Source organism: Patiria miniata, unplaced genomic scaffold (assembly GCF_015706575.1).
Source record: "Patiria miniata isolate m_02_andy unplaced genomic scaffold, ASM1570657v1 HiC_scaffold_27, whole genome shotgun sequence".
NCBI classification, from domain to species: Eukaryota; Metazoa; Echinodermata; class Asteroidea; order Valvatida; family Asterinidae; genus Patiria; species Patiria miniata.
In genome coordinates this window covers 1548605-1619842 of record NW_024037066.1, presented here as the reverse complement: position 1 = coordinate 1619842, position 71238 = coordinate 1548605, and the positions used below count along the sequence as shown (strand labels likewise).

Below are 71238 nucleotides of genomic sequence, written 5' to 3'. Positions count from 1 at the left end.
CCCAGGCGCGGCATTGTTTTTCACGAACCTCTTTGCCAGACGGGTTCAGGCTGTCATCTGCGGGTAGCACACCCTGATATTTCCGGCCTCACTCACTACGAGCGGGTCGCTGACAGTGACAAATATTTCCGGCCTTGCTCGTTGCGTGTTTATCTGTCATCCGTTCCGAATACCACAAAACCTTTGCATGTGTACACCTCATCCGACGTGACCTAGTTAACTTATTTGAATTGTTTCTTCAGTAGTAGTAAAATATAGCCCTTTAGCCATGCATGGTGAAACAAACTTAGTAAAAGTTGCAAGAAAATTTATATTATGCTAAATTGAATACAAGTCACCAAACTCAGGCTTGTCCATGTACCAGTACTACTACTATTCTATGTAACAAACTTTGCCAACAAAAGATTTGGACCTGGTAGCTTTTATTGAGGCTGTCCGATTATTCATGTCAGTGTTAAGATCATCTACCCAAGGAGCATTTAGGCTTAAGTTCATTGTTGCATAACATTACATAACAATCAACAGTCACTGTTGTATACCTTTCAAATGGGCTTCATTGTTCGCGCCGTCTTTTCAAATGGTAATGTTTAAGCATAGGCCTAATGCATTCTGTGTTGTGAGTATAAATCAGTGGACAAACAGGTTTTGCATATGAAATGTTCTACCTACCATAGCTCAGAGATAAAATATATGCAGTTGCAACAATATTTTTGTCACTTATGCTTAAAGGCCAGAACTTTAATAGCCACTAAGGCAAAAACAAAAAATTCTTCTGCTTCCCATTACATGGCATTCAAAAATAGGGTAGGTAGGCAGGGAATTTTTTGTTTTGGCGATTTTTTTTTGTGTACGATCATATGGAGGCGTCTGCATGTAGTCAAGGGTAAAAGGTAGAAATTGATGGTTTTGGGTGTTTGTTTTTTTCTCATTTTTCCAATAAAAAAAATTAGGGTGGGGGGTGTCAGAATAGGGTAGGTAGGGAAACCGGAAGCAGAACTATTATTTTGGGGGCCTAATCAAAAGTTTAAAAATAATTTCAAAAAATGTATTCCTTTATTTTGACCACCCTTATCTCATTTAGTTCCCCTCCAACTGCTATTTATTGTCATCAATAAATTCTTTGGAATCGTATTTTTGCTCTCTTGTTTCAATACACCTCCATGATACAGCCTACAATTTACAAATGGAGGAAAGCATGTAGTATCCATACGCCACTTCAGCGGTTGTGTACAAAGTCCATGGAGAGTCAAGAAAGCATTTCCTAACAAAATTGGAAAAGGTTTCTCAGTCCCAGATTCATGTCTTTTCAACATGTTTGCAATGACTGACTTTTTTTTGAGATATGAAGAAAGAAGGTGGCGTCAGGCTGCAACATTCTTTCCCAAATGGAGTACAGAGGACAAGTTGCAACCCACTAATAGTAATAGCATAATACGAAGTAGAAAAACATACCTCCATTGTGATGGTCCACGCATGGAGGTAGAATTAGATTCTACCTCCATGGTCCAAGTTATTCAGTTAATATAACCGCCTGCATGCTGAATTTGCTCCCTGAATTTTATTCTCATCAACAACAAGTTAGATGATACTTAATCATTATTATTATTAAAACATAAAAACAAGCCTAAGTTGTCACGTTAAAAAGACATGAATAATGAAAGTAATAAATGGATGTTGCCCAACCAACCTTCGCCTTGGCTTTGTTGTGCGCTTTCTTGCAATTTGCGCAATCTGAAGAATGAGCGCTCATTCTTCAAAACGAGCGCGTATTCTTAAGAATGAGCACGCAATCTGAAGAATGAGCGCTCATTCTTAAGATTGCGTGGGAATATTACTTGCGCAATTTATGAATTTTGCGCAATCTTAACAAACACTGCACGGCATTATTATGTTAAATTAAACATATTAGAGGTTAAAGGGGAAATAATCATATGACGAGAAAAGAAAATGATCTAATGCTTCTGTACCCGTTGAACCACGATAATTTGAATTCAATTAAAGCTAATATTATTGCTTTTTTCTGTCCCCCCATGGGAAGTTTTGTAATAATGGAGGACTGGGAACTAGTCTGGGAAGTGCTTTGTTTAGTCTAGACAAGTTACAAGTCCCTCATCATACATGCACGCATGCTGAGTGCTCATGAGAAACACGTTATACCTTTTTGTTATTCGAATTCTTTCCACCAAACTATGTCTCTTATTATGGCAATCGTGAAGTGTGGGGCCCCTGTTTTGTACTGATCAAATTAGAGTCAAAAATGGTTTTTTATCTCAAAAATCACCTTTGCAATCAAAAGCAGACTTTTCTCAATTCAAATGACACCCTTTTTGCGATTTTGAACAGATTCTTGGGGTAGAAATCACGATTTTCCTGCACGGTTTGTGCCTTGCGATTCAGCGCGCCGTGCGTGCTCACGGTACATCGCGCGGTGATCGCCATCTTTATTTTCGGGGTAGCGTGTTGTCGCCGCGCTGTCATCGTCATTTTACCCCAAAATTTCCCTCAAAAAATCAAAACCCTGCCCTCTATCCATGACAAACCTGTTTATTTAGAATGTCGCCAACTAGTTTGGTAGGTCCAAATATTTTAAAGTGGGATTGCGTTCCCTTATTATAGGAACCGGGCCCTACACTACACGATCACCCTTATTATTTCCCCTAATATGCATAATAATACTTTCATCTCTACTCAACTTTACATTGTTATATCTTTTCCCTAATGAATTTGCATTGCCACAGTATACTTATTTAAGTACGGCCCAAGAATTAATCAGTGAACGAGGGTGCAGCTAGACTTGCCAAGCGCAGCCGGTTCTTGGCATCGAAAAGATCGCTTCTCTTGTTGGGCATTCTTAAGAATGTGTGCTCTATCTGGAAGATTTTTTTTTCGAAGATTGCGCTAGGATGCAGTTGCGCAATCATAAGAATGCACATGCACATTCTTATGTTTGTGCAAGTGGCAAGAAAGCGCACAACAGCTTCACAAAATTTCACTTTCGCCATGATTACATTCTGTATCTGTAGCGTACTGCAAGCAAAACTCCACTATGGGATATACGGTTGCAGGCGCCATTATTGCCGAGTCCCCGCCGTGCCCCTCGTTCCCTGGGCAAATGTGTGGAGTAATTGCAGAATACCCTGCCACTCGGAAATACACCCCTAAATTCTCTGGCTACGAGGCTGGAAGTGGAATCACTGGAAAAGAAACAATTCAAGTCCATTGCCAGCTACGCGGATACTGAGTGGGGGTCTCCTTCAGAACGAAGCAACACAAAATGAATGGGAGTTCTTGAAAAAATTGTACCCTAACTAAGTCCAAACCAACTAGGTACCCTGTTGCCGGCTACGCGGATACGGAGTTGGAGTGCAGTGGAGCATGACGCACATGTAGCGCTGAGAAGGTTTATTGAAGGCAATCAACCGTGACTCCTGTAGCCGGATAAGAGGTGCATAAGATCGAGTGGCGGGGTATTGTGCAATTTTGCACAATGTGCATACCGCATGCGTGTAGCTGTACTGTATAGGCCTGGTCTGTTTATACTTCCGCGGTTTATTGCAACCAAATTGCACGTGATAGCCCACCATAGGCGATTGTGCAGTAGCATACAGATACAGAATTGTATGTATTTATCAATGTTACTATTTACGTACCCACAGTTGCCAACCACCGCAGAAATCATTCCAGTGCATAGTCGACTCCTTTTCCACAGTCAGGCACGAGCGATAGCTTAAGCTAGGAGTGGAACTTGAGAGACAGCTGATGAAGTTCACGTAGACAGAAGTGCCACCTTCCTGCTTCCTCAGTTCTAGTTCCCTTTAAAGCTTCGTTTTTGACAGATCCCACGCGCCGTATGGAGTGCGCCCTCTTTTGATATTCTCGGTGAACGTTCTCCATCGGCGCACGGCGCGGCCAGCGATATTTTTTATTACACAACTATCTGGGGTACCTTGTGCGCTTTCCTATGTATGGGGCACGAGCGAAATCCGACAATATAAAAAGAGGGCGCTCTCTCTCTCTCTATGTAATGCATGTTCTGCATATTCATCATGTCCAGGGTGTGTATTGCTGTTAATTTGATTGGGAGGGGGAGGGCAAATGTTCCCCTGCCCACGCTCAGTATGATAAATTGAGAATGTATTCAAAAGTTAAGAAATTGTTCGGAAAAATTTGTGCTTTGGCCCCGGCCCCCCCCCCCTTCTGGAAAAAAATCTTGGCGACGCCCATGACCCTGCCCCACATAACTTCTTTTGAAACAAAATAGACCGTTTGACTTTAAACACGGTAGAATTGTGTAAATATAGCAAAGAATCTAAAATCAGGATTTTTAGACTTCCATCTGAGGGCAGGCTTGATAAAATTACGGTTAAAAAGGGGGTCCTATTTGACTGAGAAAGTGGAGGGATGCCACTTGTTTTGGTGTGAATATTTATTGGCAAGCCAAATTGAAGGCCAATTGAAAAGAAATGAAAAGATGGACGGACAAGACAATAATTTAATTTTTTGTTTGAGAAACCCCAGTGGTGTCGGCTTGCATGTTTTTGGCCCTGTACTTTGTTGATTTTGCACTGTTTTCAATGGGGCTTGAATAAGTTCAGTGCATTAATGTTGAGTCAACAACTGCTGGCCGCGCGCCAATATTTTATTTACGCTGGTAAGGGCTGACGTCATTTGAGCTCCCATGGGATAGACGTAGAACGCGTCACACTTCCGGTGCCCATCATGCGTAGCACGCAACCTCGTCCCCAGGGTGTCGAGTAGTACGCGCCCACCACTACCTGCTCTCTCACCCTGGTATTGGATCATTTGCATGTGCAAGATTTTTGCACACGTATGCAAATGAGGAACAGTCTGGTGCCTGGATATGCGTTACACATTAGCGTTTGTTTTTGTATGCGGTGTCTGGGGTAAAAACAGAGTCAATTCGTAGCAGCGCGAGCACGGCGTGAGTTACGAAAACACGATTTTTGAAATCAAACTGTTACGATCTTATCGAGACAACATGCAGTATCATATTTCATATTAATATGAGCAAATTGGAAAGGAAATTAGTATTTTCGAGAAGGCGTGGACGAATGATCGCGAAAACACGTACTGCACGTTGTGAATATATAGCGCCAAGTACACGATAAAAATCCATTACTAGCCAATTGCGGTATCCAATCAGGATACAGGAAGAAAGTTTCCTATCCAGGGTTTACTATTGGAAACGCGGTTGGAAATAAAGTAAGCACTGGGGACGAGGCTGCGTAGCACGCGCTAGCTGCATGCGAAGGTCAAACTGTACTTCCTTCACAAGATTCTGTGAAGCTCATCACCCCTATCCATGCAGCGCCCTGTTTGCAGGGCGGGGGGTACGAGCGAATTGTCGGATCTCGTTTGGTAAAATATAATTCGCGACCGGCGGGGAGTAGGCCATGGACCCCCCCCCCCCCCCCCCCCCAAACAAATATACACACATGTATATAAATTGTGGTAACAAAATATGCTGATTTTAAGGTTGTTTTCTAACTCTCAAACAGCCCAAATGTGCCCAATACAATGAAAAATTGTATTAAAGGACGAGTAAAAGGGGGGGGGGAAACTATTTAATAGCCCTATACCCATTTCGGCCAAACGTAACCTCGTGCCCCGTGGGTACGATCTTGCAGCGCCATGTTGTTTCCCATCATGCCTTGCGCGTTAAGGAACGAGCACACGCCACTGGAGTCGAGGCTGGGCCAGACGCGACCTTTACATTTATAAAGTCTGTTAGGCCAAATAAAAAAAGCATCATGCATATGGGCTAGATGCAACAGAAAAAGAGGCCAAAACGATGTCACTGTTTAAAATTTATTATTTTTTCGGTTCAAGTTTTAATTTAAAAAAAAGAAAAAAAAGGAGGCGGCCCCCCAAAAAGGAAGGGGGCGGGGACACTAAACATGTTTTTTTTATTTTATTTGGCCTTAGACCTTTTAAGTAGGAAACACTGAGAATACTACCAAGAAATTAACAATACAGCACAGGTATACATAAAATGCATATTTCCAAGTTGTTTTATTTCACGTCAAATCCACGTCATAAAATTTAAACATTTACACTGCACAGTAAATAGCAAACAAAAAAAGTTGTTTCCTTATCACTTGTACATTGTATTTTTATGAATACAATCCTTGACAATGCACGTTTGTGTACCTTTTTAAACCTTAAACTCAATTTTCGTTTTAAAATTTTAAAGGGTATTTTTGTGCCTTTTTTTGGTTTTTATGATGATGCAAATTTCCAGCACAAAAAGTTGCTAGAATGTTGGATATTTTGTTGTACATGTGATTTTCCTTTCTATGGTGGTTCATTGCGGTGCAAGCACATTTTGTACATGGCAGTAAGCAAGTGAGCAATCTTTTCTCAACTGTTTTCAATGAGCAAGTTTTGGGTTCACTGTTTTGAACACAAAACCCCTAAACTGAACAGTGTCTTCCTGGAATGACATCACAGTACATCAACAGCGCCCTCAGTTGTCTGGACAATAATAGAAATTTCAAAAATTGTTTATGTAAGAAGTGCACTTTTCAATAAAATTTACCAAAAAGGGATGCCAAATAGTTTTCATATTTTAAGAGTAGAAAGTTGCATAAAATGTGATCCTCAGAAAATTGTTTCGCATGAACCCTTTGAATTCAAAACCAAGATCAACTGATAAGATTTAACGCAATATGATGCATGCCAGAAACAGTCAACTCACGTGGTGAGCCCTTCAACTTTTAAGACGAGAGATTGTCCCAGCAATAGCTGAATTTAGAAGTACTATCATGTATGTACACATGTACATGTATTCGTCATTTTGGGGTTGTTTTTTTTTGCATTTAGATTACAACCAAATGCATTTTCGCTGTATGCATGCAAGTCAGCACTCTTGACCTTCAACTTCTCAGTTGATTCATGCACCAGGGAATTTCAGTCCCTTATTGGGGCGATCGTTTAGTTTAGGACCCCTTTCCTTTAAGAGAACGAAATATTTCAGTTACTGGTCTCACCTAAATTGCTGGCAACATCATGTGGAAGGATTGTTTTGGTGGAGAGAGGGTAGGGTTTTGATTTTGGAGCGAAATTACAACACAGGCGATATAAGCACAATCATGACAAGTATACATGTGCTATTGCAACATAAAATTGGCTTCAGCACGTGCAGTGCAATGCGACTTCGATGGACTGCAACGACACAGATGGGGTCCGCTCATAAGTTCGACTAGCCAAATAAAGGCCAATAAGTCCGACACCTCATAGGTCCGACGGCTAAAGTCCGATGCCTCATAGGTCCGACACCTCATAGGTCCGACACCTCATAGGTCCGACACCTCATAGCTCCAACGTCTCGTAAGTCCGACAAATTAAACGCCTCAGTTTTCCGACCTCATACTTAAGAGGCGTCGGACTTATGAGCGTCGGACCAATGATGCGAAATAAATAAATATTATGCCTCATAAGTCCGACGCCTCATAAGTCCGAAATTTTGAGACTTATGAGGCATCGGACCTTTGAGGCGTCGGACCTATGAGGCGTCGGACTTATGATACGGCCCCGACGCAGACAGTTAAAGGGAATATACATCATTTGCTTTTGCTGTAATTTTCAGAAATGGATGGAATTGGGGGGTTGGAAATATATAGCAAATATAGTTAGGCCAAAAAAAAAACAGTCTCCGGTTTCTGGTATGCGCGCGCGTCGCCGTAGCCATGCGCGTCGGCAAAATGAAAAAGTTTTTTTTTCAATGAAAGATGATGTCTCAAAACCGCCAAACTCACTGGTTTGACTGGAATTCTGCTGCTGCGCAATTTGAACGTGTTTTTAGATGGGGTTATGATCGAGAATAAGCTTTATGTGGCCTCTCTGGACTCCCATATATTTGCACTAAGTTTAGTCGGGCACCATTTGCAGTCATCCGCCGACATTTGAAGCAAAAAAAAACGGGTTAAAAAAAAAAAAAGCCGCATCGCTGCACCACTTTTTGGGCAAGCTCCATACCAGAAACCGGAGACTTTTTTTTTTGGCCTTATGACAGCATTATTTTTTGCTAGCCTCAGGTAGGGCCAGCCTTTAGACCCTTTTTACCCAACTGACTCGACGTCACTTGTGAATTAGCCTGGTTGTTGGCTGTTGAAGAGAGACCGGCGGTGAACACTTGCTTGTACATGTACATGAACTCGTAAAGTACTATCCATGCATGCTATCACTTCGATCACAGAGCGCCCTTCAGATGGAGAAAGCATTGTGCTAGCTGTTGTTGAGATAAAACCGTCACGGGGCAGTTGTTTGGTACAATAGCGCGCACCATGGTTTCTCCATTGAAGGGGGCCTCGTGAGTGTACACTGACCACTAGCCCCATAAATGTGGCCAATTTACTGGACTACCTCCGTAAACAGGGGCCACACATCCACATGTACAAATACGTGTCGCACTTTGTCAAATTTTGGGTTTTTTTGCTTTAGAAGCATACTCACCCTCGTTATAGGCTAATCAGAAAGTGCTGCCTTTTTCAGATGTCTAATTTTCGTGAAATTTCATGTTGAAATTTTGATACGCAAACGTGTGCAAATGAATCTGGAAATTTCACGAAAAATAGACATCTGAAAAAGGCAGCACTTTCTGATTAGCCTATAAAGAGGGTGAGTATGCTTCTAAAGCAAAAAAACCCTACAAACTAAGCCTCAATGTGAAAATCAAAATTTGACAAAGTGCGACACATTTTTGTACATGTGGATGTGTGGCCTATGTTTACGGAGGTAGTCCAGTAAATTGGCCACATTTATGGGGCTAACTGACCACGTGCCCCGATTCGTCTACACTACCCGGTAGTGGGTTAACTCGACCTCCGACTTGCACACCAGCAGGGTGTCCGTAAGGTCATGGCCAAATTCTGCTAAATGCACTTCACAAATCTGCCAAATTGCCCAGAATTACTCGAAATACACTATACACCCTTAAAATCACATGCAGATGTTGTACTATTGCCTTAAATTAAGGTTCAAATTACATTATAAATAAATCTATGGTCACAAAAAAATGTAATTGAATTGCATAAATTTCAGGCCAAACGCAGTTACATCACGACGAAGTCTCGCTCCAGTGAACCTCCGCGCGCCTAAACCAGGCAACCTGTCCTATTTTTCAAGGGTTTGTTTGAAAAGATTGAAAACAAATGTACCATTTTGTTTCAAACTTGCTGTTTTTCTGTCAAATTACCATTTTTACAAAATTCTGCCAGAAATCTGCCCAAAAAATCCGTTCTGCAAAATTTTTCTGTCAAACTCGTTTTTTAACAAAAAATCTTTCGAAGTTAGCCGAAAATCGGCTAAAACGGTCACTATGCACACCAGATGCATGAACTGGCTCCCGGTGATTTACCATTCTGAATCACTTCAATGTCATTGTTCGCATTCTGGGACCAGATTTTACTAGGCTCTCCATGGGAGCCAGGTGGGAACAATGAGATTCATCTCCACCTGGATCCATTAGAAAACAATTGTACAAATGTAATAGCAAATAGTGATGTCATTACACATCTCAGGTCTACTATCAGCATACTTACAGAACTGCAGAAGCTGCTATCGCAGGGCATAAACTCCCGTGTCCTTTTGCTGCACTTCCTCTGGCCTTGCCTGTTGGGGAAAAGCTGATTAGGGGAACCCACCTACATTGTGCAGCTTTTAGAGCAGTTTGAGTTTGAACTGAACTTGTAAAAGAATGATGGGCATGTTGTGACTGGGTACGTAAATTTAATTGAAGAACTATGGGACATCGTATGCCGTATGTTAGCCACCATTAGTGTTATCAACTATAAAAGCCCCGTTGAAACTTGATAAACCTTTTTACAGGTTTGTATGTAATCTTCCATCAGATATTTCTGTGCCTTTTTGATATAAGATCACAGAGGCAACTTGGAGAAAATGTTCCTCTTTCGGGAAACTACCCCCCCCCCCCATTTTTAGCCAATTTGATGACAAAGAAAAATTGCCCACTCCTGGGTTCTTTTTTTTGGGGGGGTGAACAGATTCTGTTGAATTACTCACTACATTGTACTTCCTACAGAATGTTTCCCGTCATTTCATATTTAACAGCCTAGCAACCTACAAAGTAAGGAGTGAAGATTTTATTTTAGGAATAAGTTCCTATGTAAATTCTGTTCAAAAAGTTCAAATATCAACATATGACAATGGTGCTTCAACACCCTTGTTCAAGGTTCTTGAAGTAATTATTCTCCAAATTAAGACTCCTGGCATTTCCCCTGACGGCTGATGAAGTTATTGTTAAGGAACTTAATTTTGTTTTTCAGCGCCAAACTAGGCTCTGCAGTTGCAACCTACTTTGAGAGGGCGGCACTTAAAATTCAAAATTTCCAGAAATGCTGATAAGGGTTATTAATATGTTGAGAAAGTCACCGAGTTTTATGGTTTTTAGGATACATGGTGGTCATATATTCCTTTTCATGATTTTTTCATGGAATTTGCTTTCTCGGTCATAAATAAAAGTATCGTTTAACAATCCCGTTTAAGTTAAGTTAACGGAGTTTTTTTAATCATCCACAAAATGTGCTGGGACACTGAGATGACGAGAACAATTTAATTTAGCTCTGCATGCACATAAAGATCTATGCTCAACTTACACTCAACTTCTGCACTGCCCCATTTTCTGTGTGAGCTGTGAATGTTTATCAGCCACAGCTACCCCTGGTCATTACAGCACTGCCAGCAACAGACCTCTGAACAGAACGGCAAGCAGATGACCTGGCACTGCTCTCCCCCTGGATTTCACCCACGATCTCGTGAGACAGTGTCAACTGCCAACACACCGATACCTAGGGCTCAGCTAACACGGTACTGCCACGTCTGCGCTAGAGAATACACACTGCCAACAGCAAAGCTCGGCTGCCCAACTGGATATTTTGATTTTCAGCACTGCCACAAGTGACTGCCATCCCCAGCCTGCAGCTGCTATATTGACGCTGCCAAATCACCGGCAAACTCTGGCCAAACTGCAACCACTGCTAACACCCGCTACCTCGGTACCGTGTTTTGAAACACCCACCAGGTCTGCCTTACTGCAGTCCACTGCCCGACTTTATTACTAACTGCATAAACTGCTTAGCAGAATACTGCATCCTATTAGCAAGAAAACAACAAGGGAAATTGCAAGTTAGAATATGCCACAACACCTGTTTACTTTTAATATGACAAACCAAAAGTGGGCACTTACTGCCACTGAATAACACATAAAATACATGCACTTAAAAAGAAATTGTTACAATTACAGTGTGTTACCTATGCTTAAACAGTTTCCTTTAAAAACCCAAATCTGCGCTGCATGTGTAACATTAACTTTACCAAAAGAGCATTGAAATGTATTACATGTGGGCAATAAGCCATTTGCGAGCTACGTTTGAATAAAATCTGGAACGCTGACTAAATCCAATGCTTTGCACGTTTGAACTTTGCATTCTCCCGACCAAAGAGACTGTTACTGTATCACGTGATTCGGGGCAAGCCTTATGCTAGCAACCCACAGCTCCGGCATGGTCTGGTGTCTTTGTGCCATTCTTACACATTGTGAACAATGTATTGGCGCTGAGCATCTCTTATGTAACTATGGAAGAGCTTGCCCCGAATCATGTGATTAGCAACAGTGGCTTTGGTCTGGAGAAGTCATAATTAAAATGTGCCAAGCATTCTGAGAAAGTCAGTGTACCAGATGTTTTTCAAATGTACATCCCAAAGGGTGTAGGTTACTTGCAAATGGCTTATTCCACATTTTCAAAGAGAGCAATGCTCAAATGAGGGAACATACTACTCTTTTGTTGTCATCAGGAAAAACACTTTAAATATTGGCTATGTGTATGCAAAAAAGTTAAAAGGTAGTCCAACCAGTATGAAGACCACAACAATCAATGTAAAAGGACACACAAATGGGTAATGCAAGTAATTGTGGAATTGCCCATGTACATGAAATTGGCGTCAAATTTACAACAGCCCTTCTTGTTTTGAATAATCCAGATTTCCTACAACAATCAATTCAAAAAATTATCTCAAATAACTTGATATTTTATGAGAGGGTTTGTAGATCTCAGGGCAAAAACTCAAGGAGCAATTTTTCTTTCTTCTTGAGACGGAATCAAAATTAAACATTTCGCTAAAAAGAAACACCCCACAATTACACATAACAAACAAATCATATTTTGTTGACAAGTGAAACTCAAAAGCAAATATTGAAAGTTTTCTATGTTCATGTTTGAATAAATGTTTACATATTAGTCGTTTCATCTCTGCCCACAACAATCAATGTGACTTTACAGTTTCGGTACCCCTTTTCATCAATGTAAACACAAGAAAAAAATATCCATTTGCATATCTGACCAACAATAACATAAAATCCCTTTATACTTAGATTAATAGGATTGCATTCAATCAACTTATAGAAAACCAAAATCAGGGTGACAAAAACTGTCAATCCATGTAAAAAAATAGGTGCAATTTGTATCTTTTCCCCCCCAAATAGATGTTTGTCGCAGTGTCGCTGCAGACTTTGCAATACTGCCCGCAAACCGACAGAATCCAGGTTTAAAGTTTTGCTGATTTTGACTTTTACTTTTAAGTTTTGTGGGATACTTGACATTAGAGATGTTCATAGTGAAGGTTACCCTAGTATGAGCAAAAAAGCACATGAATATGTGAAAATGAAACTAGTCAAGCAAAAATAAAAGAGACCTACACATATGCACTGTACAGGGTGAGTCAAAAAGAAGTTGACCGGGATTGGTGATGTTTTTCAAAACAAACAAATGACACTCAAAAGTTCAGTAAAGCATATATTTAACAAGTACTCTCTCCTGCTTATTAGAAAAATAAAGAATGAAACAAATTGATCATTCCTAAGAGGAGTTATGTCTATTTTAATAAAGGTACTCATTTTGCAAGCTGTCCACGGAATACTTGAACAAACAAATGTAAAGTAAGCATTTTAGCTGTGTACATTAACATTCCATGGACAGCTGCAAACATGAGTGCTTTCAGTAAAACAGGCATTACTTCTCTTTAGGAATGATCAATTTGTTTCATTCTTTTTTTCAGATAAGCAAAAAAGAATGCTCGTTTAATATGTGCTTCACTGGGGTTTTCAATGTCATTTGTTTGTTTTGAAAAACATCACCAATCCCGGTCAACTTCTTTTTGACTCACCCTGTAGTAACAAACACCCTCAAAATATGCTTTCTGTGTATAATACAACAATTTATATATGGTGCTCTAAATCAAAAGTTTACAAGTAAGAACTAAGTAAATCCCTTCCGACATTCCTCATACAAATGCAATGTCCAGCTCTGCAGATTCATATAATCCAGCTAGTTATGATGATAAAATACGAATGTAGTCCCCTTTGAAGTTGCAATGTCCATTTACATTGTACCTACAGTTATTCAACATGCACTGCATTCTTTATGTAATATTGATTTTAAGTGAACAATTTTAAAACGTTATCTTGACCTTAAAAATCAGGCGTCGGGCATCATCAGATCGGAGGTCTGTTGATGTCAAGCATCTCGAGGCCAAGACGCTGATGCCGGGCGATGGGGGTAGCACACAGCTCTTCGCCTCCATCCTTGCATCTTAATCCTTGCAGCTGTAGGAGCCGGATTTAGAGCGAGAGCGGGAGCGGGATCGTGAAGGTGATCGCATCCTCTGCCGGGGTGACTTGGAGCCAGAACGAGAGCGACTGCGGCTGTTGCTCCTACGCTTGGCTGGGGAGTGGGAGTGAGACCGGCGAGGCGGGCTGCGGGAACGGCTCCTGGAGTGAGACGGGGACCGGCGCCGACGGTAGGGTGGTGACCTGCGTGGGGAGCGCCGGGGAGAGCGGCGAGGCGAGCGGGAACGAGATCTGCACAAGGAGAAAATCAAGAGAGTTGTAAAAGTCAAGGAATACTTTAACCCTCACTCCCTAGCATAATTTACTAGGAACCACACCCACTCTGGCCAATTCCAACACCCACGTGGGAAATCACACACACACACACTGTTGGACTTAGTTTCTGGAGGTCTGCCAAACCCAATGTAAAAGACCATCATTTAAGGGGTACTTTACCTATCCCAACAGATTTGAAGCTATAGTCCATCATTTGCAGCCATCCGAAAAGTAACTGGCGTAATTATTGTTGAAAAACAAACTTGGTTGAAAGATAGTGAGGGAACTAAACTCCCTGTGAAATTATTCCTTCTGGGAAGCTGTCATTTTGAAGTAATCAACGAAAGAAGGCATTTCCAACGGTGATTCTTAAGAAGGTTGTTATAATTCGTCGGATCAGTGCGCTATGTTGCGTATAGCTGCAATTCAAAACAATTCAAAACATGATTCAGTAACTTTCGATTTGAAATTGAGATCTTAGAATGCTGTTTTTCTCGGAATGTACAGCTGAAGCTTAGCTGAAACTTCATCAGGTTAGTTGTTCAGTATCCTTCATTAGATTTTGAACCCTTTTGTTGCTTCAAACGAACAAAATGCACAAATTACAAATGATGGACTATAGCTTTAAACAAAACCTGCTGTTGGGCTTTGATGGGTTGAGTTCGGTTAGGGTTAATCTTGTGAAGACACAAAACACTCAAAGCAATTCAGCCAATAGCATTCCAACACAGATGGAACCTTGAAGAGATGAAAATGTTACATCACGATGAAAACAAAAAATGAAAAGAAAAAAATGTCTTGACCAGATCGCGTCAGAGAACGTAATGACACGCACTGACTGTTTTTGTGAACAGGCATGGCTGATAGGTTAAAACGTCAAGATTGCCTCAACTCGCCTCCGGGTGACGTCTGTGGTATGGAGGTGGACCGTGTTTTAATCTTAAATTGGCCATTATGCAGGACCTACTGTACCTACAGTGCACGCCTGAGTATTGAAACCTTTGCAAACCTTCTGATTTGAAAATCAAAGGCATGTGCAAAAAGCACACCAAAAGGGCGCGTGCTTTTTCTAGGGTTGTGATTCTGTGGTCTAAGTTGGAACTGAACAATCTTGTACTTTTTATGATATTCATCTTGTCTTTGTTTTTTCTCTTCACCGACATACTTTTTTTAATTTTTTTTTACAAATTATTAAGTAAAATGTTGCCGTAAATGTGTGCCGAGGTGTGCGGTACAGTGGGATTCAGGCTTGCGATTATTCGCACTTCTCGAGAAGATTTTAGGCGTGTGATGGTGTGGGTTGCATAAGTACTGCATATAAAGTTTCAGCAAGAAATAGCGCCTATCGTTGAAATACCATTGAAATGACTTTTCTGAATCAGTATTTGTGGCATTTGGCTGTACCTTGCTGCAAAATTCTGCCTATTGCAAAAATAGTTTTTAGCAAAAATAATCCCAGCGCGAAGTGGTTAAGAACTTCAAAATTGGATCAGTATAGTGTGGCTCCACAAAATGCTATACACTTGTGGTAATAGACCCAACCTCGTTCCCCATGGGTACGATCGTGCTGCGCCATGTTGTTTCCCATCATGCCTCGTGCGATCATAACCCCTGGAATTGTGTAATTTAAATGTGTCAAAATATGGCACATTATAATTAGGCTGCAGTTTATCCGTTTTACGTGCCGACTCCATCTTTAAAGTCTTAAAAGTTGTGATTTTGAAGAATCAATCCTTTCAAACAAAACGTTTGGACGTTGCGTTATTTAGCAAAGATTTGTATTAAATGTACGTACCCCTTTTGTCCCTTTACAACCGAAGATACAGGGTTTTTTTTAGCGAAAAACGAGGCTGCCATAATCCATATCGTACAGGCATCGCGTCTTTTGAATAACAATTTTTTGTTCGTACGTTATGTTACGTGCAAAGCACGCGAGCGCATTATAGGCGCGCCCGGCGTGCAATCTTCTAAATGCGTGCGCAGTACGCTGTGAATAGCCAATCAGCATCATTTACGTCATCATCACGGCCAGGGGTTAATGTAAGGAGCGCGTACGCGCCCATGGAGTCGAGGCTGTAATAGACCTTTATCAGGGTACGCCATCTTGAAAATCAAAGGAAGGCATGTTACGCAAACAAACATGGCGGCGTCAATAGTGTGTGCAGTGCACCAGTGACTTTTGGAAAGTCACAGCAGACTGACACAATTACAAATGTATGGATAGCTCAAATTCCTAAAATCATCAATCAACACTCTAGGTAGGTCACATCTCATTGTATTTTGAAGAAGGGTGGAATAACTTTAATTATGTATATTATATGCCTCAATTTGATTTTCAAGATGGTTTACCCTGATTAAGGTCTACACATTCATTAGGCCATATTTTTGAATAACTAAGTGCACTGTTATGATGCCATTTTGGGTTAATATAAGGGACATGAATGCAAATGCTGTTAGGCGTTAAGTTAACGGGAATCTACAGTCGAACCCTGATAAGAAGAGCACTGTTAATACAACACCTGCTTATAACAAGCAAAATTGAAGGTCCCAAGTCTTTGTTTTCCTTCGTCTTCCATTACTGTTAATTCAATGTACCTGTTATAACAAGGGAATTTGTAAAGTCCCAAGGACTTTGTTCTAAAGGTGTTCGACTGTACATCATTTGCTTGTGCTGTAATTGATCAGAAATGGATGGATTTGGGGTTAGTAGGACTATTGTATTCTATTGCAAATACTGTCACCATGATTTGTTTTGTTCAAGTTTTGTATTCATCAATGCTGGAAACACCACCAACACAAATCGTGTTCGTATAGTCTGGTTACCTGACCCCCACTTCAGATGAAACAGGGATTATAGATGTCGGGGAATGGTAAGGTCAGGGAACCAGTCTATCTGGCTTGCACCCGCTCACAGATGCGTAACCAATTGCAAACAAAATGTGGACTAACTAAATTTGTGTAATTGGTTGCAGTATTTGGAAGAAAAAAATAATAATTCCAACGATGGTCAGCCGACCATCGTGTGAAAATGATATAAAAATTGAACCTTTCTTGAAAATGTCAGCATACCAAGTGCCTCGATGTTACTATTAAGTAGAGTATTCCATTGTCATAATTTAGTTGTTCTGCTTTTGGAAATTTGCAAATGTTGTATATTGCCTTTCAGGCTGGCCAAAGTTTCAACTTGATCTGTGTCTTTCAAAATCAAATATTCAAATATTTGGAATAAAACTGGAATAACCCAACACTAAACTGTTGAAAAATAACTGTCTCAATCCTCCGGGCAGTTCTGGAGGATTTTGTAGGATTAGGGCTGAATGGCCAAAAAAAGTTGCCTTATTTTGCAAATTGGAGGAATTTGCAGGATTGAGGTTACATGGCAAAAGTGCGTTGCTGATTTCGGAGGACACAGTGTTAAGTTCTTGGGCCGAACCTTGTGTTGCATAAATTTGGTCCTTGATTATACTTGAAATCCTCCGCACTGCTCCAGGATGTCACTGCATCTGCCTCAACATACCAACAGTCGCAGCCGGAGGATTTTGCAGTTTTGAGGCGGTGGTCACCCCTCTAAGGGCCACATTCAAGAAATAACGGAGGATTTTGCAGGATTGAGGATATGGTTTTTTTTAAATGGAGGCAGTTGGAGGATGGTGCAGGATTGAGGTTACATCCTAGCAAAAATGCATAGGGAGTTAGGGTTAATCCAAGTTTTACATAAGAGGAACCAAAAGTGTTGAATATCTGTGCCAAACTAAGCAATTGTCATTGCATGGGTTTGCAAGATTACTCAAAATTGAATTATTATTACCTGCCACGTCTTCCTCTGGAGTGTGATCGAGAACGCGACCTGGAATCCCTTGAAGAAAAAAGAAAATTACCAAGAAAGAAAAGACAAACAGAAAAGATATGTCAATATTAGTGTGATGTGACTGCGATCAGCCTCCTGGAACAGAGAACCAGTCTACATGGTCAGTCCTTACAAAATATGTCGGGGAAAATACACAGCTATAAAGTTGACCTACTTCGCTTTACTTACCTTCTAAAAAATAAACCTCTCTGCAACCATTAATCCAGAAGAAAAGACGACATCTCTTCATTACAAAGTAGGATGATAGTATACAAGTATTTTAATTTAACATTTGGTGTAAGAAAATTAATTAATATTTTTGAAGAAACTACAACCGGATTCTAGATGCTCTGTGGTGCAATCTGAGGCGATTCCAGGCCAGTTCCCCCGATTTTTTTAGCATTCAAAAATTACTTTTTCAACCTAAAGCAGACTTCTCTCAGATCAAATGACACCTTTTTGTAATTTTGAAAAAAAAAAAAGGATACAAATTACGGTTTTTGTATGCGATTTTATGGGTGGTGCCGGTGCCGTGCGATCGTCATCTTTATTTTCATGTTGCGTTTTGTCGTTGTCATCGTCATTTCCCCCCCAAATTTCCCTCCATTTATGACCTACCTGTATGTTCTTAATGTCGCCAACTAGTTTGGTAAGTCAAATAAATTAAAAGTGGATTTTGTTCTCTTAGGGAACCGGGCCCATACACGATCGCCATTTATAACTTTTGACAATCGGCATGATCGGAACACCATGTGCACGCGTGTTTTGCCCTCGAGCTCATTTGCCTCGTACTAGAACATCAATGCGTATTATATTGTGTACCGCGCGTGCAAGCACTGAGAAAAAGAAAGTCGGTTGGCTGCACGTAAGTTCTGCCGTACGTACTCCTGCTGGTGTGTGTGTGTACTAATACAGATATATATTTTTGCGGCGGGGTTGTCGCTACTTGAAGTATCGGCACACTCCGGAACTGGAGATTCAGTTGTCAGTGCAGTGTGTGTACATCGTGTACCTAATAAAGTCATACTACGTACAGTGCATGGGGAATCGCTGGTGTTTGGCCACGGCCGGTGTCACATGAAAATCCGACTCCTATGAAAATCGGACCCCTATTTCCCTATTATTGGTTGATCCCTCGAACGTGACAGGTCACTCTCCCGAAACGATCCTAAAAATAGCCTAGTGTCGTACTCACGCGTGCGCAGTACTACCAATGAGTCCACATTTCATGGAGTCGGATATTCACGCTACACCGGCCGTGCGTGTGATTGATTCAGTGAGATTTTAAGACAACCCCGATCGGGCTGGGATGACATCGAAATACATTGTCAATGTGTGGAAAAACAACTGAAATCAAGGATTGTAGTGGTTTTTATAGGCTGATGGATGTTTTTGCAAAAAGGGCACGACGGCCAAGGTAAATATGGGGCAAGGCAAAACTGGCCGCCGAAGACGGGGATTTTTTGTGGGGCACCTCGGCCAGTGAGAAGGCAACGACGGCACTGGCCGTCATTTCAAGCCCTGCAATTTACTGGGAAGCAAACGAAACATTTTATTATATTTATATAAGGCTATCTACAACTGAAGTTCATGGAATACAACATCCAACAAAAGTTAGCCTTAACCCTAACCCACCTCACTCCTCCAAAATCCTCCTGGCGGTTTTGGAGGATTCTAGAGGATTGAGGATGAATGGTGATTGAATCAAATGAGGATTCTGGAGGATTGAGGATGAATGGTGATTGAAGCACATGAGGATTTTGGAGGATTGAGGATGAATGGTGAATGAAGCACAAGAGGATTTTGGAGGATTGAGGATGAATGCATTTTGAGGCAGGACTGTCTGATGATTTTGAAGGATTTGGCGTTGGTTATCCTTCATTTAAACACGAGTGCAAAGTTTTGGGATGAGGAGGATTTTGGAGGATTGAGGATGAATGCATTTTGAGGCAGGACTGTCTGACAATTTTGAAAAATTTAGGCGGAGTTGAAAAATTTCGGAGGATTTTGGAGGATTGAGGATGGTTGTAAGCAACAAGGGCCTAGGGGGTTAGGGTTAACGCCGAAGTCTAGCGTTTAAAACATCCTTTAGTCAAAGACTATTAAAAACGATGCCAATGCCCGCTGCAAATTCCGCAAACGTATTTAACCATGGAGGAATAAGAACACCACGCACGTCGCCAGGCCTGCAGTCCAAAGCAGTACACGTGTGTACGTGTACGTATACGTACAGTACGTAGGTCGTGTAGCATTATTTTGCATGGAACAATGGTACATCTTGTTACCAGACGATCCCCGAATAATATGATGATAGAGGAGAACGGAATGGTCAGAACCAGACTAAACTGCATTGATCATAGAGCTAGAGAATAGTGAGTTATGATCCGCTCGCATCGCAAACTTAGACTAGGTTCAGCGGGAAGTCATTTAATTTTATTCGAAAATGAAGTGGTCATTCTTGTTTCTAAATTCTTTTAGTTGTAAATGTACACTGTAGAGTCAAAAATTTAAACCTGGCGGCAGGATTTAAAGCTTGGCGGGGACTTCTTAAACATGGCGGGCGCCGCAGAAAGCATGGCGGGGCGCCAGGTTTGTTCTACATGTTGGAGAACACTGGGGTAGGTAAGGAAATTTTTTTATTTTGTCGTTTTTGTTTCATCCCAAGTTGGTGCATTTTAGGGTTGGTGATTTTTTTGATTTTTTCTTTTAAATCAAAAAAAAATCGGATTTATTTGATTTAAATCAGATTTTTTTAATTTAAAATCAGATTGTTTTGATTTTTTAACTTTCAAAATATTGATATGTCTAAACATGTTTCTAAATCTCCCCATGCACCCTCACACGCATCACAAAGGAGTTTACAGGTTCCTATAATACCCATCATCCACAAAACTCAATAAATTGACAAATGCTTTAAAAATAAAATTGTATTGAATAAGTGATTTTAAAAATCACTTGATTTCTTCTACATGTAGTCTACCTCACTGTTTCAATGGTACATTTATACTGAAGACACTTTAACCCTAACCGCCCTGAATCCTCCAAAATCCTTTTTGCAAATTGGAGGAATTTGCAGGATTGAGGTTACATGGCAAAAGTGCGTTGCTGATTTCAGAGTACGCACTGTGTCAAGGTCTTGGGCCGGACCTTGTGTTGTTTATGCTCAGCCGTGCATAAATTTAGTCCTTGATTATACTTGACATCCTCCGCACTGCTCCAGTATGTCACTGTCTCTGCCTCAGCCTATTGACAGTCATACATTGTAGCTGGAGGATTTTGCAGGATTCAGGCAGTGGTCACCCCTCCATGGACCATATTCAAGAAATAGCGGAGGAATTTGCAGGACTGAGGCTATATGCTATTTTTCCATGAGGCCAATCGGAGGATTTTGCAGGATTGAGGCTACTTCCTAGCAAAAAGGCCTAGGGAGTTAGGGTTAAAGGTGTATTGCTTGATTGATACAGCTGAGATACGTTGTGTGTGGATATGAATGAAAACTTGATTTATGGTACCTGTACCTGTGCATGGTATACAAGAAAAATACGACAGTTCTCTGTGGGCATGTTCATTTCATAAAAATGCTTCTCATTTCAAAACCGGCGGCACTGATGGTCCAAGGTGGAGAACAGAAATCAGGCCTTGCACCTTTTCAAGGTTTTATACAAATCTCAATCTAAATTTGTAGGGAGAAACGTTAGGAATACGACTATCAATTGGGACTTTTAATACACCTTTTGATGGTTCATGTAAGCCTACACCAGCACAGTTGATTCACAATATTGCTGTAAACAGATCAAGGAATGATTAAAGCAAACGTGAGTGAGCTCTATTTAAAATTAAAAACTTTGAAGGAAAACTTTTAAACTCAGATCTTGACTTAATCAAAACAACGATTTTGTGTAATTATGCAAAACCTAAATTGAGTCGATGGTGATGAAGTATGGGTGTATGAATGTGTTAACGACATCTTACACTTTGTAATAAAGTGGAATCAGTTGTTTTAAATGATTAAAATGACCCTCAATCAATTGATTTTGCCAAAAATAAGATTTTTACAAAAAAGTGATTTAAATCAGTGATTTTTATAAAAAAAATCATTTGATTTAAATTTAGTGATTTAAATCAGTGATTTTAATCAACGTGATTTAAATCAGCCAACCCTGGTGCATTTGCATGTTCTTCAATGTCTGCGACTCATAAACTAACCCCCTATCAGGACTACCCTGCAAAATCCATGCTGAGTCCAACCAGAGTTTCCTGCTTAATCCACTGTGCCTTATTTTCAGTACATGTAGTCTGCTAGTTCCAACGGCGTCCAACTTGGCTATATAAATACAGTTCAGTTGCCTGCTGAATCCAACATTTTGCATTAAGAATGTACACAAGGGGTTTACTGCTCAATCCAACAGGCTCCATCGGGTATATATGACATAGTTGGATCCTGTTGGATTCAGCAGGGTTAGGGTTAACGATGTATATGTACATTTTTCCTGCAAAATGGCATAAAAACTTTGAGGCGGGTTATTTGGCCACAAAAACTCCAGGTAGGTCGGGTTACTGTAAACTCACAATTTTGTATGTTTGGCCTCATCATGGTCATTGGCACTCAAAATGCCAAATTGAGGGCGCACCGACCAGCTAGCAGGTGCCGCGCAAAGCACAGCATCTCGCTAGTGGGTACTAAAATTTCATTTTTTTAATAACAGAACTTAAAAAGGTATCTGGTCAACTTGACTGTTTGCCAAATCGACTCAAACCAACTGGACCATTTACCAACTGGACCATTTACCAACTGGACCATTTACCAACTGGACCATTTACCAACTGGACCATTTACCAACTGGACCATTTACCAACTGGACCATTTACCAACTGGACCATTTACCAACTGGACCATTTACCAACTGGACCATTTACCAACTGGACCATTTACCAACTGGACCATTTACCAACTCGACCATTTACCAACTGGACCATTTACCAACTCGACCATTTACCAACTCGACCATTTACCAACTCGACCATTTACCAACTCGACCATTTACCAACTCGACCATTTACCAACTCGACCATTTACCAACTCGACTGTTGTACCGACTCGACCATCCCTTGATCTCCATTATAAAGGAGATCAATCGTTGTGCCCTTGTATAGGTAATTGTTATCTTTAGGACCCCGTTCCTATAAGGTTCAAAGACTCACCAATACAGCTGACTAAATGACTCTTAAAAGTAACGGAATACATGTATTTCCTAACACATTTGATCAGCTGGTAGTGACACCTTCTTGAATATTGGCAGGTTTAAAGGGAAAATACAACATTTGCAAACATCAAAAAACGAAATGATCAAATTATCAGGAATTACCTTACTGAATTGTTAGGGACTGACAGTCTAAAGCATCCTTTAAAATTGTGGCTCCTGGTGTGCTGACATTTTCAAGAAAAACTGTATTTTTCCAACGCTGGTCGGCCGACCAGAGTTGGAGAAAACTGGCTTTTTCCAAAAACTGTTCTTAATTTTTCACATTTAGTTATTCTGACTTTTCTTTGCAATTGATCACACACCTGTGAAGGAGTACAAGCCTGCTAGACTGATTCTCTGACCTTACAATTCCCCAAACATGCCAAAATGTATTATTTGCTTTGTTTCATCTTAAGTGGGGTCAGGGAACCAGACTGCAAGAACATGATAGGTTTTCTTGGTTTTTCCAGCATGTACAAGCCCAAAACATGAAACAGTCAGTTTAACAATAGTTTATATAACATACTAATCCTCCAAATCCATTTATTTCTGAAAAGTGCAGCAAAAGCAAAAGTTGTACATTCCCTTTAATTTTGTGGAAAGAGGGCAGGGCTTTGATTTATGAGGAAAATAACGGGGTGAAAGACGACAATGACACCCAAAAAATAGGCTCCAAAAACGAGATGGTGACAGTGAAAGCTCGATGCAATGAAAGCTCGATGCTAATCGGCTGTTAAAAAAAAAAAAAAAAATTATTTTGTTTGTATCAGCCTATCAGCATCGGGCTTTCATTGTGTCAGGCTTTCACGCATGCTTTGAGAACTACAATGTGCACGTCTCATGTCCGACTGCAAAAAAAGGTAAAAAGTCACAAAGACACTTGGCCTCCGTAAAATCAAAAAAGGCAGTTTTTACAAAATATTGGGGGTAAATCAAAAGCTCCGTAAAATCAAAAAGGCAGTTTTTACAAAATATTGGGGGGGGGGGGTGTTTAAATACCCCCCCCCCCACACACAGCAACGCCTATGATGATCCAAATGTCAATTGTTCAAAAAACATTTAAGAGTTATGGATCAACCATGGCAACTTTTTGTAATTTCTTTAATGTTTGCACATTTTGTCGCTTCAGTAAAGAAAACAAATGGGGGGGAAAATGAGGAAAAACATGTCTGGTCATTAAATAATATAATCCACACGTGATTGATTCAATAATGTGTTTTTCTGTGTGTGATGTTACTTTTGCATGTTTGCACTTTTGCAGAGAGAAAGAAACAATTCACAAAAAAATATTAACGGTGCTAAGTTACTAATCTTACTTATAAACTCCCAGGCTTCCAAAACATTTTTGTGTTGGTGGTGGCTATTTTTCAAAGCACTACTGCAGCTCAAACTGATTTCCATCCACAGTGACACTTCATTACCAGTTGTTCCAACCATGCTCTTAAATTCCTTGATCAAAATCTCGCACTGCTGATGGGTCTCATCACGGCAACATTGACACCAATGTGTTTGCAAATTGCTAGCTCACGATCATCACTGCACTGCACACATTACATGTACAATACACACACATCCACATGTGATACAAACACGCGATGCAAACCCATTGAAAATAATAAATACTCCACTGCGCACACTGCATTGATGTCTATCAGGTTCTTGACCGCACTGCTTATTAGACTTGTCACCCGTCCATCCATTATCGTAAATTATATTCACCCGATGACTGTTTCATGCACTAACATGAGGTTTACCACTCGCATCACGGCTGCGGTATGGTACTGGAACAGCAACCGATAGTGCATAAAACAGTAATCGGGTGTTACGCTTCCCCGTGACGTCATGCGCCAACAGCCAGCGCAGCTGGCAAGAACGACTGGTACCAGCACGCTGTGCATGGTAATCGACCGCCATTCATTGTACACGCAGTTTGTTTGTGCACAAACCAATTGCAGTCCTCCCCATGCCTGCACGGTTATTCCTCCATTTGTCCTCCTTTTTTCACTGCAATTGTAGGCTGAATCTTCATCGTGGATCGTTTTTTACTTCGAGGACCTGTGTAATGGTTATTCCAGGCAAGGTTTGGGTGAGTTTGGTTGCCAACGCTGCTGGTTCGAGTGAAAAACTTCCTCCAGCCCTAAATGACAACCCAATGTCATGATAAAATTTAGGGCTGGGTAACTCCAGCTACGTCAGAGTGTGGAATTCTTTCCACACTATGAACTTAAAAGAAAGAGGGGTTTGTAAATTATACGCAATTACCAATCATGGAACAAGATCAGGACAAACATGACAAATATTTGACTTCCCGCAATTACCTTCTGCGCCGGTCCCATCCACCACTCCTGCCCCCTCCACCGCGGTCATAACGGCGTGGCCGTCGGTTGTAGTCCGTAGACGGCCGGCCATATCGCGCCATTTGCACCCTCAACTCCCTCCCGTCCATGGCGGCTCCGTCCATGTAGTCCATCGCATCTTCAGCGTCTCGCTTGTCGAAGAATCGGACGAACGCGAAGCCCCGGCTTTCCTTGGTGTAGCGATCGCGCGGGATGTACACGTCCCCCACGTCGCCATATTTCGAGAAGACTTTGTGCAGGTCCTCGGGCTTTGTGCGGTAAGTCAGATTGTCCACTTTCAGGGACGTCATTCCCTCTATTTCTGGAGGCCCGCCACCGCCGCTCCCGTGCGACATCTTTAGGTAGTAATCTGTGGCTGTCAAAAACGTAGCAAATGTCACAATACAGGATTTTTGGGTCAAGGAAACGAGCTACTTTCCTCAACACGTGCAGAGACTTTCAGATGCAAAATGCTGAATGAAAAAGACATGGCGTCGATCGGATGCACGGTAAGCATTCGCCTTTACAAAAGAAAGGCGGTCTGGTTGAAGGGTACCAGCGAACAAACAAGTAACTTTGGCGTGCGCACGCGCGCGTGCCCCGGGTATGGTATGGGCGGCCAATGAGACATCACCGTATAAACTTAATTAAAACGCACAAAAAACATCGGTCACCAAGAACAAAATCGAAAAGATAATATTTTGATATCGAACTTCTTTCCAAGATATTTGCAAATACAGTTATTTGCAATAAAATGTTGCAATATCCCAAATATTTGCAAAGACATTTGCAACAATATTTAATTGCGACATCACAAATATTTGCAAAGATGTTTGCGACGTACAATGTCTCTTCTGACTCATCGCAATTATCAAAAGAACCCGACCTGAAGCTGAAGGAACATCACACATTACACATATATTTGCAAAATGCACCTATTTTCGAATATGTTTACAAATATGTTTGAAAATATTTGCATTTTGCAAAGATATTTGTGATAAAAGTTATGAAATCACAAATATTTGCAAAGATATTTGCAATATATGATGTCCCTTCAGGGCCACCAAAGAGCCCCCTTTATGGGTACACGCCTGTAAATAGGTCAAAAATCCGTCCGCCGAGCTCTTGAATAAAAGTTATTCCCTCAAAATATTCTATATTAGAGAGTTTTGAGAGCCACAGAATTGGGGAATTGAAGAGATATGGTGATGAACCTTTGGTCCGGACTTGGGGCTTCCAATTCTGAGCATTTTGGATGATATTGGGCTCAAAAGTGGCGCTATTTTGCCATGTTGTGGAAGGATCGTTTTTCAAGATGGCTACTTTTCCGCTTTGGGGAAACTAGGGGTCGTCTTCTTCGGGTGAGAATATCTCAAAATGTCAATGGTCAACGCACCAAAAATGAACAAAAATGAAAGATGACACATTGATCATCATTTTTCAGTGCAGTTTGAATACCTGTAAGAATTCTGAGTATTTTTAAAAGAATTTTGAAGCCTGCGCATTTAGCACTAGTGTCTATGGGATTTTTTTGCAGGGTTGCACCCTTATAGCACAGACGCCTGCAATTAATTATTTGGACAACCGAAACAATGGGAGACTTTTTAGACGTTGGTGGCAGCAAACACACCGGTCCTTTTTTCCCCCTTTTTTTTCATTGTTTGCGTCATGTTGAGCATGCGAGCTTTAGCTTAAACATGAAAGGGTCGACCGTAGCGGTGAGTTTGCTGCCACCAACGTCTCAAAAGTCTCTCATTGAAGGCCACAAAACAAAATCCGAAGAAAAAAAGCCCACTGAAGATGGCAAGCATAAAAGTCAATGATGAGCATGCGCGCGCGCCTTTGCGAGACTTTTGAGACGTTCAATGGACGGTGGCAGCAAACACACCATTGTTTGCGTCATAATTTTTTTAATTGTCTCATAAACCTTCCATTGTCTCGCTTATGCATAAATTATCGCGCAGAGTAACATGACTCAACGTCACGCGAAACGTAAGCGTCAACATACAACACAACATTTCACGTATCGTGTTATGTGCGCCACAGCGGTATTTCCAGAGTGATATTTTTTGGTTGAGGACGTGAATTTCAGACATGTTCAACGGCATTAACCAGAGAATTTTCATGTCGGTTTCGATGTTTGGAGCCCCCACGCCGACAGTAGATTGGAACACACGGCCGAAACCAAAGAACAAGTCGGCCAAGTCCAAGGCGAGATCCGCGCGGGCCGAATTTGGCAGCGCGCCCGTGAAGAAAGGAAAGGGTGTTCGGAGTCTGATGGGCCGTCTCAACTGCTGCCTTCGGGAGCCCGAGGTGGAAACTGACTCCTTGGATGCCATGGAGAGGGGGGAGGCACTGGACGTGGTGGATGTTAAGTCGGTGGAAATCAAAACGAGGTGAGAATTTCGGAGGGATAAGCCCCCCCCCCCCCCCAGAAGATCCTACAGGCGGGGATCCCACACCGTATACCGTTTAGCGGGCATGCACTTGATCGCGAAGCAATCATCGTTTACTATACTACGAGCCTCGATCGCCCCGCCCCCTCCCCCGCCCCCTCCCCCCTTTTCCCGGCGTAGTAGAATAGTTAACGACGATCGTGAGCATCGGCTTTTCTTTACTAAACTTCATCAACAACAATGACCACTGAGTTAATGACAGTAAATTCCGTGACGTCAACAATGATCGGTTATTACCATAGACATTATGTCACCAGGCGCGCGCGTGATAAGCGGTCGTCATGCGTAGCGCGTATATAAGCAAGTGAAAACATGCATCTTGACACCATTTAGATGATACAAGCTATCAAATAAAAAACTGATGATGAACAGTGCAGACAAATTGGATAAAATAGGAAATGAACGATCAGACAATGGGAGCATTTATTAAATTAAAAGGACCGGATATATGGCTATAAACACTCAAGAAAACTGGTTTCACAAATTACATGCATTCAGTTCAGAAGATCGTTGAAGTGAAGATTATGAATCACACAATATACCTCATTAAATTAGAGTAATCAATATTATAACATGAAATCGAACCTGTCCATGAAATAGCCCAGTTAATTATATCAAGCTATTTCGGACGACACTATCACTAATGATACCAGTCAAGGAAATGACACAAGACAATCACTTAATTATTCACTATTGAGGGTGCATGATTTTATTTCACCTCTTTCACAATAAATTCTATCAGCACTATTATTTCCTATTTGGAAAAAGGACTAAGACGGGCGTCATACATTTCAAATCGGCTTCTGAAAAGCTACGTGTGGATTTACGTTTGCTTTCCACATTTGATATCTGGACAAGAGATTACACTAATGAACCCAACCTCTCTGAAATCTTTCAAAGATTGGCTTGAAAAGTCGTATATCTCAACTAGCTTAAAAGACCCATGATCGATGTATGAATTTCAACAAATTCTCCCAAATTAACAGAATTTCATACTAGGCTATCAGCTTCGGCCCAAAAATTCGACCACCGGTATCAAATGATCGTCATATCGATCATATTTGTAAAATTATCGCTAGGAATATTGGTGTTATTAATAAGATTAAATATTTCTTTCCCGGACCCGTTCTTGATTCTCTGTACAGTACCCTGGTTGTATCATACATTAATTATGGGATAATCGCATGGGGAGGTGCCGCTGGCAAATATTTAAACAGACTTCTCCTCTTGCAGAAACGGGCCCTTCGAATAATAAACTTCTCAGATTTTAATGCACATACAGATCCCCTGTTCTTAAAACATAAAACTTTAAAACTCGATGATATTTATCATTATCAGCTTGGGTCCCTCATGTACAAGGTCGCCAGTAACAATATACCTTCCTCCATTAAAAGTATTTTTTTTTCTCGGAATCTCGAAATTCATTCTTACTTTACTCTTCAAGCCTCTAATTTTCACATTCCATACACCCGTACTTCTTTTGCCCATAAAACGGTTAAACACGAGGGACCCATGCTTTGGAATTCAGTTCCTGATAAACTTAAAGCCGCTAAAAACATTTCGACCTTTAAACGTATTTACAAATCTATTTTGTTAGAAGCTTATAGCTGAGTCTCTGCAATGCAATTGTTCATTTAAATCCAGTCAGCGAGCCTACATTGTATATAGCCCATGCCTTTAGGTACTTGGCTGTTTCTGTTTGTTCACATCTGTAAGTTAAACTTAGCTTTTGTAAGTATCACTTGTTCGTTAATTGCATCTTTATATATTAATTAATTTATTTATTTATTTATTTATTTATTTCTATGATTAACTTTTGTTGGATTAATACTGTGGAAATAAATAAACCTGAACCTGAAACCTGAAAGCAGCAATGCTCATAGCTATTTTTGTAAGGTAGGCACATCTAGAGTTGGAAAATGTGTGATAGTTTGCAGTGTAAACGGTGGCATTTTTTGGGTGCTATCACTGAAAAAAAATCAAAATGGCCGCCAATATGCTATATTATCTGTGGTAACAAGCATGTTTTGGCAACCATTTTTTTTTATAAAGTGATAGCACCCAAAAAGCTGCCGACGCTGCAATGCTTTCACATGTTTTCCAACTACAGGGGTGAATACCTTGCCAAAAATCACAATGACCATTATTTCCTTTATTTTTGATACCAACCAAACCCGGAACCTCCAGGCTGATACAGTTTGTGGGTTATGTAGGCATCTCTGAGGACAAAGCACTGAGTAAAAAAAAAGGGAATTTAATGGAATAATAAAATCTACATGATTTTTTTTTCACACGAACAGCCCACAGCAGAGTGGTGGTTCCTCCAGCTGTCCAGCAACAACCCCAAGTCCGGGTGACGACCAGCAGAGCAGGCAATCCTCAACTCCCAGTACTGAGGACGGGAAGGCTAACGAGGGGAAAAGAAGACCCTCTGGGTTGGCCAAGAAGGGCGGACTTGGTGGTCCTTTCCGACGAGCCTGCGGATACCTCAGGGATTTTTGGAATAAGGGATCGAGAACACCCATGCCACCCGGCGGTCCCCCAGGCTTCTATGAGGTTGCAAATGGGTAAATTAGTCTCTCTGTGTGAATCTGTTTTACATGTTAAGTTTAGAAATAAAAGATGACAAAATGAATTGACATGAACATTCTTGCCCTCACATTATTCAAAAACATCTTGTTTCATCGTAGATCTTCAGGTGGCTCTCAACCTGAAAAGGTAGCCACAAATTCCAACGTGGACACCAACCATCTCACTTCAGGCATCCCTGGACCAACAAAACATCGTGGAAAGGGGACAACCAGGGGAGCGGGAAGCACCAAGGAGGGGGACAGGTGGAAGTCAGTAGAGGCCACGTATACAGGGAGGTACACTAGCAAGATTACGCCCTTGCTTGACACCTCCTCAACAAACACCTCTAGTTCCGGTGGCAGCATCCCACGCGGGGTTGATACAACATCTCTGGGCTCCAACCTATTGCCTGCTGGTGTGGACGCCCGCTCCGTAGCAGCCTGGGCCGTTACTGATTGGACAAGTCAAAGAAAGGAAAACCAGCCCGGTCAACAAGTCCAGTCCCAGCCCCTTGCCCAAGCTGCCCAGCCAAGCCAGCCTCCAACCGTCATCTGCCATGGGGCTGGCTTGGCTGAAGACACCGGACCGACGCCAGTAGAACGATTGAGCAACGTCAGAATTCACCAAGAAACAGGATACAGGAGGACTCAAAGGTAAACAACAGACGATATACATACGTGTACAGGATGTATTCATCCCTGGAAAGTTTTTAACAAATCTTCAAAGGAAAAAACTACGAATATGTTGATGCGTATGCATCAGCTCTTTAAATCTTCTTTTAATGGTAGTAAGAGAAAAAATAATCTTGAATGAAAACTAATTTTGCAGGATCATCCACGTCAAGTCATCATCCCCGAGCACCTCCGAGTCTTCCTAAGAGAGATCTCCGGCCGCCCTAATGGACCCTCATCAGTCCTGGCCCTGTGCCCTAGTCGCCACTCTGCATGCCAACCAAGAGTGGCGGCCCATGATGAGTGGTCCATGACCAACTTTTGGCGACCATACAGCTGGTTGTCTGTCAGACTACCATCCTAAAATCCTAAGAGAGATCTCCGGCCGCCCTAATGGACCCTCATCAGCCTGCCATGTGCACTAGCCGCCACTCTGCATGCCAACCAAGAGTGGCGGCCCATGATGAGTGGTCCATGACTTTTGGCGACTAGTTGGTTGTCTGTCAGACTACCATCCTAAAGAGCTCTCCTCCTGAAGACTTGGGAGCAGAAACACACTGTACACCAGCAGGGTGACATTCCTGCTCGACACCACCTCGACTCTAGTTCCGGTGGCAGCATCATATCTGGAGTTGATACAACACCTCTAGGCTCCAACCCTGTTGCCTGCAGGTGTGGACGCCCGTTCCGTAGCAGCCTGGGCCGTTACTGATTGGACGAGTCAAAGAAAGGAAAACCAGCCCGGTAAACAAGTTCAGTCCCAGCCCCCTGCCCAAGCTGCCCTGCCAAGCCAGCCTCCAAATGTCATCTATCATGGGGCTGGCAGTAACTGAAGACACCGGACCGACGCCAGTAGAACGATTGAGCAACATCAGAATTCACCAAGATACAGGATACAGGAGGACTAAAAGGTAAGCAAGAGACCTGGAATGTATTCATCCCTGAATGGCCCTCCGTAAATCCTGTGGTAGCATGATACAAAAAAGGATTCCTGGTAGTGGTAGTATTTTTTGAAAAAGAACAGGTGCATTGTGACATTTAACAACAAATTTTCCATGAAAACTCATTTTGCAGGATCATCAACGTCAAGCGACTCTCCCCAAGTACCTCCTTGTCTTCCTGAAGAGAGATCTCCGGCCGCCCTAGTGGACCCTCATCAGTCCTGTCTCTGTGCCCTACGTCGCCACTCTTCATGTCAACCAAGAGTGGCGGCCCATGATGAGTGGTCCATGACCGACTTTTGGCGGCCAGCCTAAAAGATCTCTCTCCTTCTGAAGACTCGGTGCAGAGACGCAGTCCACACGGGAAGGAGGGGGGGGGGAGGGGGAGGGGGAGGGGGTGTAACATCATCGCGCGACTTATTGTCGATGAAGGTGATCATCGTTCTACTGGGATATGGCAACTGAGGATCACTCCAAAGGTGAATGTCGCAAAATAGTTCAAATCGTGAAAAGTCTGATAAATATTCTTCCTCATCAGTTTGGCTCGGTAAACCCTTCAGTAATTACCAAAAAAAATAATAAGACAATAATTATTACAATGTAGTAGTTAGAAAGATTACAATGTAGTAGTTAGAAAGAATCGTGTACCTACATTGTAACATTTCCCTTTGTGACGTGGGATATAGGATGTCAACTGCACCAGAAGAATCACCATCACCAATACATCTAATCAATCTAATACACCTAAATAAGACATGATGACATCATGCTTTGTTTACATGTACACATTCATGCGGGGACGAGTGGCTCTCAACCCAACCTGGTTCCTATATGAAAGCGCACATGTAAACAAAGCATGACGTCATTATGTCTTAGGTCTATTGATCAGTGTGCTTCTCTTTATTCAAACGTCTGCTTATAATACAGTACGTCAGATTGGTGATGGGATTGTTAACATGATAGATGCATGGAATTCGGCACACAGTCAGAGTATGTAATGAGAAGGATATATCATAGGCGTAGCCAGCGGGGGGTAAGGGGGTATTTAACCCCCCCCCCCAATATTTTGTAAAGACTGCCTTTTTCCATTCAAATGCCTTTTTTTTCAACGGGCTTACCCCCCCCCCCCCAATAGTTTATAAAGAGTGCCTTTTTTTAACGAAGTGCCCTTTTTTTCTGAACAAGTGCCCTTTTCAAAAAAGAAGTGGTGCCCTTTTTTGTGGCATCTGCCGTTTAGGGTGCGTTTTTCAGAATTTCGCACATTGTATCGCCCTGAAAAGCACCATATATTGCCCCTTTGTGTGCATAATTGTCGGTTTTGAACAGCGCCCCCATCGACAGATGGAACCAGCCCCCCCCCCCCCCTTTGATTTGACGGAGGCCAAGTGTCCGGAGAAAAAACCTGTGCGCCAAATACCTTGCATTTAATTAATTGCAACTAATTTTGCAGGATCATCCACGTCAAGTCATCATCCCCGAGCACCTCCGAGTCTTCCTAAGAGAGATCTCCGGCCGCCCTAATGGACCCTCATCAGTCCTGGCCCTGTGCCCTAGTCGCCACTCTGCATGCCAACCAAGAGTGGCGGCCCATGATGAGTGGTCCATGACCAACTTTTGGCGACCATACAGCTGGTTGTCTGTCAGACTACCATCCTAAAATCCTAAGAGAGATCTCCGGCCGCCCTAATGGACCCTCATCAGCCTGCCATGTGCACTAGCCGCCACTCTGCATGCCAACCAAGAGTGGCGGCCCATGATGAGTGGTCCATGACTTTTGGCGACTAGTTGGTTGTCTGTCAGACTACCATCCTAAAGAGCTCTCCTCCTGAAGACTTGGGAGCAGAAACACACTGTACACCAGCAGGGTGACATTCCTGCTCGACACCACCTCGACTCTAGTTCCGGTGGCAGCATCATATCTGGAGTTGATACAACACCTCTAGGCTCCAACCCTGTTGCCTGCAGGTGTGGACGCCCGTTCCGTAGCAGCCTGGGCCGTTACTGATTGGACGAGTCAAAGAAAGGAAAACCAGCCCGGTAAACAAGTTCAGTCCCAGCCCCCTGCCCAAGCTGCCCTGCCAAGCCAGCCTCCAAATGTCATCTATCATGGGGCTGGCAGTAACTGAAGACACCGGACCGACGCCAGTAGAACGATTGAGCAACATCAGAATTCACCAAGATACAGGATACAGGAGGACTAAAAGGTAAGCAAGAGACCTGGAATGTATTCATCCCTGAATGGCCCTCCGTAAATCCTGTGGTAGCATGATACAAAAAAGGATTCCTGGTAGTGGTAGTATTTTTTGAAAAAGAACAGGTGCATTGTGACATTTAACAACAAATTTTCCATGAAAACTCATTTTGCAGGATCATCAACGTCAAGCGACTCTCCCCAAGTACCTCCTTGTCTTCCTGAAGAGAGATCTCCGGCCGCCCTAGTGGACCCTCATCAGTCCTGTCTCTGTGCCCTACGTCGCCACTCTTCATGTCAACCAAGAGTGGCGGCCCATGATGAGTGGTCCATGACCGACTTTTGGCGGCCAGCCTAAAAGATCTCTCTCCTTCTGAAGACTCGGTGCAGAGACGCAGTCCACACGGGAAGGAGGGGGGGGGGGAGGGGGAGGGGGAGGGGGTGTAACATCATCGCGCGACTTATTGTCGATGAAGGTGATCATCGTTCTACTGGGATATGGCAACTGAGGATCACTCCAAAGGTGAATGTCGCAAAATAGTTCAAATCGTGAAAAGTCTGATAAATATTCTTCCTCATCAGTTTGGCTCGGTAAACCCTTCAGTAATTACCAAAAAAATAATAAGACAATAATTATTACAATGTAGTAGTTAGAAAGATTACAATGTAGTAGTTAGAAAGAATCGTGTACCTACATTGTAACATTTCCCTTTGTGACGTGGGATATAGGATGTCAACTGCACCAGAAGAATCACCATCACCAATACATCTAATCAATCTAATACACCTAAATAAGACATGATGACATCATGCTTTGTTTACATGTACACATTCATGCGGGGACGAGTGGCTCTCAACCCAACCTGGTTCCTATATGAAAGCGCACATGTAAACAAAGCATGACGTCATTATGTCTTAGGTCTATTGATCAGTGTGCTTCTCTTTATTCAAACGTCTGCTTATAATACAGTACGTCAGATTGGTGATGGGATTGTTAACATGATAGATGCATGGAATTCGGCACACAGTCAGAGTATGTAATGAGAAGGATATATCATAGGCGTAGCCAGCGGGGGGTAAGGGGGTATTTAACCCCCCCCCCAATATTTTGTAAAGACTGCCTTTTTCCATTCAAATGCCTTTTTTTTCAACGGGCTTACCCCCCCCCCCCAATAGTTTATAAAGAGTGCCTTTTTTTAACGAAGTGCCCTTTTTTTCTGAACAAGTGCCCTTTTCAAAAAAGAAGTGGTGCCCTTTTTTGTGGCATCTGCCGTTTAGGGTGCGTTTTTCAGAATTTCGCACATTGTATCGCCCTGAAAAGCACCATATATTGCCCCTTTGTGTGCATAATTGTCGGTTTTGAACAGCGCCCCCATCGACAGATGGAACCAGCCCCCCCCCCTTTGATTTGACGGAGGCCAAGTGTCCGGAGAAAAAACCTGTGCGCCAAATACCTTGCATTTATCATCAAAGTATAAACAATCCCCCACCCCTTACCTGCCCCACTCATTTGCGTTTAATTTAATGCGTTTTTTACCTTACAGTAAAGATGGGATTCAGAGATGGGATTGGAATGACGTCTGGATCATCGAGGACATGAGCCCAGATCAAGGGAGGACAACTAACATTCCGTGGGAAAAAAAGGGGGGATTATTCCCCAGGAGTGTTCCTGTTATTCACGTTTAATATTAGCATCACAGAAAATGAGTAGAAAAAGTAATGCTTAGATTTTTGTTAATAGTGTGATTTACAGGGTTTTTGAAATTTAATTTATACAATCAGGAAATCAGCAATGTTAGAACAATCATTCTGCCATGCATCTACTACTTATAATAAAGGTATTCTCTATTCAAATATATAGGGGACAAAAATGTATACCTTTCAAATTTAAGTGAACAAAATACCATTCAAATTTTAGTGGGCAAAAACCAAATCAGCTTAACTAGAAACTGCAAATCAACTGCAATATCAATACGACGTATACACCAAATCGGATCCCTAAAAAAAATAACGACAATATAACGGGAAGGGGGGGTTAAAATAATATTTAAGTTGTATATAGTGGTCATTTTTAGTTAAGACTAAGTGAACACTCGAAACTGGAAACAGCAACTAGAGTGCAGTGCAGGGGTAAAATACTCTGTGATAAAAGTTGGTAAATTACACACAGGGATGATCACAAAAAAAATGATCATTCTTGGAATGAGCTTAGATAGGAGTATTGGAATATGGTTAAAATACATTGAGGATGGGAAAAGGAATATTAAGGTTTGTGAACAGGCTTGACGTTATTTTTATGTTAAACATTTTTAATCATCGATGGAAAAGGGTTTTCTTATATTGTTTCGACCAAACTTCATATTTTGAAAAGAATTTCGATGACCATTAAACAAGAATCAGCAGTATTTTTTTTAAACATAAAGAAAAACCACTAAACAGCTAACATCATCGTATACAGGTTGTATACGTTGATTGAAAGTGGGCCCTCGTATCAGGTGTCAGTAGATTCGCATAATCGTACACGCTCTACAACGAATGTTATACAATTCAGCAATAAAATTCCTGGGTTTTCTTTTATTCTATATAACAACCAAAGGGTGAGATGACACCTTATCCACACGCACATCCCTGAAAGAAGACAGGAGCCTATCCAAACCTACATCCCGAGGAGAAGACACAAGGAGAGGATGCTAACTGTCAACACCAGACTGAGAACAGAGAGGCAACAGAAGAGCCTGGGGATTCCAAACATCAACCTTCCAGGGAGTCAGGATCCTAAACGACCACACATCTTATAGGGTACAACCTTGTATTACAATTCCCATAGACACTAAAGCTAAATGTCCATACTTCAAAATTCTATTAAAAGTACTCAAAACTCTCACAGGCATTTAAGCTGCACAGAATAATGGTGATTAACATGTCACCTTTCAGTTTCGTTTCATTTTTTGGTGAGTTGACCATTGACTTTTTGAGATATTCTCACCCAAAGAAGACGACCCCTATTTTCCCCCAAGCGGAAAAGTAGCCATCTTGAAAAAAAACCGATCCCTCCACAACATGGCAAAATAGTGCCACTTTCGAGCGCGTCGAGCCCAACTGCATCTAAAATGCTCAGAATCGGAAGCCCCAAGTCCGGGCCAGAGGTTCATTGCCATATCCCTTTAATTCCCTATTTTTATGGCTCTCAGAACTGTCTAATATATAATATTTTGAGGGTATAACTTTTATTCATGAGCTCGGCGGCTGAGTTTAGGCCTATTTACCGGTGTGCACCCTTTACTAGGGAAGGATATGAGCCAAACATATATGGCCGCATATCTTTACCACATCCCGAGTGGATGCCACTCGTACAATACAAGTACAATGGTAGATGCCAAGGCACTCTCTGCAAACCGATGCACCTTATTTTAATGTTAAGAAATGTAAACACAAATAAAAGCTTGGCTTGAAAAGCGAAACAATCAACCTGATTTTTCGTAAGAAGCTTCAGCTTAAAGGACGGCTTATAACACGAATCTTTTCTTTTCAAACTTCCTTGTATAATAGGAAAATCACCTGTAGTCTGGTTCTGATCCAAATCTGCCATGACAGCCTTAAAAACCATGACCATAGACCACAGGGGACAAGGAGACATGACCATGCAGGGACAGGAGGAAAGCAGCAGGCAAAGCAGGACGTGATCTTTTGGACTGCAAAGAGAGGAACTTGAACTTAATAATGGTTATATCAAACTCCTGCCTATACGGCGGGCTGCCAAAGGCGCCCTCTTGAGCCCAAGTTAAGAACACAATCCTTCTTTCAAACTTCCAAGGACATGTTCTGTAGTTCAGTAAGTGATGAACCACTATTGACAATGCGATTATTCTCCCCTTTGGTTTCAAATTTGGTTATGAAATGAGAGATGAAACTAATGACTTAGTATAAACCAACGAATTAGAACCGTAGCTATTTTCACATCATTCAAATCTGAACAATATTGAAACTTTGTGTCAGTAGTCAGTACATGTATAACAATTCTTTTCATGTATAAGAAATCAATAATATCAAAAGTGTGCTGATAAGGGAGTTGACAAACTTGGTTGCCATGGAAAACTGGAGCCGGATGGGAATTTCCCCGTCTTTTTTTCCCCAAAGGATTTTCGCGGGGTTTTCGCCCATCCCGTATAATCAGCGAATTCTTTAAATCTGTACTTGTCATCAAAATAATGTAAGTTTTGTGTTCACCTCACCTATGTTTTAGCAATTTATAGTTTATCCTATATCCTGCACCACTTTTCCCTGGTGATTGTTACTTATGTTTAAATTATATTTAAAACTTTGGAATGAAAGGCCATGAAGGATATCATACCCTTGGTAAAGAAATACAAAACAAATGAAGACGTTATTCACGAAGAGGAATCACAGTCTCGAACAATAATCATGTCAGTTATAGCATTTTAATCAGAACTGCTATTATAGCAAAGATTTGGCGATATATCTCGATTTTTAAGAATTACACAAAATGTTCTTCGAAGTAGGTTGCATTTATAAGAAATAAACCGGCATTAATATTGATAGAAACACAACATCCGGGTGTTGAATTTCTTTCTTATCTTTTAACACTTGCAACCACTGAGCTCAATTTTAAATAAAACTGAAGGCGGTGGAACTATGCTTCCAAAATCAGAGAGATAGTGTTCACGTTTTGCAAAAATTAGGATCCAAATTAACCGAAATCGGCTGCAGTAAATGATAATCGGCTAAATGATAATCAGAAGATCGGCTGATTTTTTAGCTAAACTACACTCTACAAACTGCGTTTAGCAACTAAACACAATCTTGCTATCACTTTGTAAACATGTTTAGAAGCTAAACATTATGTGTTCAATTCCTAAACATCAATGTTCAATTGCTAAACACTGTTCATCCTTACGCTAAACGTGTTAAGTATTTAATAACATGTTTACAAAGTGATAGCAAGAAAGTGTTTAGAAAAAAAATGTTTAATTGCTAAATACAGTTTTTGAGGTGTATTGATGGATAACGGATGCCCGGTGGACTCAAGAGAAACATACAGGAGGCTCTGTACCTGTGAGAATTCTGAGTATTTTTAAAAGAATTTTGAAGCCTGCGCAGTTAGCACTAGTGTCTATGGGATTTTTTTGCAGGGTTGCACCCTTATAGCACGGACGCCGGCGATTAATTATTTGGACAACCGAAACAATGGGAGACTTTTTAGACGTTGGTGGCAGCAAACACACCGGTCCTTTTTTTCATTGTTTGCGTCATGTTGAGCATGCGAGCTTTAGCTTTAATAAACATGAAAGGACCGTAGCGGTGAGTTTGCTGCCACCAACGTCTCAAAAGTCTCTCATTAAAGGCCACAAAACAAATCCCAAGAAAAGAAGCCCACTGAAGATGGCAAGTATAAAAGTCAATGATGAGTATGCGCGGGCGCCTTTGCGAGACTTTTGAGACGCAGCCTCGACTCCATCGGCGCGTGCTCGTTTATCGCGCAAGGCATAATGGGAAACAACATGGCGCTGCAAGATCGTATTCACGGGGCACGAGGTTGTTTGAGACGTTAAATGGACGGTGGCAGCAAACACACCATTGTTTGCGTCATCAATTGTTTAATTGTCTCATAAACCTCCCATTGTCTCGCTTATGCATAAATTAACGCGCAGAGTAACATGACTCGACGTCAAACGCGAAACGTAAACATACAACACAACATTTCACGTATCGTGTTATGTGCGCCACAGCGGTATTTCCAGAGTGGTATTTTTTGGTTGAGTACGTGAATTTCAGACATGTTCAACGGCATTAACCAGAGAATTTTCATGTCGGTTTCGATGTTTGGAGCCCCCACGCCGACAGTAGATTGGAACACACGGCCGAAACCAAAGAACAAGTCGGCCAAGTCCAAGGCGAGATCCGCGCGGGCCGAATTTGGCAGCGGGCCCGTGAAGAAAGGAAAGGGTGTTCGGAGTCTGCTGGGCCGTCTCAACTGCTGCCTTCGGGAGCCCGAGGTGGAAACTGACTCCTTGGATGCCATGGAGAGGGGGGAGGCACTGGACGTGGTGGATGTTGATTCGGTGGAAATCAAAACGAGGTGAGAATTTTGAAAGGATAAGCCCCCCCCCCCCCCGGAGATCCTACCGGCGGGATCCCACACCGTATACCGTTTAGCGGGCATGCACTTGATCGCGAAGCAATCATCGTTTGCCATACTACGAGCCTCGATCGCAAGCCACCCCCCCCCCCCCTCCCGGCGAGGATAGTTAACGATCTCGATGATCGTGAGCATCAGCTTTTCTTATCTTAACTTCATCAACAACAATGGCCATTGAGTTAATGGCAAAGTAAATTCCGTGACGTCAACAATGATCGGTTCTGTCTTTAACATACACAACGCACGTGATAAGCGGTCGTCATGTGTTGCACGTTTAATCATGACGGAGCCTGATGATAAATAAATAAAACAAATGATGATCAGTGCAGACAAAAATTGGATAAATTAGGAAAGGAACGATCAGACAATGGGAGCGTTATTTTATTAAATACACTGCAAAAACTGTGTTTAGCAATAATTAGCAATTAAACACTTTTCTAAACACTTCTTGCTATCAGTTTGTAAACATGTTTAAATACCAAACATGTTTCGAGTGAGGATGGATAGTGTTTAGCAATTGAACATTGAGGTTTAGGAATTGGACACATAATGTGTAGCCTCTAGACATGTTTACAAAGTGATAGCAAAATTGTGTTTAATTGCAGTATAATGCTACAAACACTCAAAAAACTTGTTTCGCAAACATGTCTTCAGTTCACAAGATAGGTTGAAGTAAGTGAAATTAAAGTTATCAATCTTATAGGGTGTCGGACGCTTCGCCCCATTTCCACGTCGCCCCATGTCACTTCGCCCCTAACCACTTCGCCCCATCTACACTTCGCCCCATCCCCACATCGCCCCATCTCCGCTTCGCCCCATCCCCACTTCGCCCCATCCCCGCTTCGCCCCATCCCCACTTCGCCCCATCCCCACTTCGCCCCATGTAGTATGAAAAAGGTGAAGGCTAGGGGTGCAGACCAAATAAACTGCCAAAGACCCCAGATAATAAATGCTCCCAATTCTAGAAACTTAGGAAAAATACAAACTCTCTGATGAGGTGCTCGAGACACAGATGAGAGAAATGATGGCTCTATCCCATTCAGAGACGCCTCTCCTATTGGCTTGTGAATAAAATCATCATAGCCGCTGGATTCAAAAGAATCCGTAGATGGGTCAGTGAGTTAAAAGGAACTCACTGCCTTGAGGAAAATGTTCCGTCAAAATTTGTCTGATATGTGACGTGGCTTACAACTTCATTTAGATGAGATTGGTTCCTCCAAGAGTGAAATTAGGATGTCAAAGGTATTGTCGTTCTCAGATAAGTGGGAGACGGGTTAGTATATAGCCGGGTTGGGAACAAAGTTGGATCTTTTACTTCAAGCTTTTTTCTCGGTAGTGGAGAGCCTAGCTTGAGAGGTTGGTTATGAATTGTTCATTTTAGTGATGGGCTAATTCTTTCCGTTGGTTAGCAATTAGTGAATCTGTTGAAATTGTTTTTTTAAGCCAATAAAATAGATGAGATTTTTTTTTTACATGTAACGGCTGGGGCGAAGTGGGGATGGGGCGAAGTGGGGATGGGGCGAATTGGGAATGGGGCGAAGTGGGAATGGGGCGAAGCGGAGATGGGGCGATGTGGGAATGGGGCGAGGTGGGGATGGGGCGAAGTGGTTAGGGGCGAAGTGACATGGGGCGACGTGGAAATGGGGCGAAGTGTCCGACATTCATCTTATAACATGAAATCGAACCGGTCCATAAAATAGTCCAGTTAATTATACCTCTGGTTCTTTTCAGAACCACTCTCTTAGTTGAGAAACTATAACATGGTGTTTCCGCAAACCTTTCATTATTCATTATTTAATTATAGTGCCTAGCTCCATGATCAAGCTATTTCGGACGACACTATCGATAATTATAAAGTCGAGGAAAACACAAGACAGTCACTTCTTCATATTTTGTTTGAGGGTGCATGATTTTATGTAACCTTTTTCATAATTAAAATCTATAAGCACTATTATCATCATGCATTTCAAGTTGGCCTCTGAAAACCAACGTACGTGTGGATTTACGCTTGCTTTCCACATTTTTATATTTGGACAGTAGATTACTAATGATCCCTACCTCTCTAAGTTTGGTTTGAAAAGTCGTATATCTCAACTAGCAATAATAGACTCTTCTTAACTCTGAAAGAGCAGGGTTATTTTGACCATCTCTCAACCGGGGGGGGGGGGGGCGGATTCCGCCCCCCCCCCCCACCTTAAGATCTTGGCCATCAAGTGACGAAAACTTTTGAAGCTCGGTACATGCATAGAACAGCTCATCATGAACATACCCACGAAATTTCATGACTATAGGTCAAAGGGTTTTGGAATTATGGCTAACTTTAATTATTCATGTTACAAATGGTAATTCTGTGACGTATTATGGGGAAATTCAGTTTTCACGGCGCATAGCGCCGGAAAAAGTAATAACAGCTCGGGTCGCGAAATTTTTTTAAGGCTATCACGGAAAAAGTTGAGGGGGGGGGGGGGCGGATTCCGCCCCGGCCCTTTTAGGGTTAATGTATGGATTTCATGTAAATGTTAGCAAAATAAAAGAATTTCATACAGTTTGTGGTTCATGTATAAATAAAGGAATTTAACTTGTCTTATAAATATAATCAACATGAGGTTTTTTTTTATACGAACAGCCCACAGCAGAGTGGTGGTTCCTCCAGCTGTCCAGCAACAACCCCAAGTCCGGGTGACGACCAGCAGAGCAGGCAATCCTCAACTCCCAGTACTGAGGACGGGAAGGCTAACGAGGGGAAAAGAAGACCCTCTGGGTTGGCCAAGAAGGGCGGACTTGGTGGTCCTTTCCGACGAGCCTGCGGATACCTCAGGGATTTTTGGAATAAGGGATCGAGAACACCCATGCCACCCGGAGGTCCCCCAGGCTTCTATGAGGTTGCAAATGGGTAAATTAGTCTCTCTGTGTGAATCTGTTTTACATCTTAAGTTTAGAAATAAAAGATGACAAAATTAATTGACATGAACATTCTTGCCCCACATTATCCAAAAAGATCTTGTTTCATCCTAGATCTTCAGGTGCCTCTGAGCCTGAAAAGGTCTCCACAAATTCCAACGTGGAGACCAACCATCTTACTTCAGGCATCCCTGGACCAACAAAACATCGTGGAAAGGGGGCAACCAGGGGAGCGGGAAGCACCAAGGAGGGGGACAGGTGGAAGGCAGTAGAGGCCACGTATACAGGGAGGTACACTGGCAAGGTTACCCCCTTGCTTGACACCTCCTCGACAAACACCTCTAGTTCCGGTGGCAGCATCCCACGCGGGGTTAATACAACATCTCTGGGCTCCAACCTATTGCCTGCGGGTGTGGATGCCCGCTCTGTAGCAGCCTGGGCCGTTACTGATTGGACAAGTCAAAGAAAGGAAAACCAGCCCGGTCAACAAGTCCAGTCCCAGCCCCTTGCCCAAGCTGCCCAGCCAAGCCAGCCTCCAACCGTCATCTGCCATGGGGCTGGCTTGGCTGAAGACACCGGACCGACGCCAGTAGAACGATTGAGCAACGTCAGAATTCACCAAGAAACAGGATACAGGAGGACTCACAGGTAAACAACAGACGATATAAATACGTGTACAGGATGTATTCATCCCTGGAAAGTTTTTAACAAATCTTCAAAGGAAAAACAGACGAATATGTTGATGCGTATTCATCAGCTCTTTAAATCTTCTTTTAATGGTAGTAAGAGAAAAAATAATCTGAAATGAAAACTAATTTGCAGGATCATCCACGTCAAGTCATCATCCCCGAGCACCTCCGAGTCTTCCTAAGAGAGATCTCCGACCGCCCTAATGGACCCTCATCAGTCCTGGCCCTGTGCCCTAGTCGCCACTCTGCATGCCAACCAAGAGTGGCGGCCCATGATGAGTGGTCCATGACCAACTTTTGGCGACCATACAGCTGGTTGTCTGTCAGACTACCATCCTAAAATCCTAAGAGAGATCTCCGGCCGCCCTAATGGACCCTCATCAGCCTGCCATGTGCACTAGCCGCCACTCTGCATGCCAACCAAGAGTGGCGGCCCATGATGAGTGGTCCATGACTTTTGGCGACTAGTTGGTTGTCTGTCAGACTACCATCCTAAAGAGCTCTCCTCCTGAAGACTTGGGAGCAGAAACACACTGTACACCAGCAGGGTGACATTCCTGCTCGACACCACCTCGACTCTAGTTCCGGTGGCAGCATCATATCTGGAGTTGATACAACACCTCTAGGCTCCAACCCTGTTGCCTGCAGGTGTGGAAGCCCGTTCCGTAGCAGCCTGGGCCGTTACTGATTGGACGAGTCAAAGAAAGGAAAACCAGCCCGGTAAACAAGTTCAGTCCCAGCCCCCTGCCCAAGCTGCCCTGCCAAGCCAGCCTCCAAATGTCATCTATCATGGGGCTGGCAGTAACTGAAGACACCGGACCGACGCCAGTAGAACGATTGAGCAACATCAGAATTCACCAAGATACAGGATACAGGAGGACTAAAAGGTAAGCAAGAGACCTGGAATGTATTCATCCCTGAATGGCCCTCCGTAAATCCTGTGGTAGCATGATACAAAAAAGGATTCCTGGTAGTGGTAGTATTTTTTGAAAAAGAACAGGTGCATTGTGACATTTAACAACAAATTTTCCATGAAAACTCATTTTGCAGGATCATCAACGTCAAGCGACTCTCCCCAAGTACCTCCTTGTCTTCCTAAAGAGAGATCTCCGGCCGCCCTAGTGGACCCTCATCAGTCCTGTCTCTGTGCCCTACGTCGCCACTCTTCATGTCAACCAAGAGTGGCGGCCCATGATGAGTGGTCCATGACCGACTTTTGGCGGCCAGCCTAAAAGATCTCTCTCCTTCTGAAGACTCGGTGCAGAGACGCAGTCCACACGGGAAGGGGGAGGGGGGGGTGAGGGGGAGGGGGTGTAACATCATCGCGCGACTTATTGTCGATGAAGGTGATCATCGTTCTACTGGGATATGGCAACTGAGGATCACTCCAAAGGTGAATGTCGCAAAATAGTTCAAATCGTGAAAAGTCTGATAAATATTCTTCCTCATCAGATTGGCTCGGTAAACCCTTCAGTAATTACCCAAAAAAAGAATAAGACAATAATTATCACAATGTAGTAGTTAGAAAGATTACAATGTAGTAGTTAGAAAGAATCGTGTACCTACATTGTAACATTTCCCTTTGTGACATGGGATATAGGATGTCAACTGCACCAGAAGAATCACCATCACCAATACATCTAATCAATCTAATACACCTAAATAAGACATGATGACATCATACTTTGTTTACATGTACACATTCATGCGGGGACGAGTGGCTCTCAACCCTACCTGGTTCCTATATGAAAGCGCACATGTAAACAAAGCATGACGTCATTATGTCTTAGGTCTATTGATCAGTGTGCTTCTCTTTATTCAAACGTCTGCTTATAATACAGTACGTCAGATTGGTGATGCGATTGTTAACTTGATGATTGATGCATGGAATTCGGCACACAGTCAGAGTATGTAATGAGAAGGATATATCATAGGCGTAGCCGGGGGGGGGGGGGGGTAAGGGGGGCATTTACCCCCCCCCCCCAATATTTTGTAAAGACTGCCTTTTTCCATTCAAATGCCTTTTTTCTTTCTTTCTGTATATTGGGCTATAGGGTCATCGCAGATTTGTCCTTTGAAAAAACGTACAGGTATAAAATAACAAGCAATGGCAATCATTTTGAAAATTTGGAAAATTGCTTGTCATTCTTCTTTTATTTTTTCAAAAAACAAATCTCCGATGGCCCTATAGACCTTTATCATGCTGCCACCATTTCAGTCATGTTCCCTGTGTCCAATCACAGTACCGAATGATAATGTTTCTTGTGCAAAAAGGAACTAGACTATTTTTCTTCCAGCCTCGCTTTGGTTACGTTGATTTGAATGGGGAAAATACAAACGGCCGCAACATGATAATGGTCTATAGCCAAATATCTGCCCAAAGACATACTCTGGACTGTGTGCCAACAGCCTTGCATTTATCATCAAAGTATAAACAATCCCCCACCCCTTACCTGCCCCACTCATGTGCGTTTAATTTAATGCGTTTTTTTTACCTTACAGTATGATGGGATTGAGAGATGGGATTGGAATGACGTCTGGATCATCGAGGACATGAGCCCAGATCAAGGGAGGACAACTGACATTCCGTGGGAAAAAAGGGGGGATTATTCCCCAGGAGTGTTCCTGTTATTCAAGTTTAATATTAGCATCACAGAAAATGAGTAGAAAAAGTAATGATTAGATTTTTGTTAATAGTGCGATTTACAGGGTTTTTGAAATTTAATGTATACAATCAGGAAATTAGCAATGTTAGAAAATCATTCTGCCATGCATTTTCTACTTATAATAAAGGTATTCTATATTCAAATATATAGGGGACAAAAATGTATACCTTTCAAATTTAAGTGAACAAAATACCATTCAAATTTTAGTGGGAAAAAAAAACACAAATCAGCTTAACTATAGAATCTGCAAATCAACTGCAATATCAATACGACGTATACACCAAATCGGATCTCTAAAAAATAACGACAATATAGCGGGAGGGGGTTGGGGGTTAAAATAATATTTAAGTTGTATATAGTGGTCATTTTTAGTTAAGACTAAGTGAACACTTGAAACTGGAAACAGCAAATAGAGTGTAGTGCAGGGGTAAATACTCTGTGATAAAAGTTGGTAAATTACACACAGGGATGATCACAAAAAATTATCATTCTTGGATTATAAGCTTAGATACGGGTATTGGAAATATGGTTAAAATACATTGAGGATGGGAAAAGGAATATTAAGGTTTGTGAACAGGCTTTAAGTTATTTTTATGTTAAACGTTTTTAATCATCGATGGAAAAGGGTTTTCTTATATTGTTTCGACCAAACTTGATATTTTGAAAAGAATTTCGATGACGATTAAACAAGAATCAGCAGTATTTTTTTAAAAATAAAGCAAAACCACTAAACAGCTAACATCATCGTATACAGTTTGTATACGTTGATTGAAAGTGGGCCCTCGTATCAGGTGTCAGTAGATTTGCATAATCGTACACGCTCTACAACGAGTGTTATAAAATTCAGCAATAAACTTCCTGGGTTTTCTTTTCTTTTATATAACCAGCAAAGGGTGAGATGACACCTTATCCACACGCACATCCCTGAAAGAAGACAGGATCCTATCCAAACCTACATCCCGAGGAGAAGACGTAAGGAGAGGATGCTGTCAACACCAGACTCAGAACAGAGAGGCAACAGAAGAGCATGGGGATTCCAAACATCAACCTTCCAGGGAGTCAGGATCCTAAACGTCCACACATCTTATAGGGTACAACCTTATATTACAATTCCCATAGACACTAGAGCTAAATGCCCATACTTCAAAATTCTTTTAAAAGTACTCAAAACTCTCACAGGCTTTTAAGCTGCACAGAATAATGGTGATTAACATGTCACCTTTCAGTTTCGTTTCATTGTTTGGTGAGTTGACCATTGACTTTTTGAGATATTCTCACCCAAAGAAGACGACCCTTATTTTCCCCAATGCGGAAAAGTAGCCATCTTGAAAAAACGATCCCTCCACAACCTGGCAAAATAGTGCCACTTTCGAGCGCGTCGAGCCCAACTGCATCCAAAATGCTCAGAATTGGAAGCCCCAAGTCCGGGCCTGAGGTTCATTGCCATATCTCTTTAATTCCCTAATTTTATGGCTCTCAGAACTGTCTAATATATAATATTTTGAGGGTATCACTTTTATTCATGAGCTCGGCGGATGAGTTTGTCCTATTTACCGGTGTGCACCCTTTACTAGGGAAGGATATGAGCCAAAGATAAGTAATCCTTACCTTTAGGACCCTGTTCCTATCAGGTTAAAAGACTCACCAAAAGAGCTGACTAAATTACACTCAAAAGTGACATTCTGATATTTTTTGACACATTTGAACAGTTGGCAATGGCACCTTCTTGAATATCAGCAGGTTTAATTTTGAAGGAAGATGATAGGGCTTTGATTTATGAGGGGTTAAAGACGACGATGACAAACAGAAAACATATCAAAAAAGCAAGATGGCGAACTGCAAAATAAGGTATATAGAAAAGTCACCTTTTTTAAAAAGGGCTTTCAAAATTACAACTAACATGAGTTTATCTGAAGAAACAAGACAGTTTTAGCCTGCAAAAGTCACTTTGGTACTGGACAGTCATCTGCAAAAGTCAGTTTTTGAACAGAACTTGTAAAAATAGAGGTGTCCTAAAGATAAAGATTACCCAAAGATATATGGCCACATAATTATCACTACCACATCCCGAGTGGATGCCATGTACAATGGTAGATGCCAAGGCACTCTCTGCAAAACGATGAACCTTATTTTAATGTTAAGAAATGTAAACACAAATAAAAGCTTGGCTTGAAAAGCAAAATAATCAACCTGATTTTTCGTAAGGAGCTTCAGCCTAAAAGACGGCTTATAACACGAATCTATTTCTTTTCAAACTTCCTTGTATATAGGAAAATCACCTAGTCTGGTTCTGATCCAAATCTGCCATGATAGCCTTAAAAAACCATGACCATAGACCACAGGGGACAAGGGGACATGACCATGCAGGGACAGGAGGAAAGCAGCAGGCAAAGCAGGACGTGATCTTTTGGACTGCATAGAGAGGAACTTGAACTTAATAATGGTTATATCAAACTCCTGCCTATACGGCGGGCTGCCAAAGGCGCCCTCTTGAGCCCAAGTTAAGAACACAATCCTTCTTTCAAACTTCCAAGGACACGTTCTGTAGTTCAGTAAGTGATGAACCACCATTGACAATGCGATTATTCTCCCCTTTGGTTTCAAATTTGGTTATGAAATGAAAGATGAAACTAATGACTTATAGTATAAACCAACGAATTAGAACCGTAGCTATGTTCACATCATTCAAGTCTGAACAATATTGAAACTTTGTGTCAGTACATGTATAACAATTCTTTTCATGTATAAGAAATCAATAATATCAAAAGTGTGCTGATTAAGGAGTTGACTAACTTGGTTGCCATGGAAAGCTGGAGCCGGATGGGAATTTCCCCGTCTTTTTTTCCCCCAAATGGTTTTCGCGGGGTTTTCGCCCATCCCGTATAATCAGCGAATTCTTTAAATCTGTACTTAAATCAAATGTAAGTTTTGTGTTCACCTCACCTATGTTTTAGCAAATTATAGTTTATCCTATCCTGCACCACTTTTCTTGGGTGATTGTTACTTATGTTTAAATTATATTTAAAACTTTGGAATGAAAGGCCATGACGGATATCATACCCTTGGTAAAGAAATACAAAACAAATGAAGACGTTATTCACGAAGAGGAATCAGAGTCTCGAACAATTATCATTTCAGTTATAGCATTTTAATCAGAACTACTATTATAGTGCAGATTTGGCGATATATCTCGATTTTTAAGAATAACAACAAATGTACTTTCAAGTAGGTTGCATAAGAAATAAACCGGCATTAATATTGATTGGAACACAACATCCGGGTGTTGAATTTCTTTCTTATCTTTTAACACTTGCAACCACTGAGCTCAATTTTAAATAAAACTGAAGGCGGTGGAACTATGCTTCCAAAATCCGAGAGATATTGTTCACGTTTTGCCAAAATTGGGATCCAAATTTCCGAAATCGGCTGCAGGGAGTGAGCATGTTAATCAAAATTGAATATCAACGTCAAGTGAAAACAAGTAGAAGATCGGCTGATTCTTATACCTAAATTATTGGATAACAATGCCCAATCACGGATCCTACACAGAAGGATAAGCGACTGTTCTGAGCTCCAGTACAAAATGCACTGAGCGGACTTGCCTTAATTGGTTAGACGCGTGATAACGGGCATTAATACCCGTTGGCGCGTAATCGCGAATTTTCCAGGAGTGCCATTGTGTCAGTTTTGTTTTGCTTGACATCTTAAACGGAAATATTCATAAAACTGTATGCAAAACTACTCCTAATGTAGGACATAATTCTTTCAAAATTGTTGAACGATAAAATACTTCAGGATATAACAGATGGTACTGTGCACTTTTTGTCGTCATAGATGAAGTATTTACCCGGAAAATAAACGTCAAATTTCGAGAACACAGTTTACCCACATTTCGTTTATAATTAGGATTTTATTAAGAGGTTTTAGACAGATGTGATCCCGAACCGATGAAACAAAAGCGACATTTTATTGTTCCGAACCGATGAAACAAAAGCGACATTTCATTGTTCATTTTAAAGCTTAAGATATTGTGCTCGGTTATGCAGTTATCACTTATCAGAGTTCAATAATAAAGACCAAAAACGTAGACTCATGGATATTCAAAAGTAGGCCTATAGTTAGCTGGCTTGACAGAATCCTCCGCACCCAGGGGTCTTTGTTGACAAGTATTCATGGTATTTGCCACCAGTACGGGCCGTTATCGCGCGTCTAACCAGGAGTTTGGCCACGTCGTTGTTGTTTGTAGGATCCGTGGCCCAATGAACCCAGGACAATCATACAGGAAGCTCTGTTAGCTTGGGAAACGCCAACGGAGCTTATAATTCCGTGGTCCAGACAAACGGTACAAGGAAGAATCGGAATGACGGCAAGGCAAGGTGCGCCCTCACTGAGGGAATTGGTGTCTTCTTTAAATTCGGTAACAATGAAAGTAAAAAAAACCAGGAACACAGGAACACAGACATGCCCTCAAATGTGACTTCGGCAACCTCGAACTAACAGAGTATGTGCTTTCATTGGCTAGTAACTTTCTGGGGACTCAGCACGGTACGTAGCCACGGTTGCCCGCAAACGGTGAGTTTTTCGCCTCGCGAGGCGAAAGAAATTAAACAGGACAAATATTTGCCTCACAGCCTCGCGAGGCAGAAAACTCAGCGAAATGGGACCGCCACGTGTTTCTGAGCAAGGTGCTGAACAAACGGCCTCGAATTACTTCTTGCTCAGCACCTATAGCTCTCGTGTGCGGCGGGCACAACGCGAGGGGCTTAAAAGTCAAGTAAAGTAGTGAAAACTTGCAAGAGCCACTTTGTTTCGCGACTGTTCCATCAAAATGAAACAATGAAAACATTGCACAGATTAGACCTGACAAACAGGTTCATTCTGGGCAAGACAGGTCAAAATACAGTCAACAGGTTCTTTCCAGGAAACGAGTGAGGACACCTTTTTTTTATAGCGGAAATATGACCTGTTTTCAACCGAGGTTATCAAAGAAAACTAGCGGTTGCCATGAAGGACAGGCTCACGTTGACGGTCATTGATGTACGCGTGCGCGCGCGCACAAGTTGATATTGAAACCGTAATGCAAGCACAATTTCAAATGACTTTCACTAAGTCTTGTACCATCAGACAATAGGGACCGAGTTCAAAGATTTGAAACTAGGGTAAGGCTAAAAAAAAACCTTTAAAAAACAACCCAAATAGCACGACTAATACTTGAATGAGGTTTTGCCTGTAACACTTTCAAAATCTAGGATATGAAAGCCAAGTCATTAAGCTTTCTTTCAGTACAAGAATCATTCACATGCATCCCTATGAGAATTGTTTCCGTTTTGCTGAAAGAACACTACAGAGCGTCCTGGGAAAAAAATGGTGCAAGTAAACCCCTCCATTTTTGCTAATTTACAACCAAAATGTTCTCCGGATGTTTACACCATCTTCAAGGTAATAGATTAAGCTTGAGAATACCGTTTGTTTCATTGAAATCGCTTTTGTAAATCCAAAGATTATGTTTGAATAACCGCAAAGCCAAGAAACCCATTTTGTGCCACTTTCTGTGAAGCAGTAAAACCAATATACATATAGTCCTAGTCTAAAAGCAAATCACGTTACTGTTAGTGATTTTAACATTTTTAAGGAGAGTGAACCTGTCTGTACTATTAAACTGTTTCAACATAACAACAAAACCCTTAATTGTCGTGTGAATGGAATGTTTATCTTACATCCATGGGGATAATCTTATCAAGAGAGCCATACTGGCATTGTCTGATCTTTTTTTTAAGCGCTTGCTTCTTAAAAGTGGCGCAGAATGTTTTTTTTTCAGCTTTGCGGTTATTCAAACATATCTCTGGATTAACAAAAGCAATCTTATTAACGGTATCCTCAAGCTAAATCTGTAACCTTGAAGATTTGCAGTAAATTCCGGTTGTAAATTGACGAAAATGGCGGGGTTTACATGCACCATTCTTTTCATGACACACTGTGTAATTTTTTGTGATACGTGGAACGAACTTAATAAGACGGTGTTTGTGTTCAAAATGCCATAACTTGAAAAGTACATAAGTAAATTGAATGATTCTTGCACTAAAAAAGCTCATTGATTGGGCTTTCTTATCCTAGATTTCGAAAGTGCTACAAGCAAAACTTTCACTCAATTGGTCCTGCCATTTGGGATGCGGTGGGTTTTTTTTGGTACCCACCCTGTATACAGGTTTAACTCGTGTCTCCCGTTTTACCCCAAAGCAAAGTGGCCTTCAAAATGTTAAAGAGTTAAGGCTACTGATATATTGTTCCCGCAAATTATTATCTGTATTCGTGCTGCCTTGGCCTGATGACATTGCTCTGGTTGAGGAAATGTTCTGGTTGAGGAAATGCTCTGGTTGAGGAAATGCTGATGCGACGCGAGGCACCAACAAGTCAAACATAAGTACAATAGGATATCTGGCATCGGTCAAGGTATGTTTGTTTTCCGATGAAACGTAACACACGGATGAGGAAACAGGTGTCACTGTGCAGGGAGGCTGTCAAGAGCCTTTAAAAGGGAGAGCGCGGACCGCTTAGCATCACTCCGCACCTTCACTTTCTAGAGACACTCGATTGATGTTCTGGTTGTTGATCCTGAGGTGAGTTGTTGTCTTTGATAACATTTTGGTCTGCTGCGCGCATGCAGTCAGGACTTTCACTTCTCCTTCCCCCAATTTCGCCGGCTTTACACAACTCATCGCTTCCACTCGTCCATACACGTTTGCATTAGTGGGCTGATATAGTCATACGGTGAAGAATTCCCCAATTAAGTTAGTGGTGGGTGCCTCGTGTCGGAACTTGTTTTTGTCGGAATCGGAATTCGGCTTTCCTGTAGGCCTACTTCTCAATGTTCAATCTCATTTATCAAAGGTCATACGTGATATTTTCTTCTTTCGTTTTAATTGCATGCACGAGGTGTGGGCTTATACGTGTGCCCATCTATTATATTCATTTAAAAAAAAAATTATTTCTAGAAACCTGGGACCGATTGATTAATTTGATTCCTACAATATATCGTTCTTGTTTTGTTTTTAGGGACCCTTATACAGTACTAACTATAATTTTGAAACTTGCCCGTTCGCAGTTGTTTCATTCATGCAATAAAATTTCGGTATGATTGACTTGAAGAAAAACTATTGGGTCAACAAATACATTGAGTCGAAAATAACAACGTCACACATTTAGTTTCAAACTGATAATTAATTTATAGACCTAATCGTTCACATTCACTCAGAAACTATTGCCGAGGTGACGAAAAAACTTTGTCGAAATAGACTGATTCTGTCTTCACGGGATTTTAGTTTAACGGTGACCCCCCCCCCCCCCCCCCCGACTTCCGAATGTACGTGCGTTGGCCTTGGATGCGAATTTCGTTTCATGTCTTTGAAATTAATCACGTTTAAAACTTATTCATCGTCTTTTCTTCTTTCTCTGCAGCTTATCAGCTTGAATCTCAGCAAAAATGACGGCAAAGGTAAGACAAATGCAAAGTCAAGTCTGTCATGTACGAGGCTATGTGGCCCATCTAACCGGCGTTTATCTCCGGTTTCAGTGGCATGAAACGACTGGAAATGTCTATTTTTCCCCGGGATGGGATGCCAGTCCATCGAAGGTTACTCTTCAACCAATGCCAGTACCAATTTTTACTGGGTGTTCAGCTAGACGCAAGTGTGGATAAAGGGGCTTGCTCGAGGACACAACGTGTGATCACTCTCTGATCATTCACGAAAACCCTAACCACTATGCCACACATTAACAACATTCACCCAGTGCTGCTGGGTGAATGTTGTTAATGACTGTGTACAAGACTTTTAGTTGATTTGATTCCCTCCTCTCTTCAAACTAAAAGTAGCCAACGTGTGTATCACGCTTTTCACTTAAACATTTTCTAAAAACAAAACATTGAACAAACAACAAAAGAAGGAGAACGAAGTCCCGAACCTATGTTCACAGGAACGGAGTGCCCATCTCTCTTTCGAAGCGATTGGGCCAGACTCGAATCCATGAAATGCTGCTGTTGGGGGGGGGGGGGGGGGGATCACCACACCTCCTCCACAGCGAGTCTGTTACCTTCCCAGCATTGAATAATGCCGGTACCCATTTAACACCAGGGTGAAGAGGAGTTATTGAGGTAAAGCGGGGCTTGAACCCACAATGTTACGATCATGAATCCTGTGCCCTTCCGCTAGACCACACGTGCCCACAAGAAGTTATGACACTGCTGAATGCGATACACTAACTCAGACTTTTTAACCAACTGAGGTATTGTTTTGTTTCTTAGATCACCCTTTACCAGGATTCGAACTTCGGGGGAGCATCCCGAGATGTTACAGGAGACATGAGCGAACTGAGTTCCATCGGCTTCAACGACCGAGTGTCGTCGATCAAAGTTGTTGGGAGCGTGTAAGTATTTTTCAAAATTACCAGTGGGAATGACTCCAATTTTAATGTACGGAACTGCTCCAATTTTAAAGTAGTCACTGGAATAGCCGCTTGCAAAGCAAGTGTGAATGATACATGTGCAGATTCGGCCATTGATGATATGCAACACAAGACTGCCAGATTCTGACAATTCAACAAGCGCCTTCTACTAGGTCTTCGGTAGCCCGTTGTTGTATTACAAAAACATGGCAGCCAATTGACCAATCAACAGGTTAGGTCTAATTTCTGGTCAAAATGACGTCACAATTTGTAAAGTCGTCTGTGATTGGGTGACAGCCGGGGTCATGTGTAAAATTTGCATGTTCATATAAGACGTTGTTGTGGAGCTCGCAGGCTCTGTTGAACAACGAATGATTCCCTAATTTTAAAGGGAGTAATGAAATGAATTTCGCAGATAGTTTGTGCGAACATCTACTCATCTACCTGTGTGGAAATACCACGGGGAAAACACCCCCTTCACCCCCCGCCGAATGTCCAACCCTGCGAACTCGTCTAACTGTGTGAAAAGGAGGGGGGCAACAGCACATGCCCCCACCCCGCTGAATCGCCCTACGAACATCAGCACGTGCCCCCCCCCCCCCCCCCTGCCGAATGTCTGACCCTGCGAACATTTACTCATTTGTGTGAAAAGGAGGGGGCAACAGCACGTGCCCCCACCCCGCCGAATGTCCGATCCCTAGGGTGAACCCCCCCCCCCCCCAATTTACAAACATGAATTCAACCAAATATACAGAGCACTGTTGAAATGTGCCTCGATTGCCCCCTTTGAAAAATGTGTGCAATCCCAGGTGCAACCCAGAAGTTTCACCCTAGTTAGGCCACTTCAGAAACGATTTGATTTCGATCATTCAAACTTTTCTCCCCCGAAACGCACTTTTTAAGCTACAAGCGTTTGTAACGAGGTTATCATATACAGTCATGTAAAACAAATCATACTGATTGTTGCACGCAGGTGGGTTGGCTATGAACACACCAACTACAACGGTCGCCAGTACATCTTGGAGGAAGGTGATTACCCAAACTGGGATGCCTGGAAAGGTTCCAATGATCAACTCTCCTCGCTGAAGAAGCTGAACCCGGTGAGCCCCCCCCCCCCCCCCCCCCCAAGTGAAGGGCCTGTATGGTTCTCATCCAGAGTCGTATCATGATTTTATGCGCGGGCATGGTAATAGGCTTATGAGCTCCGTGCGCCAACAAAAAAGGGCGCCCTTTTACCTAGCAACGACGTCCCATGGGTGGGACATTTCGCTGGCTGACGCGCACCGTCCCTTGTGCATAACGCACGTACACCAGGGCATTTGTTCTATTTACACGCAGTGGCCGCGCTTCGCAGCAAATGAATTGCAGTCAGGCAAGATGGCGTCGGTCGGTCACCCCCAACTGTACTTCCTTTGCCGGTGAGGGGGGTACTTGTGAACGGAGCGGATAGAGCAACTGACCGTCAGTCAGTCAATAGCAAATGAATCTTCTTCAGTTTGTATTTGTCTCGTAGTTTTACATTTTAACAATTTTTTTTTTAGAAATAAAAAGGTCATATTTTAAGGTTTTCCTTTTGATTTTCATTCCTTATTCTATTTAATAATTGAAGAGCGTATTTACGCAAAACGGCTCTTACATCCACCTTGGCTAATTTTGAGAAAAAAAAGTGAAATTCCTGAGAATGCATGGTCAATTACTTTGCGTTGATGGTGCTAAGTCAGTATCTATAAGAAGTGGATGTAAGCCTCCTGTTAAAGTGAAGTGTCATGGCCTAGCGGTCAAGAGCACCGCACCGATGTTCTGGTGTTTCAGAGGCAACAGTGGCGTAGGTGTCGAGCCCGGGTGGACACTTAAAGCCGTAGTTCAAACTTCCCTGCGGAGTCCTCAAGAGAAGAACCAACCAAGTACCAAGCAGCCGTTTTGCAAATAAGCTCTTCAATTGTGGAGCACTTTGAAAATCATAGTTTTTCGCTAAACAAGGCCTTTTTTTATTAGGCCTTTATTATGAAAGACATTCATAATATGGTCTCCTGTGGACCGTTTACGTCACCACTGCACCCAACATGCCTTTGGCGCACCAAGAGCATCTCATCATTACGCCATTTCGTTATCTCTATCTGTATAAATACAGGACATCGGGGACTCGCCGCAGATAGTTCTGTACCAACACACCAACTACGGTGGCAGGGCTGCGACTTTCACCTATGGAATTGACAACTTGAAATACTACAACTTCAATGACGAAGCTTCCTCTCTCAAAGTCAAGAGCGGAATGTGAGCAAAAAGTTTATAAGAAAATAATGTTCAACTGTCATTCTTCTGATCCTAAGACATTATTCCCACGACCGCAAGTGGAGCCCTAGACTTGACTTAAGTCGGAATTGCTTCAAGTCTGTATCTTAAAAACTAAATACAAAAAATCACAAAATTCACTCAGTTTACATCTTCCCAGAAGCCGGAAATCGAACCAGCTGGCCACAGTGGTGAGAGGCGAGCGCTTTACGCGCTAGCCACCCATGCCACCCTAATGACATGAACCGTGGTAGAAATTAGTTTTAATGCGAATTTGCTGATAATTAAATACATATTAACTAATAAACTGATATTTCTGCATTGTATTGGCATTCTTCCAAGTCTCAATGACGTTTTCTTCCATTTGAATTTCTAGAAGTTGAAAACAAAATCTTACCTTTATAAAAGAGACCAGTCTTTCAACATGCCTTTGTTTTTGTATATGTACAGATGGATCTTGTACGAACACAGCAACTACGGAGGCAGGCAGTACGTCGTGACAGAGGGCTCCTACCCACACTGGGACAATTGGCGCGGTGCCAATGATCAGATCTCCTCACTCCGACCAATCAAGGAAGTAGGTTCATTCTCTATAAAAAATTAAAGCAATGGAAAGGTACTATATGACTTTATGAGGTGAAGACATGATGTTTGGGTTAGATCTTTCTTGCCATAACATTATATATGTGAATGCGAACTTTTTTTGTCCAAGGGAGCTAGGAATTCAGTGGCTAATCTGTGCCGGGGACTGGGGTGGGGTGGGGTGGGGGTGGGGAGTGACTTAGATAAAAATGTGCCCGGCCGTGCAAATATGAAAAGGCGTGGGGGGCTTGCTGAACACAACATGACACTGTTTAAAATTGCACTGTCCTACAGCGGTCGGACAATTTGATATTGAGTGCTCCCTCAAGTTTCCCTTCCAAATTGGACGTTTGTTACACCGTAGTGCTGGTTCCTTTTTTTTTACAGCCGTTCTTTCCCACCGAGGTCCTGAGCATGGAGTTCGACATCGCTGCGGGCCTGCTCAACTCCACCCCGGTGGCCCTGGTCAACCTGTCCCAGCGGAATGACTCCAGCTCGGATCAGCAGGCCTCGTGGTCTACCAAGCGCACTGTGACCACCACCAAGACTTACGAGTGGCACTGGGAGAACAGCACGGCCGTCAGCGTGTCAACCACCTTCAAGACCGGCGTGCCCGTCATCGCTGAGGGGGAAATCACGGTGAGCGTCGAGAACACCTTCTCTATTGGCGAGAACCGGGGCGAGGAGAACACCCAGTCGGATGAGTGGGCCTTCAACCTGCCGGCCACCGTCAAAGCTAAGACCATGCTGCGCGTGCAGGTGAAGTACCTTAAGGCCAAAAAAAATAATTATATTTTCAAACAATTAACTAGGGAGGTTAAAGAAGAATTTCCAATTGGCCAATAGTGCTAAGCCATCGAAAGAATTGAGGACTTTTTTTTAATACTCTCAACAAAAAGAGAGCACTGGGACCCTTGGTTTCAGTGCCAGTTTAAATAAAGAAGTTCCGTGGCAGAAGACTGACAAGGTTTACTTTGTCCTTTGGACAAATTTGCCGAAGTTCCACTATTATTTATCGGCAAAGTTCTCCAAGGAAAAGAGGTTTCGTTCTCGTCACTATTAACCCTCCTGCTGTCTGAACAGTCACAGACAGTCAAAAAATCAATTCTCTTCCCCTGCCATGCCTTTTACACCGGCTATAGTCACCAACAGTCAGATCATATTTCAAGCAAGCACTGTTACTAGTCAAATTCAATCAACAGAAAAAAAAACAGGCAAGTGGTAGGCACAGCTGGCTTAATCACCTATACAATCATAGCATAGCTGCGTGAAGTCACATAAACAGACAAAGCCAGTCAATCCTGCTTTTTACGGTTGAAAACAGTCACTTGATTGATTTCGACTGCAACGACAACTGGGCACAGAATGTATGTTTGTATAGGAGGGTTAATTTGATTTTGTTGTCTGGTACCCTACGCAGGTCAACATCCAGCAGGGTAAGATTGACGTGCCCTTCTCGGCCCTCCTACAGAAGGGCACCAGACGCTGGAGGGAGGTGGGAACGTTCAGAGGCACCCAGAGCTACAATCTGCAGGTGGATTACAAGGAAACACCGCTGTAGAGAAACGTGTCTGTATTACTCAGGCCGAATGTTGCTGGCTAAAATAAGATACAAGCCGAATATAGACGGGAAAAAATCTAAGGAGTACTTAACACATTGATGGCTATGGCACGGTTAAAAAAAAAAAGTATTTGGGTTAAATATAGAATAATAAAACATGTCCATTTTTGAGAGGGGATTTTTGACGCGACCACCAAAGTGACCTCAGGATACCTGAGTGTTGTTATGAAGAGCCAGAATCTCGTTTATATTAAAAAAAATAAACAGAAATGTCTTTAATAGTAGGACCTTTGAAACCCTAGTCTCAGATGCCAGGAAATGCCTAGATTGCACCAGAGAGCATCTACAATCCGAAATTTTACAGGCCCTTGGCGGGCCCCGGACCCCACGCCATTAGTGGCTGGGACTCACTGCCGCCAACTTTCATCCGGACATCTGCCTGCTACTCTTAAACATTTTGAAACCTCTGACGTTTCTATTAGACTCATTTCATATTAATTTGTTGGGTAAAATCTGATGTTTTTATAGCGCTTGTAATGTTATCAACTCACTTATGTTTTAACCAGCATATCATGGAGTGTTACTTGAAAGAAACATCTACTTCATAAGCAGAATATGCCAAACCAATTTCTATCTTTCAAAAAATATATAAATGTTATACTCAGAATTAGTATTGTTCGAGATTAGGCCAAATAAAAAAAAACATATTTAGCGTCCTGCCTTTTTGAGAAAAAGAAGGAGGCCCTTTTTTCCCTTCAAAATGATCGCCCGACCGGGCTATTTTTCAAGATGGCCGCCAGTTTTTTTTTTTAAATGGTCGTCACTTGGACTCAGGAATGACATAGGCCTTCTAGCTTTATATGGGCTATAGATGCAACAGACAAAGAGGCCAAAATGATGTCACTGTTTAAAATTTATCATTTTTTCGTTTCAAGAAAAAGAAAAAAAGAGGCGGCCTCTAAAAAAGGAAGCAGGCCCGGACGCTTAACATGTTTGTTTTTTTCACTTGGCCTTATATTGGAACTTTAACGGAATTGAACTATTGGACTTTCCAGACGGAATTATGAAGATCAACTTTAGGATAATTAAAGTTATCGTTTTTAAGAAATCCTGTAAACTGATGCCAGTTCAGCAAACAAGTGGTTTCAAAAACTGAATTTGTATAGCAAAGAAGTGTCGGAAACAAAGGACATATGGACCGTTGTGTGTGTTATATTATCCGTATAATCACTAAAGCTGTAACTTGGGCATACTTATTGTTGTCGTCGTGATCTTGTCTCTTATTTACATGTAGTTGATGATTAATCTCATTAATGAAATGGAGTGCATATTGAGGCCACATACGCATGCTGTCCATTTTGCCAAGATATTACATTAAAAGAGCATTTAAAAAGTAGCATTGACATTGTGGTGTAATTTTTTTTTAATGCAATCCTTAAAATTGCACAGATCGTACTTTCATTTTGCTATTTTTAAGGGCATTTTTGGTGCCTTTTTAGTTTTGATGCTAATGCGAATCTCCATATTTGTGAGCAAAAGTGTGATGTCATTTCAGAAAGAAACCCCACATGGGCGTCGCCATGATTTTTTTAGGGGGGGGGGGGGGGAGCAAAGCACATTTCCCCCCGCCCAAATAATTCTTGTACTTTCTCTAGCATATTCTCAATTTATCATGTTTTCGAGGGTGAGCGGGGACATTTACCCGCCCTACCCCACTGACACCCCCTGCAGACGCCCATTTTGTTAAATGTCCATGAAATGAGTAGTGTAACGTCACATCTTGTTCTTTCTTGGGGGGGGGGGGACTTCTCAGGGGGGGGGGGGGGCAAGTGCATTTTACGTGTTTTACCAAGTGTCCCAAATCTGAAATATTTTCCATATCCGTGGTCATAAAAACTATAAATTTTCGGCCCAAAAATCAAACTTCACGAAATGAAGTCAAACTTTCACACAAGGCGCATAGATACCAGGAATGAATTCCCGGAACATTTCAGCTCAATACAGTCAGGATCCAGGGAGAAAGCACAAATGTTGGGTGTTTTTTTTACCGGTTGACAATTATAGAGAATGGATAAGTAACTGATTAATCAAATTGACTGCCAGAAACTTACCGATCAATACTTCTCGGATATTCCAAGTTATGTATTTTCCAAACACACTAGATCCTGTGGTGACTGAGATATTTCCATGTGTTCTCTATGTAAGCAATATCAATGTCAGCGGTCTTCATCTCAGTGGACAAAGCAGTCCAACAATTATATGCTCGCCAAACTTCCTTGTGGTTGGTGTTCAAAATCCTCCATCCCGTACGATCACATCGATGGCATTTTCAATAGTATTTTAATTCAGTATAAAGCATAGCTGCAACACTAACCCGAACAGTCCTGAATCCTCCAAATTCAATACTATTTTGCACACCCCCTAGGGAGTTAAGGGGAAAATACAACATTTGCAAACATCAAAAAATAAAACTACCAAATCATTTAGAAATACCCAAAAATCACACGAGGTGCCTATAGGCCAGAATTGAATTCCCTGAAGAGTTCAACTCATTACATGTAGTATCCAGTGAGAAAAGAAAACATTTAGATTTTTTGCAAAATGCCCCCAAAACTTCAACGTTTTCCATAGCCGACATCATCAAAAAAGTCAGTTTTTGACCCAAAAATCCAACTTCACCAAAATTACTCACAAGTTCACACGAGGTGCCTAGAGGCCAGAATTGAATTCCCTAAAGATTTCAACTCATTACATTCAGTATCCAGTGAGAAAAGAAAACATTTAGATTTTTACAAAATGCCCCCAAAACTTCAACGTTTTCCATAGCCGGCATCATCGAAAAAGTCAGTTTTTGACCCAAAAATCCAACTTCACCAAAATTGCTAAAAAGTTGACACCATGGGCCTAGAGGCCAGACTTGAATTCCCTGAAGAGTTCAACTCATTACATTCAGTATCCAGTGAGAAAAGAAAACATTTAGATTTTTCACAAAATACCCCCCAAAACTTCAACGTTTTCCATAGCCGGCATCATCGAAAAAGTCAGTTTTTGTCCCAAAAATCCAACTTCACCAAAATTGCTCAAAAGTTCACACCATGGGCCTAGAGGCTAGCATTGAATTCCCTAAAGATTTCAACTCATTACATTCAGTATCCAGTGAGAAAAGAAAACATTTAGATTTTTTACAAAATGCCCCCAAAACTTCAACGTTTTCCATAGCCGGCATCATCGAAAAAGTCAATTTTTTACCCAAAAATCCAACTTCACCAAAATTGCTCAAAAATTCACACCAGGTGCCTAGAGGCCAGCATCGAATTCCCTGAAGAGTTCAACTCATTACATTAAGTATCCAGTGTGATAAGTAAACATTTAGATTTTTTACAAAATGCCCCCAAAACTTCAACGTTTTCCATAGCCGGCATCATCGAAAAGGTCAGTTTTTGACCCAAAAATCCAACTTCACCAAAATTGCTCAAAAGTTCACACGAGGTGCCTAGAGGCCAGAATTGAATTCCCTGAAGAGTTCAACTCATTACATGTAGTATCCAGTGAGAAAAGAAAACATTTAGATTTTTTACAAAATGCCCCCAAAACTTCAACGTTTTCCATAGCCGGCATCATCGAAAAAGTCAGTTTTTGACCCAAAAATCCAACTTCACCAAAATTGCTCAAAAGTTCACACCATGGGCCTAAAGGCCAGAATTGAATTCCCTAAAGATTTCAACTCATTACATTCAGTATCCAGTGAGAAAAGAAAACATTTAGATTTTTTACAAAATGCCCCAAAACTTCAACGTTTTCCATAGCCGGCATCATCGAAATAGTCAGTTTTTGGCCCAAAAATTCAACTTCACCAAAATTGCTCAAAAGTTCACACCATGGGCCTAGAGGCCAGATTGAATTCCCTAAAGAATTCAACTCATTACATTCAGTATCCAGCGAGAAAAGAAAACATTTAGATTTTTTACAAAATGCCCCCAAAATTTCAACGTTTTCCATAGCCGGCATCATCGAAAAAGTCAGTTTTTCACCCAAAAATCCAACCTCACCAAAATTGCTCAAAAATTCACACCAGGTGACTAGAGGCCAGAATTGAATTCCCTGAAGAGTTCAACTCATTACATTCAGTATCCAGTGAGATAAGTAAACATTTAGATTTTTTACAAAATGCCCCAAAACTTCAACGTTTTCCATAGCCGGCATCATCGAAATAGTCAGTTTTTGACCCAAAAATTCAACTTCACCAAAATTGCTCAAAAGTTTACACGAGTAGCATAGAGGCCAGAATCGAATTCCCTGAAGAGTTCAACGCATTACATTCAGTATCCAGTGAGAAAAAAAACATTTAGATTTTTTACAAAATGCCCCAAAACTTCAACGTTTTCCATAGCCGGCATCATCGAAAAAGTCAGTTTTTGACCCAAAAATCCAACTTCGCCAAAATTGCTCAAAAGTTCACACGAGGTGCCTAGAGGCCAAATTGAATTCCCTGAAGAGTGCAACTCATTACATTCAGTATCCAGTGAGAAAAGAAAACATTTAGATTTTTCACAAAATGCACCCCAAAACTTCAATGTTTTCCATAGCCGGCATCATCGAAAAAGTCACTTTTTGACCCAAAAATCCAACTTCACCAAATTGCTCAAAAGTTCACACGAGGTGCCTAGAGGCCAGACTTGAATTCCCTGAAAAGTTTAACTCATTACATTCAGTATCCAGTGAGAAAAGAAAACATTTAGATTTTTCACAAAATGCCCCAAAACTTCAACGTTTTCCATAGCCGGCATCATGGAAAAAGTCAGTTTTTCACCCAAAAATTCAACTTCACCAAAATTGCTCAAAAGTTCACACGAGGAGCCTAGAGGCCAGAATTTAATTCCCTGAAGAGTGCAACTCATTACATTCAGTATCCAGTGAGAAAAGAAAACATTTGGATTTTTCACAAAATGCCCCCAAAACTTCAACGTTTTCCATAGCCAGCATCATCGAAAAAGTCAGTTTTTGACCCAAAAATCCAACTTCACCAAAATTGCTCAAAAGTTCACACCAGGGCCTAGAGGCCAGAATTGAATTCCCTAAAGATTTAAACTCATTACATTCAGTATCCAGTGAGAAAAGAAAACATTTAGATTTTTTTGCAAAATGCCCCAAAACTTCAACGTTTTCCATAGCCGGCATCATCGAAAAAGTCAGTTTTTGACCCAAAAATCCAACTTCACCAAAATTGCTCAAAAGTTCACACCATGGGCCTAGAGGCCAGAATTGAATTCCCTAAGAGTTCAACTCATTACATTCAGTATCCAGTGAGAAAAAAAACATTTAGATTTTTTTGCAAAATGCCCCCAAAATTTCAACGTTTTCCATAGCCGGCATCATCAAAAAAGTCAGTTTTTGACCCAAAAATCCAATTCACCAAAATTAATCACAAGTTCACACGAGGTGCCTAGAGGCCAGAATTGAATTCCTTGAAGAGTTCAAATCTTTACATTCAGTATCCAGTGAGAAAAGAAAACATTTAGATTTTTCACAAAATACCCCCAAAACTTCAACGTTTTCCATAGCCGGCATCATCGAAAAAGTCAGTTTTTGTCCCAAAAATCCAACTTCACCAAAATTGCTCAAAAGTTCACACCATGGACCTAGAGGCTAGAATTGAATTCCCTAAAGATTTCAACTCATTACATTCAGTATCCAGTGAGAAAAGAAAACATTTAGATTTTTTACAAAATGCCCCCAAAACTTCAACGTTTTCCATAGCCGGCATCATCGAAAAAGTCAATTTTTTACCCAAAAATCCAACTTCACCAAAATTGCTCAAAAATTCACACCAGGTGCCTAGAGGCCAGAATCGAATTCCCTGAAGAGTTCAACTCATTACATTAAGTATCCAGTGAGAAAAGTAAACATTTAGATTTTTTACAAAATGCCCCCAAAACTTCAACGTTTTCCATAGCCGGCATCATCGAAAAGGTCAGTTTTTGACCCAAAAATCCAACTTCACCAAAATTGCTCAAAAGTTCACACGAGGTGCCTAGAGGCCAGAATTGAATTCCCTGAAGAGTTCAACTCATTACATTAGTATCCAGTGAGAAAAGAAAACATTTAGATTTTTTACAAAATGCCCCCAAAACTTCAACGTTTTCCATAGCCGGCATCATTGAAAAAGTCAGTTTTTGACCCAAAAATCCAACTTCACCAAAATTGCTCAAAAGTTCACACCAGGGCCTAAAGGCCAGAATTGAATTCCCTGAAGATTTCAACTCATTACATTCAGTATCCAGTGAGAAAAGAAAACATTTAGATTTTTTTGCAAAATGCCCCCAAAACTTCAACGTTTTCCATAGCCGGCATCATCGAAAAAGTCAGTTTTTGACCCAAAAATCCAACTTCACCAAAATTGCTCAAAAGTTCACACCATGGGCCTAGAGGCCAGAATTGAAATCCCTAAAGATTTCAACTCATTACATTCAGTATCCAGTGAGAAAAAAAACATTTAGATTTTTTTGCAAAATGCCCCCAAAATTCAACGTTTTCCATAGCCGGCATCATCAAAAAAGTCAGTTTTTGACCCAAAATCCAACTTCACCAAAATTGCTCAAAAGTTCACACGAGGGCCTAGAGGCCAGAATTGAATTCCTGAAGAGTTCAACTCATTACATTCAGTATCCAGTGAGAAAAGAAAACATTTAGATTTTTTACAAAATGCCCCCAAAACTTCAACGTTTTCCATAGCCGGCATCATCGAAAAAGTCAGTTTTTGACCCAAAAATCCAACTTCACCAAAATTGCTCAAAAGTTCACACCAGGGCCTAGAGGCCAGAATTGAATTCCCTGAAGATTCAACTCATTACATTCAGTATCCAGTGAGAAAAGAAAACATTTAGATTTTTTACAAAATGCCCCCAAAACTTCAACGTTTTCCATAGCCGGCATCATCGAAAAAGTCAGTTTTTTACCCAAAAATCCAACTTCACCAAAATTGCTCAAGTTCACACCAGGTGCCTAGAGGCCAGAATTGAATTCCCTGAAGAGTTCAACTCATTACATTCAGTATCCAGTGAGAAAAGAAAAACATTAGATTTTTTACAAAATGCCCCCAAAACTTCAACGTTTTCCATAGCCGGCATCATCGAAAAAGTCAGTTTTTGACCCAAAAATCCAACTTCACCAAAATTGCTCAAAAGTTCACACCAGGGCCTAGAGGCCAGAATTGAATTCCCTGAAGAGTTCAACTCATTACATTCAGTATCCAGTGAGAAAAGAAAACATTTAGATTTTTTACAAAATGCCCCCAAAACTTCAACGTTTTCCATAGCCGGCATCATCGAAAAAGTCAGTTTTTGACCCAAAAATCCAACTTCACCAAAATTGCTCAAAAGTTCACACCAGGGCCTAGAGGCCAGAATTGAATTCCCTGAAGAGTTCAACTCATTACATTCAGTATCCAGTGAGAAAAGAAAACATTTAGATTTTTTACAAAATGCCCCAAAACTTCAACGTTTTCCATAGCCGGCATCATCGAAAAAGTCAGTTTTTCACCCAAAAATCCAACTTCACCAAAATTGCTCAAAAGTTCACACCAGGTGCCTAGAGGCCAGAATTGAATTCCCTGAAGAGTTCAACTCATTACATTCAGTATCCAGTGAGAAAAGAAACATTTAGATTTTTTACAAAAATGCCCCCAAAACTTCAACGTTTTCCATAGCCGGCATCATCGAAAAAGTCAGTTTTTGACCCAAAAATCCAACTTCACCAAAATTGCTCAAAAGTTCACACCAGGTGCCTAGAGGCCAGAATTGAATTCCCTGAAGAGTTCAACTCATTACATTCAGTATCCAGTGAGAAAAAAAAACATTTAGATTTTTTACAAAATGCCCCCAAAACTTCAACGTTTTCCATAGCCGGCATCATCGAAAAAGTCAGTTTTTGACCCAAAAATCCAACTTCACCAAAATTGCTCAAAAGTTCACACGAGGTGCCTAGAGGCCAGAATTGAATTCCCTGAAGAGTTCAACTCATTACATTCAGTATCCAGTGAGAAAAGAAAACATTAGATTTTTTACAAAATGCCCCCAAAACTTCAACGTTTTCCATAGCCGGCATCATCGAAAAAGTCAGTTTTTGACCCAAAAATCCAACTTCACCAAAATTGCTCAAAAGTTCACACGAGGTGCCTAGAGGCCAAGAATTGAATTTCCCTAAACATTACATTCAGTATCCAGTGAGAAAGAAAACATTTAGATTTTTTACAAAATGCCCCAAAACTTCAACGTTTTCCATAGCCGGCATCATCGAAAAAGTCAGTTTTTGACCCAAAAATCCAACTTCACCAAAATTGCTCAAAAGTTCACACCAGGGCCTAGAGGCCAGAATTGAATTCCCTGAAGATTTAACTCATTACATTCAGTATCCAGTGAGAAAAGAAAACATTTAGATTTTTTACAAAATGCCCCCAAAACTTCAACGTTTTCCATAGCCGGCATCATCGAAAAAGTCAGTTTTTGACCCAAAAATCCAACTTCACCAAAATTGCTCAAAAGTTCACACCAGGGCCTAGAGGCCAGAATTGAATTCCCTGAAGAGTTCAACTCATTACATTCAGTATCCAGTGAGAAAAAAAACATTTAGATTTTTTACAAAATGCCCCCAAAACTTCAACGTTTTCCATAGCCGGCATCATCGAAAAAGTCAGTTTTTGACCCAAAAATCCAAACTTCACCAAAATTGCTCAAAAGTTCACACGAGGTGCCTAGAGGCCAGAATTGAATTCCCTGAAGAGTTCAACTCATTACATTCAGTATCCAGTGAGAAAAGAAAACATTTAGATTTTTTACAAAATGCCCCCAAAACTTCAACGTTTTCCATAGCCGGCATCATCGAAAAAGTCAGTTTTTGACCCAAAAATCCAACTTCACCAAAATTGCTCAAAAGTTCACACCAGGTGCCTAGAGGCCAGAATTGAATTCCCTGAAGAGTTCAACTCATTACATTCAGTATCCAGTGAGAAAAGAAAACATTTAGATTTTTTACAAAATGCCCCCAAAACTTCAACGTTTTCCATAGCCGGCATCATCGAAAAAGTCAGTTTTTGACCCAAAAATCCAACTTCACCAAAATTGCTCAAAAGTTCACACGAGGTGCCTAGAGGCCAGAATTGAATTCCCTGAAGAGTTCAACTCATTACATTCAGTATCCAGTGAGAAAAGAAAACATTTAGATTTTTACAAAATGCCCCCAAAACTTCAACGTTTTCCATAGCCGGCATCATCGAAAAAGTCAGTTTTTGACCCAAAAATCCAACTTCACCAAAATTGCTCAAAAGTTCACACCAGGGCCTAGAGGCCAGAATTGAATTCCCTGAAGAGTTCAACTCATTACATTCAGTATCCAGTGAGAAAAGAAAACATTTAGATTTTTTACAAAATGCCCCCAAACTTCAACGTTTTCCATAGCCGGCATCATCGAAAAAGTCAGTTTTTGACCCAAAAATCCAACTTCACCAAAATTGCTCAAAAGTTCACACCAGGGCCTAGAGGCCAGAATTGAATTCCCTGAAGAGTTCAACTCATTACATTCAGTATCCAGTGAGAAAAAAAAACATTTAGATTTTTTACAAAAAATGCCCCAAAACTTCAACGTTTTCCATAGCCGGCATCATCGAAAAAGTCAGTTTTTGACCCAAAAATCCAACTTCACAAAATTGCTCAAAAGTTCACACGAGGTGCCTAGAGGCCAGAATTGAATTCCCTGAAGAGTTCAACTCATTACATTCAGTATCCAGTGAGAAAAGAAAACATTTAGATTTTTTACAAAATGCCCCAAAACTTCAACGTTTTCCATAGCCGGCATCATCGAAAAAGTCAGTTTTTGACCCAAAAATCCAACTTCACCAAAATTGCTCAAAAGTTCACACCAGGGCCTAGAGGCCAGAATTGAATTCCCTGAAGAGTTCAACTCATTACATTCAGTATCCAGTGAGAAAAGAAAACATTTAGATTTTTTACAAAATGCCCCCAAAACTTCAACGTTTTCCATAGCCGGCATCATCGAAAAAGTCAGTTTTTGACCCAAAAATCCAACTTCACCAAAATTGCTCAAAAGTTCACACCAGGTGCCTAGAGGCCAGAATTGAATTCCCTGAAGAGTTCAACTCATTACATTCAGTATCCAGTGAGAAGAAAAAACATTTAGATTTTTTACAAAATGCCCCCAAAACTTCAACGTTTTCCATAGCCGGCATCATCGAAAAAGTCAGTTTTTGACCCAAAAATCCAACTTCACCAAAATTGCTCAAAAGTTCACACGAGGTGCCTAGAGGCCAGAATTGAATTCCCTGAAGAGTTCAACTCATTACATTCAGTATCCAGTGAGAAAAGAAAACATTTAGATTTTTTACAAAATGCCCCCAAAACTTCAACGTTTTCCATAGCCGGCATCATCGAAAAAGTCAGTTTTTGACCCAAAAATCCAACTTCACCAAAATTGCTCAAAAGTTCACACCAGGTGCCTAGAGGCCAGAATTGAATTCCCTGAAGAGTTCAACTCATTACATTCAGTATCCAGTGAGAAAAGAAAACATTTAGATTTTTTACAAAATGCCCCCAAAACTTCAACGTTTTCCATAGCCGGCATCATCGAAAAAGTCAGTTTTTGACCCAAAAATCCAACTTCACCAAATTGCTCAAAAGTTCACACCAGGTGCCTAGAGGCCAGAATTGAATTCCCTGAAGAGTTCAACTCATTACATTCAGTATCCAGTGAGAAAAGAAAACATTTAGATTTTTTACAAAATGCCCCCAAAACTTCAACGTTTTCCATAGCCGGCATCATCGAAAAAGTCAGTTTTTGACCCAAAAATCCAACTTCACCAAAATTGCTCAAAAGTTCACACGAGTGCCTAGAGGCCAGAATTGAATTCCCTGAAGAGTTCAACTCATTACATTCAGTATCCAGTGAGAAAAGAAAACATTTAGATTTTTTACAAAATGCCCCAAAACTTCAACGTTTTCCATAGCCGGCATCATCGAAAAAGTCAGTTTTTGACCCAAAAATCCAACTTCACCAAAATTGCTCAAAAGTTCACACGAGGTGCCTAGAGGCCAATTGAATTCCCTGAAGAGTTCAACTCATTACATTCAGTATCCAGTGAGAAAAGAAAACATTAGATTTTTTACAAAATGCCCCCAAAACTTCAACGTTTTCCATAGCCGGCATCATCGAAAAAGTCAGTTTTTGACCCAAAAATCCAACTTCACCAAAATTGCTCAAAAGTTCACACGAGGTGCCTAGAGGCCAGAATTGAATTCCCTGAAGAGTTCAACTCATTACATTCAGTATCCAGTGAGAAAAGAAAACATTTAGATTTTTTACAAAATGCCCCCAAAACTTCAACGTTTTCCATAGCCGGCATCATCGAAAAAGTCAGTTTTTCACCCAAAAATCCAACTTCACCAAAATTGCTCAAAAGTTCACACGAGGTGCCTAGAGGCCAGAATTGAATTCCCTGAAGAGTTCAACTCATTACATTCAGTATCCAGTGAGAAAAGAAAACATTTAGATTTTTTACAAAATGCCCCAAAAACTTCAACGTTTTCCATAGCCGGCATCATCGAAAAAGTCAGTTTTTGACCCAAAAATCCAACTTCACCAAAATTGCTCAAAAGTTCACACAGGTGCCTAGAGGCCAGAATTGAATTCCCTGAAGAGTTCAACTCATTACATTCAGTATCCAGTGAGAAAAGAAAACATTTAGATTTTTTACAAAATGCCCCCAA

General features: G+C 41.4%; 5 protein-coding genes and 3 long non-coding RNA genes across 9 annotated transcripts in view; 6 read left to right on the top strand and 2 right to left on the bottom strand.

Annotated features, from left to right (window-relative positions):
- The window catches only part of LOC119734525 (canalicular multispecific organic anion transporter 2-like), a 15934-nt gene extending 11998 nt beyond the window's left edge, over window positions 1-3936 (bottom strand). The window contains exon 1 of the mRNA XM_038208059.1: window positions 3651-3936. Within this exon, the coding sequence (XP_038063987.1) occupies window positions 3651-3689 (39 nt within the window). The 5' untranslated portion in view covers window positions 3690-3936. The remainder of the gene's footprint in view (window positions 1-3650) is intronic.
- A 9384-nt stretch (window positions 3937-13320) lies between these two features.
- Window positions 13321-25858, bottom strand: LOC119734255 (serine/arginine-rich splicing factor 2-like). Of its 2 annotated transcripts, none has more exons than XM_038207633.1 (3): window positions 25330-25858; window positions 17730-17768; window positions 13321-13897 (listed from the first exon to the last, which is right to left on the bottom strand). In XM_038207633.1, exons 1-3 carry the CDS (start codon window positions 25701-25703, stop codon window positions 13630-13632), a joined length of 681 nt encoding a protein of 226 aa, XP_038063561.1. In that variant the 5' UTR covers window positions 25704-25858; the 3' UTR covers window positions 13321-13629. The 2 variants fall into 2 exon arrangements, with proteins under 2 accessions (XP_038063561.1, XP_038063560.1); XM_038207632.1 differs by having other exon boundaries at window positions 17730-17777; window positions 25330-25856.
- A 1206-nt stretch (window positions 25859-27064) lies between these two features.
- On the top strand, window positions 27065-31046 carry LOC119734347. Its single transcript, XM_038207805.1, has 3 exons — window positions 27065-27743; window positions 30104-30370; window positions 30494-31046. The coding sequence occupies exons 1-3, from the start codon at window positions 27442-27444 to the stop codon at window positions 31029-31031; spliced, it is 1107 nt and encodes a 368-aa protein (XP_038063733.1). The 5' UTR covers window positions 27065-27441; the 3' UTR covers window positions 31032-31046.
- A 3564-nt stretch (window positions 31047-34610) lies between these two features.
- Window positions 34611-38745, top strand: LOC119734345. The gene is made up of 3 exons (XR_005272059.1): window positions 34611-34700; window positions 35722-36976; window positions 37727-38745. It is a non-coding gene; the product is annotated as an uncharacterized LOC119734345 (long non-coding RNA).
- Window positions 38746-39783: 1038 nt separating this feature from the next.
- On the top strand, window positions 39784-43507 carry LOC119734554. The gene is made up of 3 exons (XM_038208089.1): window positions 39784-40274; window positions 42961-43227; window positions 43333-43507. The coding sequence occupies exons 1-3, from the start codon at window positions 39973-39975 to the stop codon at window positions 43505-43507; spliced, it is 744 nt and encodes a 247-aa protein (XP_038064017.1). The 5' UTR covers window positions 39784-39972.
- Window positions 43508-43640: 133 nt separating this feature from the next.
- Window positions 43641-45207, top strand: LOC119734344. Its single transcript, XR_005272058.1, has 3 exons — window positions 43641-43883; window positions 44058-44811; window positions 44975-45207. It is a non-coding gene; the product is annotated as an uncharacterized LOC119734344 (long non-coding RNA).
- A 24-nt stretch (window positions 45208-45231) lies between these two features.
- LOC119734346 lies at window positions 45232-49305 on the top strand. Its single transcript, XR_005272060.1, has 3 exons — window positions 45232-45317; window positions 46427-47681; window positions 48861-49305. It is a non-coding gene; the product is annotated as an uncharacterized LOC119734346 (long non-coding RNA).
- Window positions 49306-53059: 3754 nt separating this feature from the next.
- LOC119734343 (gamma-crystallin N-like) lies at window positions 53060-60167 on the top strand. The gene is made up of 8 exons (XM_038207804.1): window positions 53060-53207; window positions 54046-54082; window positions 54890-55011; window positions 56003-56129; window positions 57161-57303; window positions 57772-57898; window positions 58291-58662; window positions 59324-60167. Exons 2-8 carry the CDS (start codon window positions 54071-54073, stop codon window positions 59462-59464), a joined length of 1044 nt encoding a protein of 347 aa, XP_038063732.1. The 5' UTR covers window positions 53060-53207; window positions 54046-54070; the 3' UTR covers window positions 59465-60167.
- The last annotated feature ends 11071 nt before the right edge of the window (window positions 60168-71238 follow it).

Coding starts and splice junctions, on each gene's coding strand:
- LOC119734347 (XM_038207805.1), top strand. CDS start 27,442: ATGTTCAACGGCATTAACCAGAGAATTTTCATGTCGGTTTCGATGTTT. Junction 27,744..30,103: donor TCGGTGGAAATCAAAACGAG/GTGAGAATTTCG, acceptor TCACACGAACAG/CCCACAGCAGAGTGGTGGTT. Junction 30,371..30,493: donor TTCTATGAGGTTGCAAATGG/GTAAATTAGTCT, acceptor GTTTCATCGTAG/ATCTTCAGGTGGCTCTCAAC.
- LOC119734343 (XM_038207804.1), top strand. Junction 56,130..57,160: donor CGCTGAAGAAGCTGAACCCG/GTGAGCCCCCCC, acceptor GTATAAATACAG/GACATCGGGGACTCGCCGCA. Junction 58,663..59,323: donor AGACCATGCTGCGCGTGCAG/GTGAAGTACCTT, acceptor TACCCTACGCAG/GTCAACATCCAGCAGGGTAA.
- LOC119734554 (XM_038208089.1), top strand. CDS start 39,973: ATGTTCAACGGCATTAACCAGAGAATTTTCATGTCGGTTTCGATGTTT. Junction 40,275..42,960: donor TCGGTGGAAATCAAAACGAG/GTGAGAATTTTG, acceptor TTATACGAACAG/CCCACAGCAGAGTGGTGGTT. Junction 43,228..43,332: donor TTCTATGAGGTTGCAAATGG/GTAAATTAGTCT, acceptor TTATCCAAAAAG/ATCTTGTTTCATCCTAGATC.
- LOC119734255 (XM_038207632.1), bottom strand. CDS start 25,703: ATGTCGCACGGGAGCGGCGGTGGCGGGCCTCCAGAAATAGAGGGAATG. Junction 17,778..25,329: donor GGATGGGACCGGCGCAGAAG/GTAATTGCGGGA, acceptor TTTTTCTTCAAG/GGATTCCAGGTCGCGTTCTC. Junction 13,898..17,729: donor TCCAGAGGAAGACGTGGCAG/GTAATAATAATT, acceptor CTCCTTGTGCAG/ATCTCGTTCCCGCTCGCCTC.